This window comes from Tiliqua scincoides, chromosome 8, assembly GCF_035046505.1.
Source record: "Tiliqua scincoides isolate rTilSci1 chromosome 8, rTilSci1.hap2, whole genome shotgun sequence".
Taxonomy (NCBI): Eukaryota; Metazoa; Chordata; class Lepidosauria; order Squamata; family Scincidae; genus Tiliqua; species Tiliqua scincoides.
The window spans coordinates 39,944,787-40,005,720 of record NC_089828.1 but is presented as its reverse complement, the minus strand read 5'-3'; the positions used below and the strand labels follow the sequence as shown (position 1 = coordinate 40,005,720).

At 45.0% G+C, this 60,934-nt stretch overlaps 3 protein-coding genes across 6 annotated transcripts; all 3 read left to right on the top strand.

Annotated features, from left to right (window-relative positions):
• The first annotated feature begins 9,343 nt into the window (after positions 1 to 9,343).
• LRG1 (leucine rich alpha-2-glycoprotein 1) lies at positions 9,344 to 10,408 on the top strand. Its single transcript, XM_066636415.1, has one exon. The coding sequence runs from the start codon at positions 9,344 to 9,346 to the stop codon at positions 10,406 to 10,408; it is 1,065 nt and encodes a 354-aa protein (XP_066492512.1).
• Positions 10,409 to 18,144: 7,736 nt separating this feature from the next.
• LOC136658449 (perilipin-3-like) lies at positions 18,145 to 39,580 on the top strand. Of its 4 annotated transcripts, none has more exons than XM_066635041.1 (8): positions 18,145 to 18,204; positions 25,323 to 25,393; positions 28,388 to 28,583; positions 29,156 to 29,238; positions 30,676 to 30,961; positions 32,590 to 32,789; positions 36,507 to 36,638; positions 36,958 to 38,359. In XM_066635041.1, the coding sequence occupies exons 2-8, from the start codon at positions 25,331 to 25,333 to the stop codon at positions 37,393 to 37,395; spliced, it is 1,398 nt and encodes a 465-aa protein (XP_066491138.1). In that variant the 5' UTR covers positions 18,145 to 18,204; positions 25,323 to 25,330; the 3' UTR covers positions 37,396 to 38,359. The 4 variants fall into 4 exon arrangements, with proteins under 4 accessions (XP_066491138.1, XP_066491139.1, XP_066491136.1 ...); XM_066635042.1 differs by lacking the exons at positions 18,145 to 18,204; positions 36,958 to 38,359 and adding exons at positions 23,750 to 23,892; positions 38,923 to 39,580; XM_066635039.1 differs by lacking the exon at positions 18,145 to 18,204 and adding an exon at positions 23,750 to 23,892.
• Positions 39,581 to 43,820: 4,240 nt separating this feature from the next.
• LOC136658999 (perilipin-3-like) lies at positions 43,821 to 56,877 on the top strand. The gene is made up of 8 exons (XM_066635998.1): positions 43,821 to 43,969; positions 47,650 to 47,723; positions 50,463 to 50,658; positions 51,377 to 51,459; positions 52,012 to 52,276; positions 53,857 to 54,056; positions 55,332 to 55,460; positions 55,715 to 56,877. The coding sequence occupies exons 2-8, from the start codon at positions 47,667 to 47,669 to the stop codon at positions 56,060 to 56,062; spliced, it is 1,278 nt and encodes a 425-aa protein (XP_066492095.1). The 5' UTR covers positions 43,821 to 43,969; positions 47,650 to 47,666; the 3' UTR covers positions 56,063 to 56,877.
• The last annotated feature ends 4,057 nt before the right edge of the window (positions 56,878 to 60,934 follow it).

Genomic DNA, 60,934 nt, shown 5'->3' with positions numbered 1-60,934 from the left:
TGCAGGTAGTGGGGCATGTTGGCAGAGGAGCATCAGGAGTGGAAGGAATGGATCCAGTAGCAGCAACTTGTGCCCAGATCTTATCTGCAAACCCCCTTCCCAGAACAACCCCTGGCTCTCCTTGAACTTACGCCAACAAAATGGCTGGCATAGGTCTGAGCAGACCCATAAGCAATCAGGCAACCTAAAAGGGGTAAGTACCTCCTGGAAGCTGTCCAGGTCCCCCTCCCATAGCATGCAATGCACCCTCCACTGGCGCAGCTCCATTCTATAGCATGGCAGGGGATATGACAGGGACATAAGTTCTTTTCAACTGAACGTTTGCAAACATGCTTAGGATCACACTGCATGCAAGGTTAAAAAAAACACTGCATGAAGTTGAGTAGGCTTAAAAACAAAAACATAACTTCTTCACACTCCATTAAATCGGAGTTCAATCGAAAAATATTTTATTTCTTCACTCAGCCATTTACTGTGAGCCTGCAGGTGGGTCAATCGCCCACACCAGAAAAACAAACAGGCTTGGGGTGGGAGAAGACAATTGCACCAGCCAGATTCTGCTTAGCGGCTACTAGCAGCCATCCCTGCACCAGAGAAAAGAGGGGGATATGAGTTCAAATTTCAGTTTGAGTTCTAGAGAAAAAATAAACACAGAAGCAGTGCTTGATTTCTAAAAGGGATCGTTCCAGGGCTCTCCGGAGGTGAAGCATGAAATATTTGGATTGAACGTTGAACATTTAAACTCTGGATCATCTGGATCCAGAGTGTGAAGAAGTTAAACTTTCAAAACTGTTCAGAAACTTTAAAACAGTTTAGATCTTCTGCATGCAGAATAATATAATAATATTAATAATTATTTTATTAATAATATTAATAATTATTATAATTAATAATAATAAAACTCTTTTGCTTGTTTAGAGCTGGCCTACCCATGAGGCCAACTGAGGTGGTTGCCTCAGGCTGCAGATTGCTGAAGGCCCCCACCATCTACTCACTCATTTTTACTCTTCTTCCTTCTCCTCTCACTCCCTGGATTGAAAAAGGTTAATAAAGGTGGAAGATGAAGGTGGAAGATGAAGAGGAAGTGTGGAGGTGAGGAGGTCTAGAGCAACACCCATTTCTACTTCCATACCATCCCCTTCTTCTTCCAACCCAGGGAGTGGCAGGAGCAGAGGCTGGCACATCACCAAATTAAGGGGGGCAGGTTTTGACCTGCCACCTCAGTCACCAGGCAGTCTTGGGCCTGCTCTGGTGGTGTTACTCTAGAAAATAACTTTAGTTTAAAAAAAAACATTTATTTTTAAACAGTTTATTTTTTCATTTTCAAAGACGTTTAAAAACAAGTTTCAACTGCATTAAAAAAAACCAGAAAAATAGAACATTGATCATATAATTGAAAGCCAAAAACCTGGTGATTGAACCACTTCTTTGGAACTTACCACTTTTTATGTTTAGGGGTTTGGTTCCAGTACAAGACTATTTACAAGACTTACAGTACAGTACAGTACAGTACAGTACAGTACAGTACAGTACAGACTTAGCCCATTCTCAGGGCTAAGCCAGGTAAATCACATAGGTTTCTGGGACTGAGCCCCCACTCAGATAAAACCCTAAAAGGGGGAAAGAAAATATCAATACTGTACAACAGTGGTTATCAAACTGTGGGTCGGGACCCACTAGGTGGGTCATCAGCCAATTTCAAGTGGGTCCCCATCATTTCAATATTTTATTTTTAATTTATTAGACTTGATGCTACCATGGCATGTGACTGCATTTGGGGAAATGTTACAGACCTGTGCTTCGAATAGGCTACTCTGTATATGCTTTTAACAATGACAGTAAATGGAACTTACTCCTGGACAAGTGTGGGTAGGATTGCAGCCTAGGATTGTTAAAATTTCCCTGCTTGATTCTGGTCCTGACAGACCAGACAGACTTCTGGTCCTGACAGACCTGACAAACTTCTGGTCCTGACATCACTTCCGGTGGGTCCTGACAGATTCTCATTCTAAAAAGTGTGTCCTGGTGCTAAAAGTGTGAGAACCACTACTGTACAGTATTTCGATGCTGTGTGCATTTAAGACAATGACAAGAAGGCCACCTAGCGGCCATGGGTGGATATAGGTCAGACCTGCAGAAGTGAAATCCTTCCAAATGAAGTTCTGTACTGTATTTGGAAATGGCAAGGCCAAAAGTGTAAGCAGCTGAAGAAACAGCTATAGCCCCCCCCCACACACACACACACACTTCTACCCCAATTGGTATCTTTGAAATCTTTGGCTAGCTAGGAGCTTCGGGCACTCAACATGACTATGGTTTTGGGAGCACTTTCCCTAGGCTATGAGGAAAGACAAAAATGATCAGGCATTTTAACTTGGGAGAACAAAAGATTTAGGCAAAATGTGAAGAAAGAGAAATATCTCCCCCCCCCCCAAACTCTTGGGAAGATTGGCAGTAAATTCAAGAAACACCAAAGGAAATACTTGGTCACACAATGCAGAATTAATTTGTGAAACTGGCTGCCACAAGATCAGTGGTGTCACTACGATTTGCATCACCAGCAGTAGGAGGCCAGCGTGTTACCCCCATGATAGACCTCCTCCCATATAGTGGGCATGGCAATGCCCCAGGCGGTGGGTGTGGTGATGTGCCACTGCCCAACCCCAAGAAGCAAATACTGTATTGATGACATACTATAGCTTTTATCTGCCGTTTGAGGGCTTCTTGGTTGCCAACAGTTGGAATTAGTTATAATTCCACAAAACCAAGCTTTGGCTTAATTCAGCAGGGCTCATCTTATGTTCTTTTGCCAGTAAGAAAGGTGATCAGACACAGAAGAGAGATGCTCTCGACGAGAATGGAGGGGATGACTGGAACATTTATAATGCAATTTAAATGGCAAATACCAATTTCAATTTATCACAAACACTCTGGGATGTAGCCAAGAGCTTATAGCTGGGATCTCATATCTATGTGGACACCATGTAAATGGTCAGTGCTGGTTGGAAGGGGAGCAGCACAGAGTGCATGTTCATAGGGCAGCACAAGGCAGCCCAACAAATGCCTCCCTTCTTGCCTGGCAGTGGACAAAGGAAGAGGGGAACAGAGCAGGAAAGGAAGTGTGGAGGAGAAGGGACTGGTGGGTCAGAGAAACTTTAGCCAAGTAGTCTTCCATAGGTGGATCAGAACACAGAATTTGGTTGAGACCCAGCCTCAGGAGGACCATAGAGGGGCTGCCATCACCATTTTGTTTTAATGCTCACATCTGCACGGTTTGAACTGTAGCTAATAGCCCAATCCTATCCTCTCCCCCCAGTGGTGCAGCCATGCCAAAAACAGGTGCACTGTATCATGTGGGGGGGGGCAGATTGGGAGGCTTTCGCTGGGAAGGAGATTTAAGTCCTCTTACTCCAGTGTAAGCCTCCCAGTTCACAATGGGTCTCCTCGAACCTGTGCTAGCAATATCACTAGAGCAAATCCAAGGAGATAACGGAAGGAGGCTGCTGCTAGAGGGGATAGGATCCGGCACACACCATTGCTGCCAGATCAACCCTCTTTTGCAGCTTTCCCACACCCCACTTAACCTCCCTCCCCACCCAGTTTCTCTCCCACCCCATTCTGCTCTCCTCCTGGCTTACCTGCTCTGGAGGGCAGTGGGAGAGCCAACAACATGTGCAGGAAAGCTCTGGACCTTTTTAGCAGCACATTACTTAGCACATTGCCAGAAAGTACTTTTTGACACTTTTGCAGCAGTCACCACCAGCTGAAAACATGTTCTGCTGGCAGCAAAGCCCAATAGGTCTGAGCCATGAGGGATGCAGATGAGGTCACAGCTAGGGATGGCCCAGCCAAGAGGCCAAATGAAGCGGTTGCCTCAGGCAGCAAATGGGGGGGCACCTTTCCACCTACCTTCCTCCGTTGCTTCTCCTCTTTCCATTCCCTGGATTGGAACAGAAGAGGAAACATGGAAAGGAGGATTGTACTGAACTATAACATTGGAGCATGGAAGGAGCAGAGGCTGGCACAACATCGGGTAAGGGGGTAGCATCTGGCATGTTGGCTCAAGCATCAGGAGCTCTTGGGCTGGCCTTGGTCAATTCCACCTGATCTTTGATTTTGGCATAGTTATTTAGCCAAACCCCACTCTTTAAGGACCCCCTTCAATCTCCCAGGTCCCTGCCTGCTATCCCCTCCCATGACATTCTCTCCACTTTCTGCTTTATCTCACCTCACCACACTTTCTTTTTTTTAACATTCTTTGTCTCTCCTTCAGCCACTCAGAACTGCATGCAAGCCACTGTCAGGCCACTTTCCATCCTAATTAGCCTGGGAGGAAAGAAGGGACAGAATAGCACAGAGCAGCACACACTGCTTGGTTGCCACTGGGCAGGAAGGGGAACTGGGGCCATTGCCTCACCCACCCACCCCTCCTGCCCATTGCTCTTAAATGTGGGTCCCCTGCTGCAGGAGGAGTTTGAAGAGGGTTGAAGACCACTGCATAGCCTCCCTCCACTCTCTTCTCATGCAGACAGGACTTCCTCTTTGGCTCAATTTCGCTCTTCATTGTTCAAATCCTGGTAGCATTTGGCAGAAGAGGCAGATGGGACAGAGGCAGCAAATGGAGGCAGGGCCACACCAATCTGCCCCTGAGGTGACAATCAGCCTCGCAGACAAGCCAGCCTGGCCGTACAGAGACCTTCCTTCTATCAGCCTGGGCCGAAGCTTTGGAGGCTTCAGCTTAGAACTCCTGCAAGACCAGCCACAGCCAGATCGAGGAGAGGCAGCTGTCAAACACACTGGCCCTAAAATAGCTCTGTACTGGGGCAAATGGAAGAAACAGACCCTGGCTGGAGCCGAGCTGGTTAATAACCGGCCTGGAAAGAGAATACAAAAGGATCCATTCACTCTGCACAGCTGCCTGCCTTGGCTCAGCAACTGCATCAATCAGAGACAAACATATTCCAATTCCGCTAGAATAAACACAGCAGAGGAAGACTCCCAAGGGGCAAGCAGGGTGAGGGGGGGGGGAGAGAGAAGGGCTGTGTGGATTTGACTTGTCCAGCTAGGCAGTCTGAAATTTAGGTTCGGGTTGTAAGAGAAGATGGAGGGCCAAATGGGCACAGTACATAAGAGTCCCTGTTCCCTGTTCCCACTGCACCCTTTTCACTGGGTAAACTGGAATCAAAGAGGAGATGCATTAGCCCGAAGAAGGGTTGTTTTTGCTGCACAACCCAAAGTTAGAGAGCCCCGATCAAAAAAGGCCACTGTGGGGAAACCTTCCCCTTGTTTCTGGCAGTGTTCGTGCTAATAACACTCCATGCAGTGTTCCCACCGCTGCGTGGAACCCATGGCTGCATGGTGACACAGGAGCATCTCCAGATGCTCAGTGACGATGTCATGCATCATGGCTGACTTCCAGCCAAGCCCTGAGCTGTGCGCAGCTTCGGGGCAATGCTGGTTAGCAGGTGTGCTTTTAAGACACATGTAATATGTGCACATGGGAGAAATATGTTATGCATGTAGGGATTGAGTGCAGTGGCCAAAGGCGCAACTCAGCAGAATGGCATACAAGAAGAGGGAGAAACGGTTAAAGGTTCTCTAGAAATGGAAACTTTTTTTGTGGTGATAAAAGTACAATAACAGGGAGGGGGGATCAAAAACAGAATGTAATACAATATTTTCAATGGCTCCAACAACAAGATCTTAAACGTAAGCAGTTTCTAGGTAGAACCAAGAAGGAAGAGGAAAACCTTATAAGAAAAGGGGATGGTGCAAGTCAGGAAGGGAAACAGGAGGAGGAGCAGGATAGGATGACGGGAGGTGAGGAGCATTAGCCAGGGGGAAGGTGGGCTGAAAAACCAGGGGGTTATCAGGAGGGAAGGGGGCAAAGACTCACTGAGGAGAAGGATCAGGGGAAAGAACAGAAAGAAGCAGGACAATATCCAGGTTTCCACCAGAGCCACAGACCATGGCAGAGTTGCTGGTCTCTAGAGCCTGACCTAGGCTACAGGCAAGGAGGGGCCCCTCAGTGGGTCATGGAATCACTTCCCCTACCCTGGTGGGAAGATTAGCTCCTCGCTCACAATGAGTCCTCCTAAGCATCACTGCAGGTTCTCAAAGGGAGCCCATTCTGGAGTGACAGTCAGGGAAGTCCATCTGAGTGCCTCCCCACATCTGTTAAAAAATAGATCAAGAATCCTAGACTCACAAACACACTACATACAAAGGATGAAAAAATAGAGGCAGTAAGCTGGCCATCAGTTTCACCGCACATAAAACACAGAAGGCCTTGGGGGGGATTATGGGTCAGAACTGCCAGAGACCAAGATTATCTATCTGTGTCTGCTCAGGCTGGCTGAGGCATTGCAGAGATTGTGGGGCTTTGCTTCTCCCTCTCTCACCCACACTATCCCTATACACACATGCATGCACTCAAGGCTTCTCTGGGTAGCATACAAGACAGAGTCAGGCATCAGAGATCGGAGGATGGTTGCTTTGTGGTTTAAAGCACTAGGCAAGTTGGTTTTATTCAAATCAAACGTAAGGATTTATTGGAGATTAAAATGGAATAAGGAAAAAACAATCAAATTCTGTACTCAAGATTAAGAGGCAAAGTTCCAAATAAAGTAAACACAGGGACTAATAGAGGCTTCTAAGACCACTCACAATTCAGCATTTTTCTGGCATTGGAAGGGAAAGCTTCCTAGGAGTTAACTCTTTCCTGGCTTGACAGCACCGTGGCATGACATGGCTGGCACCCCACCAAGTCCATCTTGCATCTTCCACACATCCTGCTCTGACTTTGGGCAGTTCTCTTTTATCTCATTTTAGGGAGCTCTGGTAGGCAGATTTCATTTAACTAATGTTCCAAACTCCTTTTGCTGAGTCAGTTGAGTGAACTGCACCAATGAGGATTGGTCAAGGCTGCTGTTCTCTAATGATACCAGGCAATCAGGGTACTCTACATTTGAAAGAGGATGAAGGTATGTGACTTAGACTCTGTTCAGAATGGAGAATGTCACAAGCTGATTCCTAGGCCAGTCTCATGTCCACAAGATGGGGGGGGGAAAGGGAGGAGTTATCTCAGGACAGTAATGCTTGTGACAGCTTCTGACACTGGAGCCTAGAAAATGCATGGGCAGGGAATCCTGTTTTTTATCATCTTTGGATGTTCTCTGCTTTACCTGTGGGATTGCCTACTGGGTAGTCACCTGAGCCATTTGAATGTCTGCTCCTGGAAATCAGGAGGACATACTGGTTCAGTGAACCAGCTGGAAACCAGGCCCTGTATTTACCATTCAGGTAGGGTAGAAGATACTCAGACAACAACACAACGGGACAAACACAGGTACCGTCTTTGAATGACAGTAGCCTCTTCAAGCTTCAATAACCTCCAAGGTACTAGAAACATCCTAAACAGGTGAAAAAATTGGCAAAAAAGAGGAAAATCCAGGGTTTTCATCACAGGTGTAGTTCTTTAAACAACACACAACTAACCTTTGGGCTTGACTACCACAGGATGGAGTGGTAGCCACTAGCTGCCACTGTTTAGACAAATTCCTGGAACCTAGGCCAATGGAGCCTCCATGTAGAGAAGTAGAATATCTCTGAGCAGCAGATGTTGGGGGTGAATAAACAAGGAAGGGCCAGCAGGGAAGAGACCTGAGCTTCCCAGAAGCATCCAGGTGACCACTGTTGAAAACAGATGGCTGGGTCAGATACAGCTTGGGACTTATCTCGAAGAGGTTCAGAGGCCAACCTGCCAGAAAAAAACACATTCCAATCTGGCTACTTTCATTGCCCAGGCCCACAGGCAGCTCCTTGGACCCCAGACCCATGGCAGGGTCCACTGCACTGATGCCTGCCCTTGGGTCCCCTCCCAAGAGAATTGGGCTGTATTTTTCAGGTACTTCATTGTTAGTGGCCAACTTCTTTTAGTGAAACATTTTAGGCTGGAATTCAAAGTCAATAGAATGAGCAAGACCCATGTGGTCTGCAGATAACAATGTGGCTCTTTGAGCATTTCCCAACAGTGTGGTGCAACCAGGAAGTCACAACCATTACATGGCATTTCTGAGAAAGACGGGTTTGAACGACCAGTGCCTTCCCCTTGGCTGGAGTTGCCTACTACAAGGAAGGCATCAAAGAGCTGCTTACAGCATTTGAGAGGGAAAGCACCGAAGGAGACTGGTGGAGATCAGGTTTGGAGAGACCCACGCAGACCAGGTATGTTGCCACTTACACCTGTCTGTTTTCCTGGCCTACAGCAGTTTCACTGATTTCAGCTTTGGGGAGTTGGAAAGATGAGAAGAGCTGGTTCACTGTTAAAACATACAGGAGCAGTGGTGAAAGGACAAGAACAGAGTCAAGAGAATTCTGCCAGTCCACAAGTGAAGGGGAGCAGCTAGCTGCAAAAAAAAAAAATTCCATTTTTCACATTTCTAGCCCTTTATGGGCTAGGGGCACCAACTGTAGGGACCCATGGCACTTCACAAGGGCCTGCACCGGACCAATTTAGAATGAATAGGAGCTGTATGTCCTTCCCCCCTCCTTTTTACCCCCCCCCCCCCGCAGTAAATTCCTGGAAGCAGCTTTCTAAATGAGATGATCCAAATGACTGTCAATATTTATGTATCAATCCTGGCCATTTGCTTCCAAAGATATTTCACAAATCTTTGTTTGTGCATGTTTTCTGGACATAATGCGACTCAGGCCTACAATGAGTCTCCAACCTGGTCTCTATCAGAGCTATGTCCATGAGGTGATTCCAGGTGTTCAGAAGCAGGGGACAGACTATGGGATCAGGCCCAGAATTCAGCGTCCTGGAACCTCCTCTTTCACATTCCTAGCCTTTACAGTTTCAAAGGCATGCTTGACAGCCTGTTTGCAAATTGTCTTCTGGATGGTCTGGAGTCAGAAGTGTTGCCAGCAGGTCCCAAAATATGTGTGATTCCTGCCCTCCCATGCCATGCCCACCTCTCAGGTGCTAGAAATGTGCAAAACTAGTGAAAAACAGGTATAAAATAGGGATTTTCACTATACATCTCAAGCTGCTTTTCTACCTTCCAGTGAAAAGGTCCCCAGAAGCCTGGGGAGGGCTATTTTGAGCAGACAAACAGCAAATAGGAAGAGAAAGGTTAAGTAACCCTTTCCTTCCCCCTCCATCACTTCCCTTTCCATGCAGTTCTATGCATGTCTACCCAGCAGACATTTAGTTCAATGGGGCTTACTCCCAGGTAAGTATCATTTGACTAGCCTCCAAGGCAGAGTGAGGGCGTGTTCCTTTGAAACTGTAATGCAAGGTGTCTTTGTCTCTTTCTCTCTGCTCATACAGCACCTTGCAATGGATCGCTTAGTCCTGACCATCTTTCACACTTGCCTTGTGATGGTCCTTCACTGCTGCTGCCTCCAAGCTTCCCCGTGCCCTCCTGTGCCCACTCCAAACAACATCACAGAGTTCTCCTGCTCATCCCTGTCCCTTAGTGATTTTCCAAGTGGCTTCCCCAAAGAGACCCGGATCATCTCTGTGGAGTTCACAAACATCTCCAGCATTGATGTGGATGCACTTCAGGGTCTTCCCAATCTCCAGGAACTTCACTTGTCCAACAACAAATTGAGAACCCTTCCCAGTGGTCTCTTCCGGAGCCTCCCAGAGTTGCATACCTTGGACCTCACTGGCAATTTCCTAGAAGACCTGCCTGTGGAGATATTTGAAAAGGCCACAGGCTTGAGGCAACTGGCTCTCACTGGAAACCGATTGAGCACCTTGCGTCCATCGTGGTTCCAGCCCCTGAGACATCTGGAGTTCCTAGACCTGTCCAACAACCAACTGGAGGATGTGCCCCAGTCTTGCTTCAACAAGCTTGAGAATTTGACATCTCTGCAACTATCGCAGAACTCTCTCCGCACACTTTCTCCACAGATGCTAGATGGAATACTCCACCTGGAGAAATTAGACCTAGAAGGTAACCAGCTCCAGTCTATTGAGAATAACACCTTCCAAGCAGTCCCACATGTGAAATTCATCTTCCTTCAAAACAATAGTTTGACTAACATACCAGCAGGGCTCTTCAAGCCTTTGGACCACTTGGAACTGTTGGATGTGTCCTCCAATCAGCTCACCACATGGGACCCTCAGTTCTCCACCAAAGTCACAACATTGAGTCTTGATCTGTCAAGAAATCCTTGGGCATGTGACTGCCACATTCTCTCTCTGCTGAATGAGCTGAAGCACCCTTCCATCAGCCTGTATTCCAAGCAAGAAACACTCTGTGCCACCCCCAAGAGCTTTCAAGGCCAGCTGCTAACATCTGTGGACGTCACCAAATTCAGCTCCTGCTCAATCCTCAAGCTACTCCCTCAGTCTGAGAAAGGATCTCACCCTCCAGTCCCTGGAGGGCCAAATTAAATCATTGCAGAGGCTCAATCTCTGAAATGTATGAGTGTCTTGATGATTGATTTTGAGATGGAGAGACCAGAATGGATGTTCATTCATTTTTGAGATCATCGTCTTCCGTATTACTTTCCCAAGTTGAGAATTTAAGGCCCAAATCCTAACCAACTTTCCAGCACTGACATAGATGTGCCAATGGGGCATTTGCTGCATCCTGCAATTGGATGGCACTCATGGAGGTCTCCTCAAGGTAAGGGAATGTTTTTTCCCTTACCTTGGTGCTGCATTGCCCTTACCTCGGTGCTGGAAAGTTGGTTAGGATTGTGCCCTAACTTTGCTTTTCCTTCAAACTTCTCTAATTGTTACTTGGTTAATGTTATTGAGATCAAACAGTTTAAGTGTTACTTGTGAATTAGTGTTCTGAGCAGAGATTCTTAAGGCACAGGCACATTTCAGTGTTTACCAAAATAGTCACTCAGGATTAAGGATGTGCAGGACAAAACATTGTGTTGTCCCTTGGTTCATATTTGAAGCCAAAAACCTTGATTATGCTGGTATTCGTTTATGACATGGTATGTTTGGCTCCCCTCCTTCTGTTTCCCCTATTAAAGTTATATAAACTCACCTTATATGAGGCTGATGGGCATTTTTTTAAAAAATCTCTTTTTAAAAGGACCACTGGAGCGCCTGCCCAGCAGCTTCTTCCTGATAGTAGTCAGGATTTTCCCTGCAATGCCTGCTTGGGTGCAGTCCTAACCCCTTATGTCAGTGCTTTCCAGCCAATGGGACACGTGCTGCATCCTGCAGTTGGGTGTCACTCATGGAGGCCTCCTCAAAGTAAGGGAAAGTTTGTTCCCTTACCTCAGACCTGCATTGCCCTTAGGTCAGTGCTGGAAAGCACTGACAGAAGGGGTTAGAATTGCGCCCTTTGTTGTGTTGGTCTGTGTTGGGAAGGGGTGGGAAACAGGGCCACTTCCAGTGATGCATGCCCTGCTTTTGTGGCAGTAGGCTCTGGAAGATGTTCCGACACTTCCTGTGGACTTTAAAAAGAGTTTAAAAATAAGGGCTCAAGCCCACCACTTTTTCCATTTGCCACAAAACACAAGCACACCCCTTCTCAGGGCCAAACAAACGTGATAAAAGAAATGAATGTGATAAAAGAGATTAAAATATGCAAAACTGCCACCATATCAAAGGAAAGGAGCTGAGGGGGGGCTGATTTCAGGAAAAAACTAAGTGTGTGGGTAAAAAGAGCAGAATCCTTCCACCTCCCCTTAGCTTACTTCTCCACCCTCTCCCCAAAACACTTTTCTCCCATTTGCAATCACTTCTGATGTCGGACCCTGGGAGAGACAAGCTCTGCATTCCTCACCAATGATGTGCCAGCCTCTGCTCATCCCTCTCGCCAGTGCTCCAGCTCTGCCTTCTCCTCCCCTCCACAGTTCCTCTTCCTCTCTGTCCCCTCTTCTTTTCCCAGTCCAGGGAGTGGGAGGAGGCAAGTAGGCAGACAGAAATGGGCACCCTCACCAAGCTACAACCTGAGGCGGCTGTGTCAGTTGGCCTCCTAGAGGGGCTGGCCCCAGGCAGGCTGGTTCCACACTTGTGTCTCCCTTGAAAGTATACCCTTATTACGACTGGGTCTCTTTGTGGGGACTGCTCAGACTCAAGCTGGATCAGTCCCTGTATTGGTGTTGAAGCATCTATGCTTCTATGTTATATATTAAAGATATATTAATGATATATTAATTTTCTTCCACAATTGGTGTGAGTTGTGGGGGAAGGGAATCCATTTCTTTTTCTTTCCTTTTTTCCCTTCATTTTTAATTGGGAACAAAATGCACAGTGTTATCGGCGGATGTCTCTCGCCTATAAATTTATGGCAAAGCTGAGCTCCTGTGGAAGTTTTAAATTAAGCCCAATTGTTTAACGCTGCTGAGCAATTTGCAGTGATTTAACAAAGCAATAAAATTGAAACGCAGGCTCATATTTGCAGACCCAACGTGGCTGACTACTTTGTCCTGTATGTGATTTTTTGTCCTTCCTTTAAATAATAATAAGAGGAGCAGTTGATGTAAACAGAAAAGAATAACATGGAGAATTGGGCAGCCCAGGGGAGGAAAGGGGGTGATGGGAGGGAAAGTAAACAGTGAATTTTCTTTCTGGAAATCTGTTCTTTTGAAAATCCTGGATTGGGCCATTGGCAGTGTCTGGTGTCTGGTGTCAGATACTGGAATTGTTGCCTGCTTGCTGGGACCCAAGCAGTGGCATAGCTACGGGAGGGGTGGCACAGTAAGTACTTCAGGCACCACAATGTGCCTTGCAAGCGGCCCCTCCCACTTGCAGTCAGAGCCATTCTGAGCAGCGATGACAATGCAGTTACCATTCTGCTGGCAGGGGCCAACCGGATCAAGCAGGCCCATAGCCAGAAATATTGAGTAAGAGAACTTAAAGAATGGCAAAATGATAGCAGAACAACCAGGAGATTAATCAGAGTAGCCCAATATGTTTGAAGTGCTTTTACTGTATTACTTCGTTGTGGGCAGAATCCGGCCTGCAAGCTTTTCCTTGCATTTCCACAAGAAAAGGATGCCAATCTGAAGCCATTTTCACTCTTAAAAGCAAGTGTCTGCCTCCTGCCCATGAGGCTATCTAGGATCCACCATAAGGAGTCTTCCACCTCCTCACAAGAGTGGGCACTGCTTGCCTTTGACTTCATGCATCAGACAGCTGCATAAACATAGGTATGTTGTCCGCCTCTGCAACCCTGCCTTGCAGCCACCAAGTGTCCACACCAGGCGCCGCTGCAACCTGGTGTGCAGCAAACAGAACTTGACATGGCCCCGCTAGCAGGCCAAATACCCCGCCAATCACAGTAAGAATCATCCGCTCCATCTGCACCCTGTCCCTTACAGGGCAGAGTTGCAAAGTGAGTCATTTGGAGGGGAAGAGAGATTTCATCTTCTGATTTAAGAAAATCCTCTGGATGGTAGAAAAGCTCACTCAAATAAGGCCAGCAGCAGGTTGCTAGAGGCTCTGGGGCACTGGATACCCCCAAGCTCATTCACAGTGGGCAATTCCTCCTCCTCATTGATGAATGCAGGGGGGAGGGGGGCAACAACAGTGGTTGACCTGTATTGAGGACTCCAGAGGGACAAGCCAGCTGGGTGGGCCTTGATCAGAGTTAGTGGCGTCACTAGGGTTCGTGTCACCCAGCGCGGGATGCCAGCGCATCACCCCCCATGCAGTGGGCGGGGCAATACCCCAGGTGGTGGGCGTGGTGATGTACTATCGCTCCGCCCCCACTGGTTTTTTGGCTGTGCCTTTTGATAGGACAAAAATAGAACACATTCTGCATGAAATTACACATTGACAGATATATAACATGATGATATTATTCTTCAAAATTATGATGTTAGTGATTTTGGTCACTAGTGGTGTCACACACACACACACCCCAAGGGTGTCAACTTACTAACACCTTATTGCAGCAGTTCTCAAACTTATAGCACTGGGACCCACTTTTTAGAATGACAATCTGTCCAAGTCCCACCAGAAGTGATGTCATGGTGGAAGTAGCATCATCAGGCAAATTAAAATAAATAAGTATAAATAATTACAAGTAAAACAAACAATTAAATAAGCAGAAGCCAGCCCTGTTCCACCAAGTGAATTTCCTCTGTAGCCTGCCTGCAATAACACCCTCCCTTACAAAACCAGTAAGCTTTTCAGCCCTACCCAGTGCCCAGTTCAATGTAAGAACTTCTGTTTAAACCAGATCACTGTCAGGATCCACCTGGCTTTGCAAGTCTCAAAAATGTTCACCTTATCAGCTGCAGCCTCTGTTTTGATCCTTTTTAGTGGGGGGGGGGGAGGCTACCTTCTGGAGCACTTGTTTAGCTGCAGGTGCATAGGATCAGGACCATTCTGGTAGCCTTGCATTCTCCTTCACCTGATCTTCCACACCAGCCAAGGCACATTTGCTTACTTGACCGTGAGTCGACTAAACTTGACCGTGAGGCTTAGTTTCGCTTTCCATAGGGCTCAATACATTCATCTACTTGGAAGAAGGGACTTCCTTCTCAGGTGTTTTTTGGGGCTGCATTCATTGGATCAGGACCATTCTGGTGTTGTTGGATTCCTCTCAGCCTGCCCTTTCCAATGGTCTAAGACAAGTTCGCCTACTCATGAGTAAACGCACAATACGGCTCACTTTCACTTTCCATAGGGATCCATGCATTTTTGTTCTCCAGTTTTTTGGCCATAACTTGTGATAGAAAGGAGATATTTCGCTGTGGTTTATTGCATTGCATTCCTCTCGAAATTCCACATCCAACGGTATATAACATGATGGTATTACCCCTAACCACCAAGATTTTAGTATTTCACCCCCCCCAGTGTGTGTCACCCCTCCGTGCGCATCATCCAGTGTGGTCCGCACCCCCCTAGCAATGCCACTAACCAGAGTCCAGCCTGGTCAAACTGTGATGGCACCATGCTACACAGTATCAGGTCCTCAGCCCAACTTCCCTTTACTGGTAGCAGCAATCCAAGACTTCAGACAGGTTTTTCCCAACCTCTCGGAGCTGTCAGGGATGGAACCTAGGACCTCCTACCTGCAAAGCAGACACTCCCCCACTCAGCTTCAAGCCTCTGTCCCTTCCCCCTGCTGTGAAGTGGGGCCATCCACGGGCCAGTCATCTGCCTCAGTTCTACCCATTTCCAGCAGATCACCAAGCACTTGAGGAAATGGGTTTCGCAGAGCACAAAGCACTAGCTGGGCCTTGACCTGATCCAGAAAGGCACTTCTGATGTTCACAACAAAGAAGGCAGCGGTTTGGGAACAGTTAGCACAGGTTAGCTAAAGAGACCTGGAGTCTGCACTCTTGCTTTGTCAAACTGCAGTGGACCATTGAGATTCTAACTAGAAAAGGAAAACAAGGGCAATGCAGATCTCTGCCTTAGAACACATCCGCTGCCAGGAAAGATCAGCTAGCAGTATGAACAGTGAGTAGTCCTGGGTTCAAATCTCATGTCAGCCATAGATTAATGAGGTAACTGCAAGCAAGTTTCTGTCATGCCCTTGTTATCTATAACAAGTTGTAGCTTCTAAAAGCAGTTGCTTTTAGACTAGGAGTGGGTTCAAATCTCCCTCCAACTATGATGCTTGCCGGGTGACCCTGAGGCCAGTCCACATCTCTCATTCACACTACCTCAGGAGGGGAGGGTAAGGATCTTGTATTCTACCCTGAGCTCGCTGGGGAAAGGGCAGGGAGGGCAGGGTGTAACTAATAATTTTTATTTCACATTTTTATACTGCCCTTCCTCCAGGGCTGCTCCCCTCCTTTTGTCCTCACAACAACCCTGTGAGGTAGGTGAGGCTGAGAGAAAGTGTCTGGCCCTAGGTCACCCTGGAAGCCTGGTGGCTGAGGAGGGATTTGGACTTGGATCTTCCAGGTCTAAGTCCACCTCCCAAACCACTACAACACCCTAGCTCTACCTTGCTGGTCTACCTTGCAAGACTGTTTGTAAAGATTACAGGTTCAACCTTTTTATACAACAATTTTTTATCCATAGATTAGACCTGGGGTGCCCAAACTCTGGCCCTGGGGCCACTTGCAGCCCTTGAGGTCTGTCAATGGAGCCCCCAGTCTCCAATGAGCCTCTGGCCCTCTGGAGATTTGTTGGAGCCCGCACTGGCCTGATGCAACTGCTCTCTGAGTGAGGGCGACTGTTTAACCTTTCACAGCTCTTGCATTAGCTGTGGGATGAGAGCTCCCTCCACTGCACATCTGTGATGGAAAGGCCAGCCTTGCTTTGTGCAAGGCTTTGAGCTACTGCAAGACCTTCATTCATTCATATAAGATCATCTTTAATATATTCATTTATGTAAAATTATTCAAATTTTAAATGTAAATTAATTCTTCCCCCCCGCCCCCGCTCCCAACACAGTGACAGAGAGATGATGTGGCCCTCATGCCAAAAACTTTGGACACCCCTGGATTAGATTCAACACTGATGGCCACTGCAAATAAGGACTCTGTGGATCCCTGGAGAAGGGGAAAAATTGTCCCTTTACAATCCCTGTTCTAAAAAATGCTTTTCTAAGGACTCAAGACTATTAGAACTGCTATTTTGCTGCTTGCTCCCAAAAAAGTGACAATGGAATGCAGAAGTGATTAATCACCAGCCTGGAGCCAGTCTTGGAGTAAGCTGCAAAATAGTAGTTCTAATTGACTGTGACTGACTTGTGTTTTGTTTTAACTATTTTTATTTAACATATTTTTCGGTATCTGTGGGGAGTCCCAGTACCAAACCCCTGCAGATCCCAAGGTCCCACCTGAGAAAACATGCTCAAGTTATTTCAAACCCTTCAAAAATGCAGTACATACACTCACTGTTATTTACAGTGTTATAATAGACTCACTCTGTTTGATTTTACTGTGAGGGTTTCTTTTTAAAACTGGAAGCTGTTTGCAGGATTCCAGTAAACAAACATGCATGTGTGAATTGTTAGGACTAGCTTCATTTTCTCCAGTCCACCAGCATCCCAAAAGTGGGGCTCAGCACTTGGCAGAATCTGGCCCTCCTTTTTGAGCAAAACATATCCTGGTGGTTGCTATGGTAACTCCAGCCTGCATAGCAAATGGAAACAAAGGTTCAAACATTAAGGCTCTGGCAGTTGCCATAGCCACTGCACCAGCCTCCATTTGGAGTGCAAGAGCAGAAAATTCCTGATTGCAACTTTTAAGCTGCTAGAGAAGGCCCGCTAGCAAAGAGGAAGAATATCAAAGCCCTCCAAGGACGCATCTTGCTGGAACTGCATCTGCAGGCACCAAGGTCCATCTAGTCAAGTATCCAAGTTTCCACAATGGTCAGTTAAGATACTTCCAGAAAGCAGGCCAGGAGGGGGAGGCCCTTCCCTGCTGTTTGTCTCCAGCAGGAACTGGTATTCAGAGGTGGACTGCCTCTGAACGTGGGAGGTTTCATTCAATTAACATGGCTTGCAGCTGCTGGTGCTCTGCTCCGTAAGTTCCACACAGTATCTGTGTTACATACTTTCTTTCTTTATCCTGAATCTCCTACTCGTCAGTTTCATTTGGTGGTGTTGCCTTCTAGTATTTTGGGAGAAGAGAAAGTTCTCTCTAACTGTGTTCTGATAAGCCATGAATAATTTGATAAATCCCTTATATGACCATCACAACCCCGCCTAGTCTTTGAAGTGTGAACATTAGGCGAACTATATAAAAGTACAAACAAAGGCTGGCAGTTCGTTTGGAAAGCGCACGGAAGGTCAGGAAGCTCTCAGCCCAATCCTACCCACACTTTCCTGGGAGTAAGCCCGATTGACTCTAATGGGACTTAGTTCTGAGCAGACCTGCATAATAGGACTGGGCTGTCTGCCTACTAAACCTCTGCACCTACTCTGAGATACGTGACCTCATTCCATCGCTGGGCTCTGCTGATCAGAAGCAGAACACGTTTCCGCTGCATCAGATTCAACCCAGAAAATGACTGCACGAAGGCAAGATGAAGATCCTGCGTCCTCTACACGCACACTCCCAGCCCACGTGCGTCAAGCCTTTCTTTCTTTGGGAACAGGTTCGCAGAGCAAAGGTTCCCCGCCGCGTTCCGTCACTCCCCATTGGCTGCGACGAAGGCCCCCCTTGTTTCATTGGCTCTGACTCGCAGCCATGTAGCAAACTACCCAACGTTCTGACCGCGCCCACTTTTGTGTGTTTTATTAGTAGCGCTGGAGCAACTGCTGGAGGAACGTTGTATCGGAAGTATAGCTGATATTGCTATAGTTCAAGGTATGGATGTACGGGTATTTCGGTTGGTGTGTGAAGTGATCATATGTAGCAGTTTCAGGAATGGAAAGTAACTTCTCCTCGGTTACTGTGGCACTGCAATTAAGGCAGAGCGAGGAGGAATGTTTTCAAAGTGGAGTGGCTGATATTGGCTTCCTTAAGTGGAGGGTTTGGGGGACTTTTGTGCCTGGAGCTCCATTGTGTTTTGTGTGAAATACGCACAAGTTCCTATGCTCAGAAGCTTCCTTTCTCTTCTCCCCTCACCCCACTTCCCTTATGCAAGCAAAAATACAGGAGCTTGGAATCTTAAGCATCTTGATCAACTAATAGGAGAATGCATCTTCTTTTAAATACAGACTGGGTTCAGAATGTGCCACTTTAAACCAGGCTGGATATTTCTAGAAGGCCTCTGTTCCTAAAAGGGGAGTGGGCTTTCTTTGTGCTTAAGATTTTGCTCACAGGTCTAATAAAAATACACACTTTTTAGCATGACTTTTTCTGCACTGAATTTTTCCTGTATAGTGTTCTTAGATTGTTGTTTTTAAAGCAGGTTTAGACTGAATTAGTTTACTCTGAAGCATGCCAGAACTATTGTGGGGGGGGGGGGGCAGCATGAGTGGCATTGGTTATTTTGTTTTTCTTTTTAAAGAAAAAATTGGTTATTGGTAGAACTTAACTTGCTGTAAAATGGAGCTAATAGAGTAGAGTTAAATCTGGGCATGATCAAGCAGTATGAACTCTAGTACCCCATCCCTTTGGTATCTGCAAGACACATCAGTAAGTGTTAACTTTCTTTTGTTGAAATCAAAGTGTATAACTCTCTGGGAAGTATCTGTCTTGCAACCTTCTCTCCCCCTATTTAAACTGGATCCAGTATAGACTTGAAGTGTTGATGCTATTTAAATATTCTAACTTAAAAGTACAGTTATGTTCCACTAGTATCTTTGTATTTTTAGGTGATTGTCACAAAAAATCTGAGTTGGACTTGAGTGGTTGAGAGGGGAAGAAGTGATTGGTAGTTAACACTATTGGGGCTGTCCATAACAGGCCTTCTGAAGCTTTTGACTCTGTGAATGTTAGTTTACTGAGCCTACACCTAAGTAGGTATGAGTGTGCCTAGATTGGGTGTACATTTCATCAAAGTCTCATAGGTTAGACAGTCAGTGTCTAAAAACTATAAGCTGAGGCAGCGTTTAGTCACCTGGGGTCAAGGAACTGTCCAAGACCCTGTGCCCATCAGAGGGCCTATGTGGCTGGGCCAACCTCTGAGCTCTTGGTGCTGGTGGCAGTTGTGGCACCCAAGCTGGAACAATGGAGGCCACAATACTGAGTCTTGCCTCAGGCTTCCAGCAACTTAAAGCAAACACTAGAATTGTATTCCCTCAGAGGATGTTGCCTGTTGCATCACTGGATGAGTCACTGCTCTGGATGTGCAAAGTTGCAGGACAACAGCTTGCACAGAAATACAAGGGTGGATCCTTATTAAAAGTTACTTACTGTCATCAGGCCTGGAAGGACATGGGACAAGCTTAATCCTTGGCATCTCTGATCTAACAGGACCAGGAAAGATGAGAAACAATGGAGAGGCGCCATCTGCTGGAGCAAACAGTACTGGGCTAGGGAGAGCGTTTCTTATGTTCATAAGTAATCTTCTCTCCCCCCTCCCCCAATTAAATTGGCTTCATATGTTCTGGCTGCTCCTGTAAAGGAAGCTTTAAGTTAAACTCTGTGTTGTCTGCACTGGCCCTGTCTCCTCCTCTGTGATTTTACCCATCCCAATCTGGGGCCTTCAGCATACCAAGCAGGTGCTCTACCTTGGACTTCCATTCTGTTTGCTGTTGAGCTATTAAGTGCCTACACTTTACAGAACAAATGTGGATAAGAGACTAGTATTTTGAGAGAGAAAATGTAGGATTTCCTGCTCAACCACTTGCAGTCCAAAAGGATAAGATGTGTAAGGAGACAATGAATACCTGAGCACAGTTAAACCTGATCAGAGGGAATTGAATGTGATTTGTGAAATTGCCGTTGGCTTAGTGCGAGCAAAGAAATTCTCAGTCATCCAGGCAGGAGAGCTTTTTAAAAATTGGGGGGAAGGGTTCTTGTGGACTAGCACCTCTGTATACTGAGTTTCAAAGCTGTGATAAAAATAATGGACCTGCTTCCCCAGATGTGGATTGAAGAGAGTGCCTAAAGAAGTCAGAGTTTTGTTTTTCAGAGCCAGTTTATCAATCCAAGACAAGATTTGGCATGAGTGGGAGTCCGGGAGTCCCAGCCAATGGGCTCGCTACTAGTCCTTTCAGACTTCTCTTTTATTGTATCCATAAAATGTAAATTAGGTCCCAATACTATCCAGTTTTCCAGTGCCAGTGCTGATGTGCCAATGGGGCAAGCGCTGCATCCTGTGGTGGGGAGGCAGTCACAGCGGCCTCCTCAAGGTATGGGAACATTTTTTCCCTTACCATGTGGCTGCATTGTGACTGCCCTGGTGCTGGAAAGTTGGATAGGATTGGGCCCTTAGTGACTTACATTCATCTGTACAGTTAATGAAACAGAGAGCAGGTGTCAATGGGCAATTTTCACAATGGAGAGAGGTGAAAAGCGGTGTGCCCCAAGGATCTGCTCTGGGACCGGTGCTTTTCAACCTCTTCATAAATGACCTGGAGACAGGGTTGAGCAGTGAGGTTGCAAAATTTGCGGACGACACCAAACTTTTCTGAGTGTTGAAGACCAGAAGCGATTGTGAGGAGCTCCAGAAGAATCTCTCCAGACTGGCAGAATGGGCAGCAAAATGGCAGATGCGCTTCAATGTCAGTAAGTGTAAAGTCATGCACATTGGGGCAAAAAATCAAAACTTTACATATAGGCTGATGGGTTCTGAGCTGTCTGTGACAGATCAGGAGAGAGATCTTGGGGTGGTGGTGGACAGGTCGATGAAAGTGTCGACCCAGTGTGCAGCGACACTGAAGAAGGCCAATTCTATGCTTGGGATCATTAGGAAGGGTATTGAGAACAAAACGGCTAATATTATAATGCCGTTGTACAAATCTATGGTAAGGTCACACCTGGAGTATTGTGTCCAGTTCTGGTCGCCGCATCTCAAAAAGGACATAGTGGAAATGGAAAAGGTGCAAAAGAGAGCGACTAAGATGAGGAAAGGCTACGGCGTTTGGGCCTCTTCAGCCTAGAAAAGAGATGCCTGAGGGGGGACATGATTGAAACATACAAAATTATGCAGGGGATGGACAGAGTGGATAGGGAGATGCTCTTTACACTCACATAACACCAGAACCAGGGGACATCCACTAAAACTGAGTGTTAGGAGAGTTAGAACAGACAAAAGAAAATATTTCTTTACTCAGCATGTGGTCGGTCTGTGGAACTCCTTGCCACAAGATGTGGTGATGGCGTCTAGCCTGGACGCCTTTAAAAGGGGATTGGACAAGTTTCTGGAGGAAAAATCCATTATGGGGTACAAGCCATGATGTGTATGCGCAACCTCCTGATTTTAGAAATGGGTTATGTCAGAATGCCAGATGCAAGGGAGGGCACCAGGATGAGGTCTCTTGTTATCTGGTGTGCTCCCTGGGACATTTGGTGGGCCACTGTGAGATACAGGAAGCTGGACTAGATGGGCCTATGGCCTGATCCAGTGGGGCTGTTCTTATGTTCTTAATGTAGGCCTATTTTTGCACTGAGAACAGTCATCACAAAGCACTTCCCAAGACTATGTTTTAAAACCTTGGCTCTCACACATTTTGCACCAGGACCCACATTTTAGAATGAGAATCTGTTGGGATCCACTAGAAGCGATGTCATGACCAGAAGTGACATCATCAAACAGGGAAATTTTTAACAATCCTAGGCTGCAATCCTACCTACACTTAGTCAGGAGTAAGTCCCATTTACTTTCATTGTTAAAAAGAATATACATAGTAAGTTGTTAAAAGTACAGGTCTGTAACATTTTCCAAATGCAGTTACATGCCATGGTAGCATCAAGTCTATTAAAAATAAAATATTGAAATGAATGGGAACCCACCTGAAATTGGTTCATGACCCACCTAGTGGGTCCCGACCCATGGTTTGAGAAACACTGTTTTAAAAAATGAGTAGTGCCAAACCTTTCAAGTTTATCAATGAGAGCTAGAAACATGATCTTGGCTTTTAAAATGACATGCTAATACACTTGTACATGGCTTTGAGTGCATGCAAGCTAGCTCACTGGAGCAGATTCAGTCAGTCTTTTTAAGAAGCATACTAGGTTTGCCCCGGTGTGTTTCTTATGAGGTGCTCTGTATAGAATCAGGTCAAATCCAACTTGAAACTCTGGTGTGGATTAGAGCGACTAAATATTGGCTTAAAATTCTCTACAACACTGATTCCAACACTCTTCTATTCCATCTTCTTGATGACCCTTACTTTACAGATAAATTTTGGAGTACAAAAATAAAACAACTGGGAGTCGAGCCTGATTTACTTGGCCAGTTGTCACAAGACGAGGCATTTAGGCTCATCAAAGAGACTCCTGGATATTCATACTTCCAATATTTTATCTGCTGCCAACAAAGTCTGCTCACCATTACACTTTCATTTACTGGTCAGAGTAGGGGAAATTCCCAACTATTTATACACTTTGGAATGTCCAAAAACTAGAAGGGCCTTTTCTATGGCCCGTAGTAATTCCATTCCATCTGCTGTCCTTTGGGGCAGATTCAATGGTACTCCTCCACATGAGAGAATTTGTCCATGTTCTCAGCGTGCTGTAGAAACTTTAGTCCATCTTCTTTTCCATTGTCCGCTTCATTATGAGGCCAGGAGGAAATGTCCAGCTCTCCAACCCTATCTCAATTTTTTCTTGGAGGATTCTACTATACTGCAAGCCTTATTAGCTTCCACTGACTCTAACACCATTTCCCACATTTATCTCGCAAATTGTGGTGTCTAATCTGAAGCGTGCCCCCATTTCTTTGAAGTCTCTGAATTTCGGGAGTTAATTGCAAGTTGGTGTGTTATGTTATAAGCAAACATTTTTTTTTTATTAGCTGTATGAAAGTGTTTAATGATCTTTTAACTGTATGCCAATAAAGGTACTGAAACTGAGTGGATGCAAGCTTAGATGGTGCTACCTAGTGGGCAAAGACTTTGGCACCCACTGAAAATAAGCCAGAGTTCTGATTTACTGGCATTTGGCCTGTTGGTTGTAGAAGTCACTCACGGTGGCGGGAACTGGGTTTTCCTGTATACATGAAACCTGGAGAGTTTTTTTCTCTTCTCCAGAGGACACAGTTGTCATGCAGCATGTCAACAATGACTAACTCTTGCACTGCTGTTTGTATTGAATCTGCAAATGTTAACCTTCCTTGCATGGGTGTTGAAAAGGCCCCACGATGTCCTAAATGAGTCAGGCCCTTCTCTGCCAATGGCAGCTGGCCCACTAGGTCAGAGTTGACACCAAGTGAACTTGAGCACAGAGGGGAATTCAGGTGTTTTGCAATGGCTTATTTCCTGCTCCAGTGTCCTTCTGTCTCTTTCCTGCCAGTCTGTCCTTTCCTACCTATGATACACAACTTTTCTTGGCCCCACTTTTTGTGCTCTACTGAGTGCAAGACTTTACTTCAAGCCTCTTTTCCTGACCTTCAGCAGTACCCTGGACTGCTGGCTCTACAAATAAACAGAACATTTCAGCCTGGTATGTAACATTAACTTAAAAATGATACAAAAGTGTTCTTAGTTTTAGCCATTTAGCGATGTGCCATTTTCCATGCCTTCCCCAAAGCTGGACTTCTGCCCCCTAGCAGTGCCCTTACAAATTGCTTAGAAGCTGCTGCCCTGGACCCTGTGGTATTGGTATTGGTATTGGTAGTGACCAGTGTCTAGGTTTTTCTATAGTCTTTTGTGTATAGCAAACCAGACTATAGCATTAAGCCTCTAACTGGCCAGAATGGACCTAGATTTCAGAATTCATTGTTTCCTCAAATAACAGAGGAAACCTGAATTACTAGTCTGATGCAGATGGTATGGATTAAGGTGATTGAGGAGTGGCTTTCTATTGCAAATGGCAGTCTTTTGAAGGATGGGTCAAGCCTGGTGCATGAACCCTGTTGTGACTCGGCAGCTATCTTCTCATCTGCTTCACAAGGTTGAAATGAACAGATCATGAGTGTGTCTTCTACATCACATATGTCAAGGCAGATCCCTGTCTTGAGTTGCTTGCCCTTAGGAGGGTCTGCCTAGCTCTGATAGATAGCATTATGCAAGAAGGCAGATAATAGTGAAATATATAAAAAATGGTAGAGGGGGAGAATATGGCATCCCCCTCCTCATACAATAAAACGCTTCTTGCCAGCTGCTTTTCTTTCCAACTGTTGGACTTGATCTTCATCAGAAGTAAGTTCCACTGTCGGGAAGCAGTGGGGAAGCAAAGGTGGCAGAAATGTGTGTATACTGCATGCGTTGTACACGTATTGTAACTTGTGTTTCAAAACACAGGTCTGCCTTCATTCAACACCTTGCTGAATTTCAAAGTAAGGAGAATTGGGAAAAGAGTAGAAGATCAAGAACTGGGGCTCTATTCTAAGCAGAGTGAAGGGAGGAGGCCAGCTTAATTGATTTTGGTGTGTTCCCAAAACTGTAGTTAGGTTGTGCTGCCTTCATTCACTCACAGTGGATACACCATGCCCAGGTACGGGGGACTTGGAGCATGCTGGCTGGCCATGCACCCCAACACTAGTGCTCTCCCTGTGCTCAGTGCTTGTCTGTAGGGACCCTGGGAAGAGTTTCTGCCTATGACTTGAATGTTGGCTGCCCATAGATTGTGCCGGGCTGGATCAGGCTGAGGGCCTGTCTAGTCCAACATGCTGTTGCAGATATTTGGATGCCTCCGTGCCGGCTTATAAGTACCCAGAGGTGTCTGTCTTCTTTTGTTCCCCAGCATCTGGTATTAGACTCAGTAGGTTCCAGCTGAAGGAGTGTTACAAAAATCATGGAAGATAGAAGTCATGGGAAATTCATTGACTGGCCCTTGCTGCATCTTGTATTGGCATGCCATAAACTTAACTATGCATTGTAGGTAGTAGTTCTTTCTCCTGTGTGTCCTGACACTTGCTATCTTCCTTTTAGTTAACACGATGTCAGCAGAAGAAAGCACTGTGAGTCCCACTTCTCCTGAGGATAAAGAAGCCGATCAACTGGTATGTTGCTGGGAATGGAGCAGGGGTTAGCAGCTAGTAGTCACTGGACTGAAACTCTTTCCTTTCCCCTTTGGTTATCAAATACATCCATCCCTCTATTTCAGGTGACTGGGGGAAATGTATAGCGAATGGAGATATATTCATTTTACAAGCGAGAAGGGGGGGAAAAGCTCTGTAATTCTCTTGTAGTTGCTAATCCTCCTAAATGCATTCTTGCATAATGAAATAAGCATATGTCTATGAGATGTTTCTTCTATGTCAGTTGTCATACTACTGTATGCAATTACAAGAAACGTTATTTTTAACAAGGGGAAATGTTGCCAAGTGGCAAGAGAAATTGGGTTTAATTTCAAGAGCATACTATTGCCACTATATAAATGGGGGCTCCTAATTATATTCTCTCATAAAAAGTGTGTTGAGGCTTTTCTCACTGAACCTTAAAATCTCTGGTTGTCTTGTGCCAAAGTGGTAACCTATTCAAAAGTGGTTTGGTAATCTGGCCTGTGGCTTGCAATGGTGTGAAGCATGAATCTTGTTTGGGGTGAAGGGAACCCTGCTTTAAAATCTACTCAATTTTAGATGGATCATTTCTATTTTATAGTTGCATTGCAAGCAAGAGATGTTGGTGACCTGCATGAAATGTATTCAAATACAGCAAAACCTTGATTTATTGGACTAATGGAGGGAAGGGCTGCGCATTAATGTGAAGTCGGTCAAATCCAAATTGAGTTGGTAGAGGTACACATGTGCAGAAAGTACAGTTGCCCCTTAGACGCAGTTGACTTTCGCAAATTCAACTATATGTGTTTAGCAAACCAATAAAATCACAGACAGAGAAAACACAGTGAAGGCAATTTCACTTTCTAATAAAAACCCAAGAGTGAGCCTGAATTTGGGGAATGAAGCTACTGTTCTTTGGCTGGTCTAGGTTTCTGCATCTGACTTCTAAAGAGACACTATCTTGAAAATCCCTTGTGTAGGGAAAATGGGAAACTTTGAGTACAGGTGGCCCCCTATCTATGGGGAATACGTTCCAGGGTAAACCCCCCCCCCCCGCACAGACACAGAAACCACAACCTGCCTGCCCCACACCCATTAACATAGTTTTGAGCTTCATAAGCATTTGAGCTTATAGTGATGCAGAGGCAGGCTGCTGGCAGCCTGAATGATTGAAAAGACCCTATCAATGTTAGAAGTTAATTTCCTGCTAACCCCTTAGTCTTCAAGCTTGAATGCTTGTAGCGACCTGTAAAAGAAAACATTTTTGCCTTGGGAAGGCTCTAAACTATGTTAATGGGTGCACGGAGGGGGGGTGGAGACACGGATAATTGAATTGGTGGATATGGCACCCGCCTGTATGTGCTATCTTAGCTTTTCGCACTGACCCTAGAACCTAACATTTGTATAAGATAAGAGGCAATTGTACACAACTCAATATTAATAGAGCAGATAATGGTTTCTGAAGTACCTGCCTATAAGTCGATCTCACAGATAAGTCGAGGGCAGGTTTTGAACCAACAATCATGGAATTTTCTATGACCTTCAGATAAGTTGGGGGTTAAACTTAGGGGGGTGTCTGACTATAGTTTTGTCTGATTTTACTTGAGGCCAGATCCTGAAAAATAACCCACCACTAATTGTTACCTAAGAACTGTAGTCTCTAACTTATTAAAAACATAGTAAAAGATCATAAGATACATTTTTATTCTTTTTAAATTCTGGTCTTCATCACCTTTTTGTAAGCACTATCAGAGTAAGTATAAACAACATACCAGTAAAACAGTGGTTCCCAACCTGGTATTCATGTACTCCCAGGAACACTCAACAGGACCTTTAGGGGTACTTGAAAAAGAATGGAATAATGGTAGAAAAAGGCAGGTCATGCTCCAGAATGCCTTGCAAAACAGGAATGCCTTGCAAGGACCAGCAAGGCAGGAAGGGAGATAGCTAGTTGGCTGTGAAAGCCCCACCAATAGCTAGTTTTTGGTCATCAATTCATGTATGAACCAGTGATTGAAAACCAGCACAGTAAAAAAGCTGAAACATAATATGGAAAGTGATCAATCACCCAAAATTTCTCAGCACACTTCTGGTGCAAAACAGTGCAAAGGCAGAGTCTTCTGTTCTTCAAACAGATAAAAAGAGAAAACACTGTGATAAATACATGAAGTCTGGGTTTTCATAGAGAGGAGATGAGGGCTTGTATTATTAATTACAAACATTTTGCTAATATGAAGGGTACAATTTATGGAAATGTGCCGCCAAGGGATATGCAAGTGAAAAAGTTTGGGAACCACTGCAGGAGAACCATGAATCAAATCCACCTTTAAGGTGTCTGGTGTGTTAAGCCAGAAGCTCTACGTACAACATACAACCCATAACACATAACTGGGAGTGTGCAATTCAATTCACAGTAGAGAGATGCAGCTGCACATATTTGCAACCCTTTTTACTCAGAAGTAGACCCACTGCTTTCCATGGGTGTTATTCTTAAGTAAGGGTGCATTGAATTGTAGCCTGCTTCAGATGGAAAGGAGGATTCCCATTCTGGTGTTTCAAAAAACAGACCTGCTTTGCAAGCATTTGCAAAGCAGAACCAGGCTGCAGCAGAAGGAAGGAGAATAAAAGATTAACAAATTGTTTCTAAGGAGCTGTGCCTGCCTGCTGCTTGAGAAAGGAAACTTTTCAGAGTTGAAAGGCTTTGCCCTTTGATTGACACGGAGATAAGTCGAAGTGATGATTTGAGCTCGATTACTTGGCAAAAATTTCATGTAGGGTTTAAATCAAGGGTTCACTGGTTAAATCAAGGGTTAAATCAATTTAAATCAAGGGTTCACTGTAAGTTCAAAGCCTGTTAACTGTGCACCATGTCTGAAAGTTTCAAGAATTGAGCTGGGCACTTAAATACTGATGAACTAGAATGAAACTGCTGGTTTTGTTTTCTTACACTGTTCCACCCCATTTTCTCTTCCCCTTCACCTCTCCCCTCTGCAGAATGTTGTCAGTCGGTTAGCCAGTTTGCCTTTGGTTAGTTCCACCTACGATATGGTCTCCTCTGCTTACGCCTCTACGAAAGAGACCCATCCCTACCTCAAGTCTGTCTGTGACGTGGCAGAGAAAGGTGTAAAGACCATCACTGCAGCAGCTGTTGGTGGAGCCCAGCCCCTCCTGACCAAGCTGGAGCCTCAGAGTAGGTGACGCTGTGCCAGCTTCTCTATGTGCATATGCTTGGGGGGGGGGGTGGATAATAATGCATTTTCTTGTCTTTAGGGTTGTGGATACAGAGTTCTGATTTTATCATCTTACAGCAGTAACCCAAATTCTGCCGCAGTGGGAATCTGAGTTCTGCAATCTGAGTGAAATTGAAGCAACCTGGCACAACTATCACATGTTCACCATAAAATCTGCACACTTTTTATTTTACAAAATGTAGTCTTATTTTATGATCATGGGGAGGAGCAAGGGTTTGTGGAATGAATTTACTTGCCATCTTTCTGGCCAAAATTTGAGAATCTTTCTAGCTTCCACACTACATGTGTGCAAAGCTGTCTAGAAGCTTAATAAAGCATATATTTTCATCTGTATTGGCTGGAAAGATGATGAAAGAAATCTTGGCTCCTACAGAGGCCCCTATCGTGGAAAAGAAACTCTTGTTCAAATCTGCATGTCTTCCTGTGTTTGGGTGCTACTGAATTGTTCTCTCATCTCGGATAACTTTCCAAATGTTACATTGCAAATAATGTAATCTGTGTCTGTCTCTAGTTGCAACAGCCAATGAATATGCATGCAAGGGATTGGATAAACTAGAGGAAAAACTGCCCATTTTGCAGCAGCCATCTGAGAAGGTTAGTGCATCTTCCCTTGCTCCATACACACTTACCAGAATATGTTGAGGGGCCACTCCAACATACTTGATGTTGGTCTCCCTCCATCAACTGAACTGGGGAAATCTGCTTAGTACCCTTAGTTGAACCAAGAACCTGCAACAAACCTCTGATATCAATACTGAGGTGCTGCACAAGAATCTTCAAGAGACTTACCTGAGTTATTGCAGGGATTGCTGGTGGGGGCTTGTGTGATGGACTGTTGCTCCTTTAAACAAAAATCTCTCCATGTGGAAAATGGGTATGTTGGGGAGAAGATTCTCAAACTCCTTGAGAGTTTGAGAACTGAGGTAAGTTGTTGTGGGGGAGGGGGGAAAGGCAGCAACGCAATCCCCAGGATTGTGCTGCTGCAAGAAACAAGGGGTTGCACTTACCTGCAACCACCTCCTGGAGATCCAGGGAGCCTGGGGATCTCTCTGCAGGGCTCCCCAAGCCTCCAAACTTCTTGAAGTTTTTTTTTAAAAAAGCCAATTTCTTGTTTTTATCATGAAACAGAAAGTGGCTTTTTTACTTTTTGAGGACATTTGGAAGTTTGGAGAGTCCTGCAGCCTCCCTGGATCCCCCAGGAAGGGGCTGCTGGCTGTAGGTAAGTGGGAACCCCCCCCTCCCCGGCTCTGGTAGCAGCGCAATCCTGGGGATTGTGTTGCTGCCTTCCCTGCCCCTTAAGGGGCCAGATACTGGGCTTCTCTGGATGTTGGATCATGACCCACCAATTTGAGAATCCCTGGGCTAGGTTGTAACCCTGAGGTGCTAGTTTTCAATATGCAGGGATTTTGTCAGTGAGTTGCACTCTGTTGTATAACCTGCACTAAAGTGGCCCAACTTAGACACAGATTTGCCACTGCTGTGAGGAGTAAGCCACATCTAAGGTTCACAGTCTGTAGATGAATACAGGTGACTGTTGCCAAGAAGTAATTTGCCAATGGTTGTGTCTAACATCCTGTCATGTGTGATGCCTTTACAGCTACTCCTCCTTGCCAAGACTTTGCTTGAAGGATTAATAATGCTGTCTAAGCCAATTGGCTAGTGTCTTGCCAATTGGCTAGAAACTTGAAGAAAAGTGATTGGGGCAGTGCAGGTGAAAATCTCCAGCTAGCCATGAAGCTCAGTTTGGGACAATCACTGTCTTAGCTTTATGTTCCTCAAAGGGTACTTGTGAGGATAAATTGGCAGGGAGGAATAAAAATGCACTGCTACTAACTGGGATGTTCCTGAATCTGCATGACAGACTTGTGTTTAAACAGCATGGCTTTCTGCAAGGCCCAAGAAAATGGCATCTTGGAGCTCTGAAACTGTCCATTAGCCTCTTGGGGTTATAATCTATTTTTGGGAGGGATACCATTGTAGATCATACAATATTTTAACTTTTAAATCTTACTTATTCTCCCAAATGTTCAGGTGGTGGCTGATACCAAGGAGCTTGTATCCACCAAAGTGAATGGAGCCAGGAATGTCGTCTCCAGCACTGTCAACGGAGCGAAGGATGTTGTGAGCAAGGTGGTGGATCTGGGCAAAGGGGCAGTGCATGGCAGCATGGAGATGACCAAATCAGTGGTGGCTGGTGGCATGAACACTGTCATTGGATCCAGAGTGGGCCAGATGGTGGCTACTGGTGTGGACACTGTGCTTGGGAAGTCGGAAGAGCTGGTGGATCACTACCTCCCTATGACTGACAGAGAGCTTGGTTGGTAAAATCTTCCTATACAGATTCCCTTAAAAGTGTGCTGGCAATCCTCCAACATCTCCTTGCTAAGGGCTAGAAACTTGAAAGCCTTTTATGCCTGCTCTCAGCATCTGGTTTTCAGGGCTTTATTACTTTTGAAACTGGGGCTTCGATTTAGCCATTATGACTCAATGGCCTGTGAAAGATGTCATCCTCATCAATTTTTTCAATTCCCTTTAGGGAATAGCCATTTAGGGGCCTGATCCAAACGGCCCCAGTGCTGGCGTGCAGTGTCACAAATGCGCCATAAGGCACACCTGTGACACTTACCATTGGGCTGTCATGGCAGAGAAGGAAGTTGGGGTGGGAGGAAGGCATAGTGGGGGAAGGGGGGAGATGGAGGCAGACCCTGCTACCATATCTCACCCTCCCTCTCATTCTGGGAGACCCATCACAGCCACCTGGGGATTACACGGGGTAAAGGAATATAAGCTCCCTTACCCTGCATAGACCCCGTGCTGCTCCCCAGCCCCATAGGATGCTCATCTGCTGTATCTTGTGGCAGCAAGTTCCATGTGTTAATTTATGCTGTAAGAAGTACATCTTCTTGAATCCTCAGTATTGGCTTGGAAGGAAGATCATCTTTAGCAGTTGTCTGACTGCATCTGTTATTTCTTTAAAACCATGTTTGTTCCTCTTCATAGTAATCAAGTGCTATGCCTGCTCTTTCTGAGCCAAGAAGTCCCCAGTTTGACCTTGGGGAGCCTTAAACCATTTTTACCCAATGTTCCATGTGTGCAACAGGGATCAAATGTGTATACCTGTGGGCTGGGCAGAAAATAGGTTAAGACTTTAGGAGGGGGTCCCAAACTAGGGTGTTTCAATGCCCCAGCTAGGGAACCCCTAAGGAGCAAGTGAGGACACTCTGCTGTGCAAAAAGGGATTTTTAGTTAGTTACAGGGATCTCTATGGCCCTCTGGAGGGTGCAGGGAGACATGGCTCCCTCTGCAAACCTCCCCATGCCTCAGAAATGCTCCGAAATGCATTTGTAACCCACTTCTGGTTTAAAGTCATTTAAAAATAAAAAGCACTAAACAGACAAACCAAGCACCATCCCTAGTTAAAACCCAGAATTTTAGGAAGGTATACAGTGTATCTGTATTTTTTAAGCTGCTAAAAGTCAAAAGATGCAGGTAATGTCTGGGAGGGTGCTCACTATGGAAGTGACCTCAATAGCCACCTACCTAGCTCCCTAAGATGGGCATACCTGGAGCAGGAGCACTACAGAATCTCTATTAAAGGGAAGGCTCCTTCAGGAACAGGTGGGGCTTGATGGCCTGGGTGAAAATGTGCAGAGGTTTTTGAATCTTGCAGGGTTGGAGCACTGATCCAGTAACTTGGCACTTGTGTCTGATATTGACTCACCAGGGTTTTGAGAAAGGCCTTCCCCAGCCCAGTTGGAGATGTTCTAGCCGTACCAGGATTGGGCCTGGCACCTTCTGCCTGCAAAGTACAGGTTCTACCCCTGAGGAATATTTCCATTTCTACCCCACAAAAGTTGGTGGGGAAAAAGGAGGGCTATTCCCATTTGCGCTCCCTTTGATAAGACCTTAAACTCTTTTCTTCTTTCTCCCCCCCCCCCCCGACAGCTGAACTAGCAGCCTCTGCAGAGGGCTTTGAGATAGCGACTGTAGAGCAGCAGAAAGAACAGAAAAGCTACTTTGTGCGTCTGGGGTCCCTCACGTCCAAGCTCCGCCACCGAGCCTACCAGCACTCTGTTGACAAGCTGAAGATTGCTAAGCAGAGCACGCAGGATGCCCTTGCTCAGCTCCAACGAACCATTGAGCTGGTAAGAGTGTCCTGGCGGACTACAGTTGAACCATGTTCCTTAACCAGGGCTGCTAGGACTCTACTGTAGCTAAAAATGGCTGACTACCCACTTTTTCTCTTCTCCCACCCTCTGCCTTTTTAAAAGGCAATTAGCCAGGAGCAGGGAGGCAGCAGTGCATGACCACCAGAGGTGCTGCTCTAGACCCTGGGTGTCGACGGGTCCAATTCATGGGCTGAACCTGCTGCCAGATTACCTTGGAATCGAGAAAGGTGGTATAGAAATACGTTGGGTTTTTTAAAGGGAAATGGGCACAGTAAGCAGAGGGAACAAGGTTCAAGACCTATTAGTAGACAGGAACATTAACCTATTACTGCCTGGCCCACATTTGATTCCTGTTGCATATATGCAATGTTGGGCATAAATTGCTTAAGTAGAACCCAGAGCAGCAATTCTCAATGTTTTCTCATGGCACACAGACCTCTATGGTCTTCTCACGTGACATCACTTTCAGCTTTCAAGGAATTTTTCTGAGTTCTGTGGCTCTGTTTTTAGGGCAACTATCTGTAGTAGTGAATCATCTGTCCCTCTTCCTCCACCGATGGACGAAGAGAGACCGATGATTGTTAATACAAACAGTTACCCTAGAAACAACTGCAAAACCTGGAAGAATTTTTCATTGATTTTTTTTTTAAAGAACTGTTCTCCCATGTCACGCCTGTGGACCTCTTGCAACACATCAGTGTACCATAGCACACTGATTGAAAATCTCTGGCCTAGAGGCTGAAAGTGTAGAGTTGGGGCAAGAGAGGATCAACAAGAAAGAGAACTTCAAGAAGGAAGGGGAAGTGAGCAAAGTCACAATTCTTGAATTCTGCCTCTTAGATTGAGTAAACTCTAGTGCAGGGGTGCTCACACTTTTTTGGCTCAAGAGCTACTTTGAAACCCAGCAAGGCCCGGAGATCTACCAGAGTTTTTTTACAATGTTCGCACCATCATAACATATAACATTTATGTGTACAATGTATGTTGGTGTACCTTGAGCCCCACTGAGTATAACAGGACTTACTCCTGAGTAGACATGCCTAGGATTAGGCTGTGAGGCTGCAATCCTAGCCACACTTACCTGGGAGTAAGCCCCATTGAGTACAATGGGGCTTACTCCCAGCGTTTCCTCCCAGAGGCACCTGAAGGGGGGGGGTTCGGCACTCCGCGATCTACTCATTTTGCTTCGCGATCTACTGGTAGATCGCGATCCACCTATTGAGCACCCCTGCTCTAGTGAGTTCACTCTAGTTTCAGTTTTGTTTTTTTTACTTCCTGTACAAGAAAGAAGTGCTGCTCAACATTGGTCTGTGAACCGGTTGTGATTGGCAACCCATTGGCTGCTGGTCCTCACCTGGGCCTGCCTTTGTAGCGTTTCTGCCTTCTGGCTTCATAGAGTTTCCCAAAGCTGGCTGCACCATTTGGGTACACACTAAGTCTTACAAGAGGCTCTGAGAAGTTGGACAACAGAAGAAGGAAAGACTAGATAAGCCGATTGGGCTGTTTAGGGCAGGGAGAATTGCTGGTCCGCAAGAGTGGATCCTTTGGGAAGCACTGCACTAAAGGTTATGCACTGTGAATAATGTAGCCTCTGTCCAAAAGAGAAGATTATTTTGACAGCTGCTTCTGATGTGGGCCAGAAGGGTTTCAGATTTCTGTTTGAAAAGGTGACTTTGGCAAAGTCTCTTGCTCTTCCCCATGTGGCAGGCAAGCTTATGTGCTGGAGGACACATGGAAGTACTCTGGGGATGATTAATGGCTTCATTCATAATTGAGCAGTACAATAGAATGTCAAGGGTAACAATGGACTCAACTACTGAAGATGAAATTAAGTTGATGTAGCAAAGCATTACTGGATACTTGATAGGAAGCAATGTGAAGAAAACTAGGTCAGGTATATTGACACATCAAAAGAAATTCTACAAAATCTTAATATCTGGTACCTTGCCCCCTGTAAAGATTAAGAATTTGAAATCCCTTGTTGCTGATGCTTGTTGGTGTGCCTCACTCCTTGAAAAGGACAGGCATCTAGCAGGATACCTGTGCTTCACTACAGTATTTAACTACTGTAGTAAATCCATTTTGGCTCAGACTTTCCTTTTGATTGCAATGAACAATTGAAATTTAACACAACTACCCCATGTCAGGCAACACCCTGTAAGCATTGAAAGTCATGGTTCCATTGAATTTTTTGTCTTTGTATTTTTGAATTGGCATTGTGCTATAATAGCATTGTGCCCATGCTTCACAAAAGTAAAGGAAAACAAATTAAGAAAAAGTGTATGTAGTTGAATAAAGTGAAGCATGTTGATGCAGAAAATTGATGAAGTTAAATTTGCAATATAACATTTGATGAAGAAATAAAGTGAAGATTATAGTGAAAAAATTGCAAAAAAAATACCTATGACCTTTAGTATTCTCATCAAGTATCTTTTGTAGATTTGGTGATTCTTGCCTCGGGTGCTAGGATCACCAAGCTGCTGGGTGAGTTCACTCTGGAGCAAGCCACATTGAACGGCCCATGTAAACCACCATAAATAAAGGGTCCGGACATATGAGCAAGGTACTCAGTGGAGCTGGTGTAGTTGGAGAACTCCTCCAGTTGTCCACCACATGCCTCACAATATGCTCACACATCTCACTACCCATTAGCTGAGTGTCATACATCAGAGGAGAGAGACCAGAACAGGCAGGCTCCATCTCATGTGATGGAGACAACAGTGTGAGGCATCATCTCCCCATCAACATTTAAGCACTCAATTGCCATACTGACTTAAATTGAGGGACCCTCAGCTGATATTTACAGCAACTACAGCCAAGAGAAAATGCCTCCTCTGAGGGAAGCTAGACTGTGCCACACAATCCTTGAGCCAGGTGCACCTCCCTAACTCTCACTGGAACACGGGGATAAGCAGAACAAGGGTTGGTGATAACACGAGTTCTCAGAAGAAAGACTTGTCAAAATCTTGGAATAGCAGAACTTCACATTGAGCCAGAAATATACTTCATTTTTCTGTTTCAGAGTAAATGCTAAAATGATTGCTATTTCACTGTTACAACCCCTTGCCATACAGACTTTAAAAAAAGTGTTAAAAGGGCTGACCTGGCCTCAGTTGCCATGTAGGCCACAGTCCTCTCTCAGGGAATAGCACAAGGGAAAAAGCCAGTCAGGCCTAAGTACTAGGAAGCGTTCTATAATTCACATCCAAATTTAGATTCACCCCTTAAAGGATAGATTAGGGTTGGGGTTAACCATTTGTATGGGTCTTTATGTCACGGTAGAAATGTACTCCCTGAATTTCGTGTTTCTAGATCCAGGGGCTTGGGCTGGGCATTGATGAGTCAGTCAGGAATTGTAACTAGTTTCTGACTGGAACATTACAAAGAGATCCCACTTCTTTTACAAAAACTTTGAATTTGGCATGGATCTGGAATTCCCAGGTGTCATCCCTCCTCTCTCCAAGCACTAACGAGATCATTTAGACCTGGTTCACTTCTGCCAGGTGGTTGCATCAGGTACCCTCAGACTAAATCCTGGGACCCAGAAACAGATATTGGCCAAAATGTAATGTTGAATGTGGTGGTCTTGGATTTTTTTAGACTTGGTCTGATATTTTGGTTCTGTGTCAAATGGATATAATTAACTGGAATAGTACTTTAAAAAAAAATCTGGTGCCCTTGTCTACCTGCCAGATTGAACATGTCAAACAGGATGTTGACCAGAAGCTTCAGGGAGGCCAAGACAAGCTGTACCAGATGTGCCTGGAGTGGAGCAGGAACCAAACAGGATGTGATGAGCAATCAAACTCATCGGCCCAACCAGAGGTAGCTTGTTTCTCTTTAGGGAGAGCAGCCCCTTCTTGGCAGCCAACGTGCCCGTTCCATTAACCTGGGGGTGGTTTGCTAGTAGCTGAGCTTCCAGCATGGAAGTGGATTCCTTGGCTCACCTTCCTATTTTTCTGAAGTTTCAGTGTCTGATGGTAGAAATACCTTAAAATAGTTGCAGTCTAGGAGACTAGCTTTAGTGTGCTTAAAGCACTATGGTTCTGAGATGGAGCCAGAGTCCATATGCATCTCTGTGTTGCAGACTGGATAAAGGTAAACCAAACCAAATGAACAAAACATCTTCCATTTTACCTTGCAGGTTGAGTCGCGGACTCTAGTCATGTTCCGGGGCCTCACCCACCAGCTGCAGCTCTCTTGCCAGACCCTTATGTCCAGTGTCCATGGCCTTCCTGCCAGCATCCAGGATAAAGTCCAGCAGGTCCGCCACACAGTGGAGGATCTCCACTTATCCTTTTCAGCTGCCCATTCCTTCCAAGATGTGTCAACCACCATCTTAGCCCAGAGTCAGGAGAAGGTTGCTAAGGCCCGAGAGTCTATGGATGAGATGTTGGACTATGTGGTCCAGAATGTCCCCCTTCCATGGCTTGTGGGGCCTTTTGCCCCAAACTTAGTGGAGCTTCCAGAAGTGCCATGTGCTGATGGTGAAAATGCAGGTGGCCTCCAGGCCCAGGAAGAACCCAATAAAAAGCCTGATAGCCCAAAGCAAGAATCCTCTGATACAAAGCAAGATCTTTAGAGAAAACGTGCTCTACAGTTTACAGTAAATGGCTTCAGAAGTGTGTGGGGTTTGGCAAAGCCCATTGGGAATTGCAGACCTACAAAGAGGCTAAAGCTCTTGAATTCCTGGTGCCTTGCAAAACCAGAATTCCTAGAGGGCTCCATATGAACACTGATTTGTTTTGGCTGTATCTCTGATGTTTAGATGTGCCTTAAAAATTGCTGTGTGCATGAATTAGAGACTGGCTTGTGTGTCTGGAGGAATGCAGTGGTTAAGTGGCATTGCCTTTAGGCTAATGAGAGAGTTCCACAAATCTCTCTGTGCCAGCAACTTTCTTGCTGAATCATTTGGAAATTTTTAAAATTGAGTAAATGTCTTCTACACAAATTCTTCTGAAGCCATTCTTTTGCACAATAATGCAGCTTTTTGACAATCTAGAAAGATAACATTTAATCTCCCCACCATTTAAGGGCATTTAAAGTACCCCAAAATAGGTCATACTTGATAGTTAGAGGAGGGGGTCTTTTGTCGCTACTGTACTAAACTAGGAGTTTCCTCTGAATGGGGGGGGGGGGAGGAAAAGGATCTCTAATTTGGCCAGAAGTGACTCTATAGTTCTGTTAGCTACATGTAACTTTCCCTATTTTCTAGGCATTAAAGGAGAAGTAGGAAATGCTGGTGCCTTTTGTGTTAGAATTCTTCATCTGTTGCTCATCCTGACAAATTTGCAATTTTCTTTCTTCCTCCCCCTTTTTCAAGTTGGGGCTGCCCACTTTTGGCAGTCATGCTCACTAATCAATAAGATTACATAATTGCCATAAGAAAGGACTTGACTAGGTTTTGGGCTGCTTCCAACATTGTTCTTGTTCAGGATTTGATTGTGTGGATTATTTTGTAACTGGAATTGATGTTGGGGTGAACAAAGAGCTCTTGCAACCTGTCTTCAAAGTGCTACTTATGTTTGTAACTTTTTGTAGACCGACCAGTGTTTTTTTTTCAAAATAAATGTTTGATCTGCATTTACAGCACACACTTAGCTTTACAATTCTGTGTTATTAGCTAATAATTGACTTAATCCAACCAATATAGTGGGCTCTTTGCTTTGAAACAGTGGTTTCCAAAGCCCTCCAAGGGGTTAGTTTTTTATGCAATTGCTTTTCTCCTTGGGCTTAGTTATGGACACACATTTAATCTCATGAGCCCCACTTACAATCTGAAGGCATACAGCCCAGCTGCAGATACTGAAACAGCAGTGAAGACAGAAGAAAAAAAGTCTTTTCAGTGCTCCAAAAGCTCTATTTTCAGTCCCTAAATCAAAACAGATGAATGTTCAGCATAGCTCTAATTACGCTCAGGACAGGAGAGCTTTTGACATGTCATAGCTAGAAGCCAGTTCTGCTTTAACTAGCTGTTACCTGTTACTATAGTTGAAGTGTAAAACAATCCAACTGCCCTTGACTATCCTATTAAGAGTCTATTAAGTCAGACTTCACTGGTGCCTAATAATAAATAAACTTTATTTTTATCCCACCCTTCTCCCCAAAGGGACCCAGGGCGGCTACAAGAAAGCAACAACAACATCAGGAAAATATTCTTAGGGAATGCCAAGAGCTGGAAGTCACCTGAAAAGCTATCACTTCTGGCTTCTGTCTGAAGCACACACAGCCCCAAAAAGAACTACAGTTACAGTTCCTTCCTTGCTACAAGAACATAAGAACAGTCCCACTGGATCAGGCCATAGGCCCATATAGTCCAGCTTCCTATATCTCACAGCGGCCCACCAAATGCCCCAGGGAGCACACCAGATAACAAGAGACCTGCATCATGGTACCCTCCCTTGCATCTGGCATTCTGATGTAGCCCATTCCTAAAATCAGGAGGTTGCACATACACATCATGGCTTGTAACCTGTAATGGATTTTTCCTCCAGAAATTTGTCCAATCCCCTTTTAATGCCATCACTGCATCCTGTGGCATTGAGTTATTTCCTTTTGTCTGTCCTAACTCTTGCAACACTCAATTTTGGTGGATGGTGTTATGTGAGAGGGAAAAGAGCATCTCACTATCCACTCTATCCTTCCCATGCATAATTTTGTATGTCTCAGTCATATCCCCTCTCAAGTGCCTCTTTTCTAGGCTGAAGAGGCCCAGACACCGTAGCCTTCCTCATAAGGAAGGTGCCCTGGCCCAGTAATCATCTTAGGGCCCAATCCTATCCAATTTTCCAGTACTGGTGCTGCTATGCCAATGGGCTATGCACTGCTTCCTGTGTTGGGGGGGGTAGTCATAGAGGCCTCCTCAAGGTACGGGAGCATTTGTTCCCTTACTTCGCGGCTGCATTGCAACTACACTGGTGCTGGAAAGTTGGATAGGATTGGGCCCTTAGTCGCTCTCTTTTGCACCTTTTCCATTTCCACTATGTCCTTTTTGAGATGTGGTGACCAGAACTGGATGCAATACTCCAGGTGTGGCCTTACCATCAATTGTACAATGGCATTATAATGTTAGCTGTTTTGTTTTCAATACCTTTTCTAATGATCCCAAGTATAGAATTGGCCTTCTTCACTACTGCTGCACATTGGGTCGACACTTTCAACCAGCTGTCCACCACCACCTCCTGCTCAAATGTGCTATAGTACATTTAGTGCTATAGCTATAGAGTGCTATAGTGCTAAGGCCAGTGGATCTTAAACCCCTATCTCTGAAAAAAGGCAGCTGCACACTCTTGTCTTTGAGGTCTTGCTCTTGCCCAAAACAACATGAGATGGTAGGCTCCTGGGGTGACAGGGAGGGCGGTACCATTTCACAAAGTGTGCAGAACATACCATTTTTGCATGTTCCAGTGTGACAGAAATTCCCAAAATAAAAACAATTGCGTATCAAAGAGAAAGTTTTGAGCCTTTGTTTTTGAACATACAGGGAATTCTTATTTCCCTGTGGGGAACTGTTCAAAAATGTGGTTCCCCCTTTTGCACTGCTACAGTCTTTCCCACATAATTCTGTGGATATCCAGCCTTAATTCTCATTCTTTCCAAGTTTGTCTTTTGAAAGCATGGGCTGCATCAATGGGCTTTACAGGGAGAGAGAGGTGAGAATTTCAAGATATACAATGGTAAATTTCTACCCAATTTAGGGCCCAATCCTATCCAACTTTCAAATGCCGGTGCAGTTGAAATGCAGCCTTGAAGAAAGGGAACAAATGTTCCCTAACTTGGAGGAGACCTCCATAATCCCCCCCCCCCAAGATGCAGCACATGCCCCATTGTCACAGCTGCACCAGCACTGGAAAATTGGATAGTATTTGGTCCTTAAACTGCAAGCTTCCTGAGGTTAGGTTTTGTCCCATTTACTTTTGTTTATGTGCATTGAACTGCTGTGTGGAATTTAAGTAGTTAAAACTACAGTTGCTTTAGGGACTGTACTATCAAGTAGCAAGTACCAGTACCAGTAGCAAGTACCAGGACAGATTCTGAGAAAGCAGGGTATTACTTTCTTTGACTCTCAGCTGAACTGTGGACCAAGACTGTGTGGAGCTGAACTTTACCCTGATATTTAACTGACTCATCATCACATCTGTATGCTGATTCACATAAGTTACTCAAGATCTCCTAATCCACTCACCCATGCCCTATTTACGTAATTCCGGTCACTGTCTGCTTGTTCATTCAGATAGATGGCTAGGAATATTGGGATTGGTTCAGATGATACTTTATTGCCCAGTCCTTCTGGCCTCTCCCGCTATCATCTGCAGGGCTTTTCATATAATTGCATGATGAAGTCATGACCAAGCTGGCCCACTTTGGGGTTGTATGGTAAGGAAGACAGCCTTGACCAATGTTCCCTCTACATTGTGCAGTTGCACACCTCCCAGTTGAGCTCTGCATGGTGCAGAGCTTGGCAACCTAGAAGTTCAGCAACAACATGATGAGGTTGTTGCTGAACCTCCAGAGGCAGTGTCGCGATTTGTTGCAATGCTATGTGGTTGTCAATGGGGCCCACCCACAAGTTCAGACCCCTTAGAAGGGATGCTGGTCAAGTCCCATGGAAATGAATTGAATGGAGTAGCCCTATTTTGCCTCAGCACCCAGAGGAACAGCTGTGCCAAAATGGCCACTGCTCTATCCAATGGCACCACGGCAGCTGCTGGAGACTCCTCAGGAAGGGTAATGGTGCTGGGGCCTCAATGGGTCTCCTCAAAGCTGCACCCATGATTGAGCAGGCACAGAACCAAGGAAGCCCATGTAGGGCTTCCTGGCCAGGGAGGCCGGAAAGCCTATGCTTTCCTATGATTTGACAGCAGTGTCTGCCACCATCTCCGCCACCATCTCCAGTGTCTGCCACCATCTCCAGGGCCCGATCCTCCCCTCCCTCCACCCATTTCTGCCCCCCACCTCCCCCCTGCACCAAAAACCTCACCACCTACCAGTAGAGATACTTAACCCCAGCTGCTCCAACACTGGGTGCTGAGGCCCAGCGCCAATGGGCAATTCCTCAGCACCAGCGGTACACGTGTATCGCTGGCAGGAAAGAGCTTTATGGCACTTTCATCATAACCAGCAATAGTGGTACATGTGTATCACCAGCACTGGCCACCATAGGATTGGGCCCTATGTTAGTAACTTATATTATGGGAGAAGGTCCTACTGAAGTCAATGGGACGTAGGAGACATGGTTAGGATCAGCTGTCAGTGACTTTAGTAATCTTTGAGGATGCCCTGTTGAAGGCCTATACACAATGAAAAATACTGTAATAAAAAATAAATGCTGTGCACTATTTTTTTTCTAGAATCCAAGAGAGATGTTCACTAAGCTACAGTACATCAGGACAGTGTTATGCTATGTATTTGTTCCTTTTTTGCTGTGGTTTTCAAATAAATAAATAAATGGTAAAATTAAATTGCAGGTGGTTGTGTTGGCTAATTAGAAAAATGCTATGGTAGTTCTGGATTTGCTTTTTGCTCCTTACAGCTCTCCACAGCCTTGAGCTAAGAATTGCTGCACAGAAAACAGGGAAAGACAAAGGGAATTGCAGTCAAACAGCCTGAAGGTCACTTGAGAGTTTACTAACAGACAGACACGGAGATGCCAACAGCTGCCAGTGGAATTGGTGGCCTGACTTACAGGCTAGGGTATTGTACCTTGCCTCTGGTTGGCAGCTTTGGGCACCCACAGCATCATGACCAACCTCTCTGGTGCTATTTCATGCACCAAAAGCATGCACCACCATGCTTGACACACAGACAGTTCTTTTACAAAACTGGACTTTGGGTCTCTGTGAAAGACCAAAGGCTGGTGTGGCCAAGTGGTGAAGGGACCAGCATTTAAATAGAGCTTTGGAGAGTTCAGTGCACATGCCTGCCCCATTTTTCCCTCCCTTCAAATCACTCCTCAAAGCCCACCTTTTTCTCAGAGCCTTTGGCAGATTCCCTTTGGAGCCTCCTTCCCAGCTGTAGCCAAGCCTCACGTTCGTGACATGGCATTCCTTCTATCCTCCCACCACAGGTTATAGCACACACCCCATTTGACACTACTACACCAGAGCTGGAAAGTTGAATAGGATTTGGTCCTGGGTTACCAGTGTGCCATGCATGGTGAGAGTGCTGTATAAATTATCTCAGTTATTCCAGATAGTATGAATAACCCCATACCAGAGATAGGGAAGACTGAGGCTGCAGTCCTATACACATATTTCTCGGAGTAAGCCCCACTGAATACAGTGTGACTTCTGTTCTGAGTAGACATGCATAGGATTGTGCTATGAGACTGGCTTCCCTAAGGACACAAATGAGTACAAGATTTCTTGCTGTTCAGAACCAGTGTTCGAGGACTGCACTTGGCCTGGGGAAATCTTGTCCACATCCCAGTCGGGCTTGCCACTTTTGTTCACCTACCAAGCAGAGATGGTCTGAAGCCTCTCCTTTGAGTTTTACTTGCTGACTACACCAAGCTTCAGCACCCTATTGTAGGAAGGCAACATTCTTATTTCAAATCCAAATTCTCTCCAGATTAGCTCTGGGAGGCGTTGGGAGGAAGGCCCTGGCCATGCAGTGACCTGCCACCTTCAACACAGGCTACAATCCTAGCCACACTTTCCTGGGAGTAAGCCCCATTGACTATGAAGGGACTTACACCTGAGTAGACCTGCCTAAGACTGGCCTCACAGGCAGCATAGAGAAGGCCAACCGGGGCACCTTTCCTCTTGCAGATCCTGCCAGGGGAATCTCTTTCTTTCTGCTTGCGGGAGGACAAGCTGCAGCCCGCAGACCCCGAGGGCACCGGGAGACAAAGACTCCTTGCTTGCTCGCGTCCAAGCTCCAGCCTCCTCCACTTTCACTCTCTCTCGGGGTTCCTTCCCAAGGGCGGGGTCTGGCCCATTTCAGGAACTAACTAAAAATCACATGATCCTTTTTTTCTCGCTTACAAACTTTTCACCTCCCCCTCCCCAATTCCTGACCACACCCACATTCCGGAGTTCACATGATGCCTCTGGTTTGATTGCACCCGTCCGGAAGGGGAGTCACTCCGGAGTATATAAGGGCTCGATTCGGGTGTAAGAGTACCATTGTTGGGGCTGCGTAGCTGATCCAAACGGGTGAGTGAGTAGGGAGCAGAGTTTGGCTTTAGGGAGAGTATCACTAATGTAGTGTTTCTCTAACTGTGGGTTGGGACCCCCTGGGTGGGTCCCCATTCATTTCAATATTTTATTTTTATTGTGTTGAACTTGACTTTATTGTGTTGGGGTGTGACTGCATTGCTGTACTTTTAACAGGCTACTATGTATATTCTTTTAACAATGATAGTCTGTGGGACTTATTCCTGTGTAAGTGTGGGTAGGATTGTAGCTGAGGATTGTTAAAAACGTTGCTACTTGATGATGTCACTCCTAGTCATGATATCACTTCTGATGCTTCCTAACAGAAACTCATTCTAAAAAGTGGGTCCCAGTGTTAAATGTGAGAGCCACTGTACTACTTCCAATTTGTACTACAACCATTGCCTTACTTCCAATTTGACTCTGTGGAGTTGTAGCTGCTGTGGGTCAGAAGGGGGGATGCTATGATGAGAGGACTTTACTTAATCCTGTGTTACTTAGGGGCTGATTAAGAGTTCTCATTTTGAAAGAGTCAGCCCCTGAATGCTAGAGGCAGGCATGCAGCTGGGGGGGGGGGGTGGCCCTGGCCTGGCCTGGCTTGGCTTGGCCTGGCTAACTTGCTAGAAATGGGTTATTGGACTGCACTCTAGTTAGTCCCACTGTACTCAGTGGGCTTGTGAGTAATGGTGTACCTAGAGTTGTGGGAGTGATCCTTTTGAGTCCTAGTGAGATTACTGAAGCTTCATGTGCTGGGGAGTATGCTGAAGATCATAGCCTGGGCTGCAGTCCTGGGCATTTGTTGGAGTGTAACTGTAAGCCTGTTGAATTTACTCTAAAACTTCACTGACCACAACGCATACAGCACTGGGTTGTGTCTGGTGTCTCTGTCTGTCTCTCTGCCCCCTGTTATAATGGAGAGAGACTTCTGTCTACTCTAGCCAAGCGTGATCTTACAAGCCACCATCACATCTTCTCCCATTGGGCTATTCTCATTCTTCTAAATGAGAAGGTTTCAGTAGGTGCTTCTAGTCTCCCCTCTTGGGGAAGGTGCTGCAACTCCCTGACTGTGTTCTTTCACCTCCATGGTATCCTCATTGAGATGGAAATGGCTGCAGCTGGACATGATCTTCTAACTGAGGCTGTTGTAGGCTTAGTCCTGGTACTGACTGTTTTGTATTCAGCAGCTGGATACTGTTCATGATTAAACATAAAACTGCTTGTACCTTGGGTGTTAATTGGGGAGTAAGATTCCAGGGACTTCATTGCTTTGGAGTTCTGTGCTAAGAGTCTGTTGTCTAGTGGGCTGTGGATAGAAGGGAGGCTCTATCTCCTGAGTCAGACCTCTGGTTTATCTACCTTAGTATTGCACTAATGGGCAGCAGCACTCCAGGTTGTTTTTTTTTGGGGGGGGGGGAACCTTTTGTATCTGGTGATGCCAGGGTATGACTCCAGGACTGCCTGTGTGTAAAACATGTGCCTTACCAGTGAACCCTCTTGCTAACTGGGCAATGAGGCATCTGGAGTCCTTTTGTATTTGGCAGGAGGCAAGCAGTGGTCTCTCTTCACCCTAGCATAGCATCTTTTCCAATGCCTCTTGCTGGTGGAATGTGAGCCCTCTGGGGACAGTGAACCATTTACAGTGGGCCTTGTTATCTGTGGAGGATCTATTTCAGGACCCATGTGGATACTGAATTCTATGGATTATGTGTGATTCCATGCAGCACCACAATTTCTTACCTGGGAGTCACACAATGGCCTACTGGCATCCTTGGAAGCCTCCCAGATGCAACTGGAAGGTACTTATGGGTTGTGCCAGTGAACCAAGAAGTTATTTCCAGTCATGTGCAGGAGGTCCTCTAAGGCCCTGCAGGTGTGGGCTCATAGATATTCAAATCCACAGTTGCAGAGCCTAAGCCCTAAGGATAAGATGGGCTCACAGTATTGACTTTCTGTGTAAACTGCTTTGTGAACTACTTTGTTGACAAGCAGCATATATTCTTAATAGTGGCGGTCCCCTGCTTATAGCTAAATATTGCTCAAGAAAGCTCTCTGGTGTACCTTGTCTTGCTTTCCATGCTGCTATGTTCTGAGGCCCTGACTCGAGTGATGCCATAAAGACCTTGTCCTGCTGAAAACTGGAAAGTAAACGCTTTGCTCTCCACATCAGTGGCTCTAGTTATCTTGAATAGCTGTGACAGTTCCTTTCCCCCCTCTTGCATGGAATGGAGTAAAAGGCATAAGGCTTTCCTGAAGGAGATGATGCAACAGCCATACTGGGTTAATATGGGGGGGAGCGAGCTGTTGACACATCCCTACTGCCTCATTGTGAAACCTTTCTGGTCAAAGTAGCAATCCCCTTCCCTGGAGAGGTTGAAAGGCTGGTTGGCTGCAGCACTGTGCAGGGCTTGTCTTGGCCCTCTTGAAATGAGGGTCTGGCCAAATTTGACCAGAAGTTAGCTGGCAGGGTGTGGCAAGAATTCCCAGTTTCCATTGCATTTGATGGCGGGGAGGGGGGCAGGAGAGTGATGGTTTCTTGCTTGACATTGATGCACTATGGAAACTAGAACAGAGTCTATATGCAAGTCTGGAGAATGCAGCTATCTGGCACTACTTGCACTGGGCATATCTATGTGACTAGAACCAGGTTATCCTTGGAACAGTCACATACATTCAAACAGTGGGAATCTGCCTGGCCTCCAAGATTAGTTGTAGAGGCTCTAGTCTGCTGTGAACTAACTTCTCTGGTAGCGGTCAGAGGCAAGGACTCCTTGGTGGTTTTGCCATACTGTGGACTTTCCTTAATTAAACAAGGAGATAAAGCTTTTGATGTTATTCAAACATGGTTACAACTTGCTTGCACTTGCTGTGCATTTTAAACTGTCTCACTGACTACTTAACCCATTTTTGTTTGATCCACAGGTATAACATTTGGTCCCTTTTGTGTTTATGTGACATTGAGCAGAAATGGCTGAAGCAGTTTTGGTTTTCATTTAAGACTAGTTTAAATGTAGAAAATTCACTGGATCTTTGTTGCACTACTTGGAGCTGCCCTGGCTTCTTTATCCTTCCTCTGCCATGTGGGGGAATTATACCTGTTGAGAATTCTATGCTAGATTCTTAGTCCACTATTCTCCTTGAACCTATCTACAAGGCAGACAAATTATCTCCTATGCTGCAGAGTTTCTCATGCCTACATTTGTTTGTATTCATGTACACTTGATGCAGTTTACCTGTAAAGGGGTCTGTGCATGCACCTTGAGTTCCTTTGACTTCTAGTTTACCCTTTGTGCAGGAACAATGCGAAGCTGCTCCATGTTAAAAAACAAAAACAAAACTGTATGTATCAAATTCCCCACCCCCTGCCAGGTTAGCAACTAGGAATTCTTGAGTCAAACTTGCTCCCCCTGAGATGTGGGCCCTGGGGCAAAAGGGGTGTGCCAGCTCTTGCATCACAGTTAGCACTTGTCTGCTTGTAGGAAGGTCCCTCTACCATGATTCTGTTTCTAAATCAGCTTTTCAAGAATTCACACTGCTGGCAAAGGCTGTGCCTTCTAGATCACATGGGGGTCTTTATCACCTGAGTTCTGACCTCTGATCCAGAATTTCTATATAGCCTTGGAGTTTACTCCAAGCTAATCTCGATAATGATTTAGTGACTTTCTAACTTTGTTTCTTCTCAGTTGCACCTGAGTTGATCATGGCTTCCATAGATAATGCTGCTGCCCCTCCTGCAGTAGAGGAACAAGATCAAAAAGTAAGTATTGTATGTTTACATGTGCTTAAAATCTTCCTCTTCCCTTGCCGCACTCTTGAAGGCAAAAGCTCTCTACAGAGAGAAAATCAAATAAATCCAATTAAATGTGGACTTGTAAGGAAACTGTAGCTCAGTGGTAGGGCAAAGGCTTTTAATGGAGAAGGTCTTGGCTTCTGTTCTGTCATAATTACCACCCAAAAAGTCCTGAAGTAGCAACTTAGAAAATCTGTACTTATGATCTTAGAGCTGCTGCTAGGCAGCTGGGATGACTATGCTGGGCTTGGAGTATCAGTGGCTGGAAGGCAGATCAATGCCTGGTACCTGCAGCTAAAAGGAGCATTGGATATGGGGTGTGAAGGGGAACCTGAAGACCCACTGCCAGTCTGTTGGTTTTATTGGGCTTGGCAGATCAAAGGACTGGCTCTCTTCATGCAATCAAGACTTGGCCATATGCTGATTATGCTTTAAAGAGGCCTATAGAGTAGCAGGTGTGTGTGAAACTGGTAAAATATCATGTAGGTTGATTCTTGTGCTGCTTTACCCTCAATAAGGGGTTCAGAAGACTGGGGGGAGGCGGAACTTGAGGAAAGAAGTGTCTGTCTCATCAGCCAAGACCCAAGTGGGTTGAATGCTGCCCCTCCTTTTCCTTTGACTTTCGTGGGTGAACTTATTGTCCAGTTACTGCAGTGTAAACTGAGGAAGGGTGAATGCATGAAGCTGCCTCTTGCAGAATCTGAGCCATCTAGCCTGATATCTACAGGGCAAGTGTGACCCTCAATTGCTTAACAAAGTTTTTAACTTGCCATGGTTGGCCTTTTATTAATTGCTTTTCTTGGCCTCTGTGTTTGAAGTATGCACAATATTACTTTTGACCTGGACTCCATGCAGCTTTACCAGCTACTACTATTCCCTCATCTAGTTTCATAAGTTGATATGCACTAGCAGCACATAGGAAATGATCTTTCTGCAAGTCAGACCATTAGCATTGAGTTAAAAATGAACTTGCTATGTTGAGTGGCAGGATTTTGGTGGTAGGGAGTCTTTTTTAGCTCTACTTTGTGGCCCTGCCTTTCACATGAGCTCATTCTAAGCTCTAGTTCTTCCCCTCATTATTCCGGTTTTGGGCTCATGCTGTGCAGAAGGAGGGAAGCTGCTATCTTGTGTTTTGTGCACTTTAGTGATGGGTGGGGGCAGAGTCTAGTAGAATGACAAGAGATTCTACAACCATGGGGTCTGCCAATCCATCACTGGTCTGCACTATCTAGCTTTAGCTCATGTCTTTCCTGGCATTTCTTGGAGGTATGAGGGGTTGACCCTGGGATGTTCTGTGTATAAAAACAGGTGCTCTGGAGGCCTGATGGTCAAAGGCTCAGAAAGTGCTTGTACTTCCAGGGTCTTCTGTGAGTGGCTCTAGGGAGTGGGTGCTCTTTACATACCAGTATAGAACTATTCCAGTCTGCAGATTCTTGGAAGATGTTAATGTGGCCTCTTGCATGAAAAGACTTTCTTTATCTATGGCAGAATCCCATGACCTCTGGGACAGATGCCTGGCTTGAAGGGGAGGGCAAAAACTGAGTTTAGAAGGCCGGCCATAGTGCAGAATGTTCCCAAGAGACTGGGCTAGGAGCAGCCTATTGAACTAAGTAAAGCCTTTTGCTATTTGGAATGTGGGGCAGGGAGAAATTAAGTAATGAGATTTGGGTTTCACAATGTGCACCACTAGGTTAAGTGTGATATGCCTGCATTTGTGCATATCTACTTGTAAAAAGTCCAGCAGAGTACAGGGGTGCATCTAGGGCATGCCCAAAGTGTGCAAGATAAAGCTTCAGCTTTATGGTGTGGGTCTTGATCTGGATAGGGGGTTGTCAAGGAACCCTATGCCCATCCCCTTGATATGATGCTGGAAGAAACATATTCTGCCTAACAAAATATTAGCTCTTAGAAGCACTCACTGCAGTCTTGTCAAATGTGCCAGTTTATTTAAAATGGACTTCTGCAACAACCCAACAGAACCAATGGCACACAGCACTGATTGACTTGCCCCTGGATCATCATGAAATGCTTCTCTTCTACTCCTGAAATGGCTTTTACTACATTTTTAAAAACTCTTTGCTCTTCTTGAACAAGGGTTCAAGTGTACATGTAATAAATGGCCTTTGGGGATGGTATTTCAGGGGTGATAATGAGCTTCCCCTCATTATCCATTAAGCTGGGTGTAACTTGCCTCTTCCTGTGTCGCTTAGATTGTGGACTTTTTAGGAACTCTTATTCCATTCTTTGTATGCTGTTCTGAGAGCTTCCTTTTAAAAGGGGTACATAAATTGGCAGCACATCTGAAGCACGGCATGGGGCTAGACAAATACTAGAACTGCTGATATGTACCACTGTTTATAGTGCAAAGGCAGAAGAGAATCCTCGGAGCAGGAGCTGGTATGGATGTTGGGAGGGGGTCCCTTGACTTTTTTACTAACTGGAGCATCAGCTTAATCCACCTTGCAAGGTTGAAGATAAAATGAGGAAGCACCCTTATATGTGCCTACATGTTGACTTTTCAGAACACCCTCCACTCCATTGTGTAGCTATTTATGAAGATTCCTTTGAATTGCATGGAAAAGGCTGCATTCTAAAACTACATGTCTGAACAATCAACCTCAGGACTCCTCCTGTGAATTTTAACTTAACTGAATCTACCTGTGACTAATCACCACTTTTTCAAATTTCTCATCTTCCCCCAATCAGAATGTAGCTGGAATGGTGGCCAGCCTGCCTCTTGTCAGCTCTGCCTATGACATGGTCTCCGCTGCTTACACCTCCACTAAAGAGAGCCACCCATATGTGAAGTCTGTCTGTGATGTGGCTGAGAAAGGTGTGAAAACAATCACTTCTGCTGCTGTCAGTGGGGCTCAACCCATTCTGAACAAACTAGAGCCACAAAGTGAGTGACCTGTGCATGGGTGGAAGACTAGAGATGATAGATGGGGGTGTGTCTGCCTTCACAGCTTGAAAGGTGGGATAGGAGATTCTTAAAATGTCATTGAAAGGGGGAAGGAAAGTGCTTCCAGGAGAGTCATCTAGCATTTTGCATGAAGGGCACTGGTTATAATGGATTGTCAAAAGAACATAAGAATGCTGCTGAAACAGGCCAAAGGCCCATCAAGTACGGCTTCCTCAATAGCCCATCAGATGCTTATGGGAATACATGAGATCTGTATCTTGTTGCTATTTTCTTGCATCTGGCATTCAGAGATCAGCTGTTTCTTAAATCCAGAAGTTGCATACAGGCTTGTGACCTGTGATTGGTCTCTTTATCCATAAATCTGTCCAATCCCCTTTTACAGGCATCTAGGCCACAGTACCATCCCAACATCCTGTGGCAAGGAGTTCCACAGACCATCTGCTGGATAAAAAATGTTTCCTCCCATCCCAACCCCCAGTCAATTTTAGTGTATTTTGTCTGCAACTTAGAGAAACATCTGTAACACTAAACTAGAAGGTTCCAATGTTACCTACTTCTATTAAAATCCTATTTTGTAGTGCTGAATAAATGTGAAGTTTGATTGGTGTTGCTCTATATTTGGAATCACCTGTGATTGGTCTGGCACTTCTTTAATAAACTAAAATTTCAGCCTTTTAACAACTTGTCTGCCCCACAGTTTCAGCAGCAAATGAATATGCATGCAAGGGACTAGAAAAACTGGAGCTGAAGATGCCAATTCTTCAGCAGCCAACTGATAAGGTAGTGTGTGTTGCTTCGTGGCATTATTCTCCTGGCTACAAGTAAGTTTCTTATTACTATCTGAGCCTAAGATCTCTTCTAAGAGTTCCTACTCTGACAGGCAGTAGATCACCCTGATGAGATGGACTTCCTGCTCTGACCTGAGAAGCAGCTTTGTATTAAGTAGACCTTCATACCAACTTGATTTTAGCATTAAAAGAACTCTGTTGCAGAGCTGCTGACTTGGGTTGGGAGCTTAAATGCAGTATTGGTGCCCTTTCTAACTGACCCTCCATTTTTGGACTGAGTTTTCAAAATAGGTGTGTTTTTCCACTGTAATTGTCATTCTGAGCCCGGCAGAGGCTGTGGCTGGACATATATGGCCTCTGCCAGGCTCAGAAGACCTTCCTTAGGGGAGCAGAGCTCTAGAGGGGGTGTGTGTGGTGGGGGGTCGCAGGGGCCATGGATCCAGTTGGCAGGTAAATGAAAGTGCATTTGCAGACATGGGAGCCCCTGTACCTTTAAACATTCCTTTCCTGGGTTTTGAAAAACCAACCTATGCTTTCATTTTAGGTCATCTCAGGAGCTAAAGATGCCATCAGCGGAACTGTCACTGGGGCTAAGGATATGGTCACCAGCACAGTGACTGGAATGATTGACAAGACTATGGAAGCAGTCCATGGGGGTGTAGAGATGACCAGATCAGCGGTTGCCAGTGGTGTGAACACAGTGATGGGGTCCTCTGTGGGCCAGATGGTGGCAAGCAGCATGGATGCTATGCTAGGGAAGTCTGAGCAGCTGGTTGACCACTATCTTCCAATGACGGATGAAGAACTAGGTGAGATGATGGAACTTGTATCCGTAGTAAGAGGTGGACCTGTTGTGTTGCACTGGGCTGTGAAAGGTCAGGGTGAATTATCAATATTTGGAGGTCATGGCTAATGCACATGTTGAGCACTTGAAAAGAAACAATCACCTGAGCTTGTCTGTCTTGCAGCAGCCCTGCAGAGTAGAGCAACCTGGAGGAAAGGTTGCAGCTGAAGGTTAGAGCAGCTTCGTTGTAGGTAGGAAGTCCCAGATAGGAAAGCCTGAGACCCTGGAGAGCTGCTGCAAGTTGGTGTAGACAATAGTGGGCTAGACAGACCAATAGGCTGACTTGGTAGAAAGTGGTGTCGTATCCTACAATCTTTAGGAACCTGCTGTGAAGATGGAATGAGCCAAAGCGGGGAGATAAGAATAAGAGTTCAGAAGTGAGATAAAAGGAGTTGACTGACTAGGTTGAAAGCCAAACCAAGTAAAAGTACTGGTAGGTCTTGGTCTGCCTTCTAAGGATTTGTATTTAGAAGATTACCCTGGGCATGGGATTTGCAAGAATGCAGCTCCAGGAAGTCCTCCAAGGTGGAAATGATGGAGACTGCCCTGGGTATGAAGCAGGCATTGAAAATTTGATATGTGCAGTTAATGGAAATGTCTTGGGTCTTCTCTGCTATGGAATAATTAACCAAGATCAAATGTCCCTAGTTTACCTGGGGAGGGTGGCAGGAGTGACTTCACACCTGCTTGATACTGACCCTTTGCCTTCTGCATAATGACAGTGTACTTGGCTGTTTTGATCTGTATTCTGCTATTTGCTATTGTGTGTTTAAAATTGGAAATTCTTCTAAAGGGAAATGAGCAAAACAGCAGTATTTCACAATAGATCCTTACAGGCCATCTCAGGCATCAGTTTTGTTGCTTAAATATTCAATGGTGCCAATAAAACCAGCATAAATGCTGTCTAGGGCCCCCTTACAAAATTGATTACTGCTGGCTGTAGTAGCCCTATTGGATAGAATGAGGAAAAAGATGCCTGCTCACACAAGAAGGCTGCCCTTGACCTCTTGCCCCTTCCCCAAGCAAGGCAGTGCAAGTTAGGATTGTACTGGAACAGGTAGGCCTGCACTGTATTCAGCGCAAGTTTTGGGCTGTCTGAGGCAAGGGGAAACATTTCCCCTTATCCCAGGAAGAACCACAACAGCCCCAGTGGGGCTACTTGGACCTGCACCGCACAAATCAAGCAGCCCAGGAACGGGACTAGGATCTGGCATAAGTGCTGGATCCTAGCCCCGCTCCCTGCCCACCCTAGGAATGCCTGCCACCCACCCTCCCCTGCCCTGAAACGCTTCCTGCCTGTCTCCTGCCTCCACTCCACCCCTGCAGACCCTTGCACCAGCTGAGCTTGGCCAACACAAATTTGCCCATTTCCAGGGTCTGTGTTAAGCACAAGGAGGCCAGATGTGCATCTGGCCTATCTCTCCAAAGAGTGGAGGGAAAGTGCTGTATGGCACTTTTGCAACACTCTTTGGCTCTGGTGCAAAGGACTTGCGCCAGCCAAAAGGGTGCTTTGGATTGTGCCTTCAATCTCTGGCTTTATCCTAGCAAAACTGGCCACTTCAATGGAGGGCTTTGAGATGGCCACTGTGGAGCAGCAGAAAGAACAGCAAAGTTACTTTGTACGCCTGGGGTCCCTCTCATCCAAGCTCCGCCACCGAGCCTACCAGCACTCCGTGGACAAGCTGAAGACTGCTAAGCAGGGAACCCAAGATGCCCTTGCCCAGCTCCACCAAACCATTGAACTGGTAAGCAAGCAGTTTGGACTCTGAACCTTCTCCCTCTGCCCTCCCAATAGTTCAAGTCTGGATCTCCTACAGCCTTGGTTAGAAAAGACCTTGTGCTATGGTGTGAATGGCTATGGTGTGAAAGTACAAACAATAAAGCATTTGAACAAGCTTTGTAGGAGTTCAGCAGTTTTGCTGACCTAGAACTCTTTGGGGGAAGAGAGTAAGAGTTTGAGCAACTCTCTTATTCAACTGTAGGGTTATAATGGGTAAACAAAGGCTTTTGAATTATGGCATGGATAGACTTTGAATGTGCAGCCTGAAACTTGAATGTGACCAGCTGGAGGCAGGTGCAAACTGTAATTGGCTTCTGCAACTGATATGCTTAGACCTGCAGATCAAAGTATAGATAGACAAATCTAAACCTAGCTGGCAGAGTGACACAAAATGACCAAAGGCAGCCAATTAAATCTATTTTATAGGGGAAAAGTGGTTGGCCCAAGGTCAGCCATAGTAAAATTTGTCTTGCCATTCTTAAAACTGGAAGGTGGGAACCTTTGCAGATCTACATTCTGCCCAACTCTTGTCCAAAAATAGAATAAACTTTGGAATCTTGATATTCCTTGTAACCAGAGAAGCCACTGAATGGTAGAAATGAGCTGAAAAAGAAGCTTGAAACGGGAGTTGAAAGGTTTAAGTGTGGATGGGGAAATGAGACAAAATGAGAACTTGCAAGAGCTACCCATAACCTGGCTTGCTGCTCTTGGACATTCTGGCTGATAAAGAACATGTCAGCCACTTAATTCCATTTGTCCTTGAAGTTGTATGGCTGTCTATCTTGTCTATATGTAAAGTACTATGTATCTAGACAGTGCTACACTAAAGCAACTGGTGTTCTAGTAGATGCACTTATTTCTAATCTTACAGCTTGGCATGGCTTCTCTTCTCCCTATTCCCCACTGGGTCCTCTAGAGAAGACCGTGACAAGTTGTTGCTCATTCAGTGAGCTTTGTGACTGAGGGTGAATTTGAACCCAGATCTAAGTGAGCCTGCACTCTTCAATAGCAGGAGAGTTGTACAGCAGATAGTGAAGTCCTTCACAAGTGGCATACCTGTAGCTCTTCAAAGCAATAGTTCAGGCACTGAATTGGCTAATAAGTGGACTGTACTTATCTTTAAAAGATATCTAAGACTATAAGCTTGGACTGGCAAGTTGTCTCCTCTGCTCACAAGTGAAGTGCCTCATGGGGACAAAGCACCTTGCAGTTACTGAAGGGTCTCTTTGCCTTCTTGCAGATCGAGCATGTAAAGCAAGGGGTTGACCAGAAAATCCAGAGTGGGCAGGAGAAGCTGCACCAGATGTGGTTGCAATGGAGTCAGCAGCAGTCCCCAGCAACCAGTCAGACAGATGTTCCTTCAACTGAGGTAAGTCACTTTCTAGAGAAATCTCTTGAGTTGCGATTGATACTAGAAGGCCATATTGTTCCATCTTGGTCAATGTAAGCAATACACAGTAATGGCAGTTCTCCACAGCTGGAGTGAGGTGTCTCCCAGAAAGGTCTGGAGATGCCAGCAATTGAATCTGGGGCCTTCTGCATACAAAGCATAGGCTTGTCCACAACATCCCCCCCTCAAGGTACCCAGCTTCACAGTTGTAATACTGTCCTATCCTCTTGCAGCAAATTGAATCTCAAGCTTTGGAGGTATCCCGTAGCCTGGCCCAGCAACTGCAGTCTGCCACCACAGCTCTAGTCTCGAATCTCCAAGGCCTTCCTGCTGGCATCCAGGAGAAAGTGGGTCTTGTCCGTCAGAATGTTGAGGAGCTCCGGACTGCTTTCATGTCTGCCAGGTCCTTCCAGGACTTATCAAGTTCCATCTTGGCCCAGAGCCGGGAAAAAGTAACCAGGGCCCGGGAGCTGACAGATGAGTTGGTGGACCATGTGGTCCAGAATAACCCAGTCTCTTGGCTAGTGGGACCCTTTACACCATCTGGCAAGCCAGAGGTAGAAGAAATTGAGATGAAGTAGAGCTAGTGTGTAGCTTTGTGGGTGGGGATCTAGGGTATGGGCTCCAAGAGTAAGCATGTGTCTTCCAGGGCTGTTTGTATGTTGAGTGAAAGGCTGGGTTTTGACTGCAAAATAAGGCAAATGTACCCCTCCATGTTTCAGATTGTAAATTGAAAAGACTCGGAGGGTCCTAGAATGCAAAGCTAAGTTTGCTTTAGCCTTTCCTACTTATGACTTAATTGGAAACAAGTTTTGCCTCCCCTCCTGGTGGTACTTTTCAACTAATAAAGAATGTGCTACTCTTCTTGTTTGGGCCCTGTTAATCCAGCTTCAAAGTAGTCTGTCTTACTAGCTATGTCTAAAGTGGAGCAGGCAACCAATTTAACTTGAGTTGGTGGTCATTTTGAAATGCCTTGAGGAAAGATGGTTCCATAAGGGCTTTATAAGGAGAGAACATTAATCAGAACATAGTGATTTGCATGCTAGCTAAAATCATGCCTCCATGACATGGAATACAGGGAATCATGTATAGAAACATGGTTGTATCTGTTTCCCACTCAAATAAATGGTGGTGGAATAACTACAAGGAAATGTCACCATGTTCTGTAGAGAACTTGGCTGAGCAAGTGAACTAGTCAAACTGTACATATGTGCCCGCAAATACTTCCAGGTCTGAATTTTATTATTTGGGGGTGGGGGGGAAGAGATCTGACTTCAGTAACTTCCTCTTCCAGCTTGGTTTGGTGGTCCTACAATGTATGACATGATCTCTCTGACTTGTCCAATATTGTTGTATGTACTCTACCTTAATAAAGATATTTCTTGCATCAAACAAAGGCCTCCTGTCTTGGTAAGCAGAAATTTGGCAGGAAAAACAGTAGGGTTGCCTGAGGTGAAGATATCTGTGCATTACTTTCAGCATTTCTCTAATGGGGAGAAGTAGCTCCTTCTAATAGAAGGAGCAGTGTGCTGTTAGTCAAGAGGTATTAATTGAATGGGGGTTGTTGGGGAGGTGGGTGGTAAAAGTTTGATGGCTCATCAAGAGGACAATGACTGAAAGTGGCAACTTGCATCCTGCAGTAGCAGTCAGAAGATTGGGTTGAAGCAAGTGTGTTAATAGTTTTATTTTAAAAGATAAAAAACAGACATGAACAAACTCTAACCCCTTTCCAAGCACTGACATAAGGACATTGCAGCTCCAAGTGAAGGGAGCAAACATTCCCTTACTTTGAGGAGGCCTCCATGAGTGCCACCCAACTGGAGGATGCACCACATGACCCATTGGCATAGCTATGCCAGTGCTGGAAAGTAGGCTAGGATTTGGGCCTCAGTAAGTTAGAAATACAAAACAAATAAAGGAAAATGAAAATTAAACAGATATTGAAGTTGTGTGGCAGGTGCAGATTTCTCAATCTACATTTTTCTACAAAATCATAAAGTGTTGGGAGCCTGCACTGGCCTGACGAAACCGCTCTCAGCATGTGGGCAACTGTGTGACCTCTCAAATGAGCTGTGGAATGAGGGCTCCCTCCACTGATTCGTGTCTGTGATGCAATAGCAGCAGCAAAGGCCAGTCTTGCTTTGTGCAAGGCCTTTTATAGACCTTGAGCTACTACAAGACCTTCATTCATATAAGTTCATCTCCAACATATTCATTAATGTGAATTTATTCAAATTTGAAATGTAAATTATTTTCTTCCCCGGCCACCGACAGTGTCAGAGATGATGTGGATCTCCTGCCAAAAACTTTGCACACCCCATGTCTACTCAAATCCATAGTTCATTTGACCCATTTCCCCCTTCATGCACAGGAAGTCATAAATGGTTTCTAATTGTCTCCAAGTTTTTACTGACTTGTCTTTAAGAAGGGTTGTAAGTTTGTCCATTTCTGCAAGGTCCAACATCTTTAACCACCATTCTTCCACTGAAGGCATTCTTGTAGCAGTTGTCATATATAAAAACATGATTTCAAAGTTTTTCTGAATTGAACCAAACAATATTCTCAACAAAAAAAAGCTTCTGGTTTCATTTGTAAATATACCAAAAGCAAAAAAGTATTGTACTTGATACACTAGCAAATGCAATTGATACTTTAGGTACAAGTCCACCACATATGATAAAATGTTCCTCCTTGTCTTTTACACCTCCAACATCTGTTGGGTACATTTTTGCTAATTTAACTGGTGTCAAATTTTATTTTATTAAAATAATAATAATAAAATATATTATTATTATTATTTTATTATTTTTATTTTATTTTATTTTTAAATTGTTATTAACCACTTTTCAACTAAAAGTTCACAAAGTGGTTAACAGAGAAAAATCAAATAACTAAATGGCTCCCTGTCCCACAAGGGCTCACAAACTAAAAAGATGCAAATGAATACCAGCAGACAGCCACTAGAACAGACACTGCTGGGATGAGGAGGGCCAGTTACTCTCTCCCTGCTAAAAAAAAAGAGGAGCTTTTTTTGAAAGCTTGAAAAAGTGCCACTTGAAAAAGTGCCTCTTACCCAATCAGCAGGGGTTATATACCATCTATACATTTTGTTAAAGGTCTCTTAAGATTTACATTTAATGTAAATCTTAATCTTTTGGTCCACAAGCTCTCCCATGGATATCTCATGGTCAACATTTCTTGCCCATTGTATCATAAACTCCTTAACCTGTTCCTCTTATGTCATATTTTAACAATAACTTATTCATTTTGGTAATGGCCTGTTCTTCTAAACATAGTTGCTTCTTCAATAGACATGCAATCCACAAAACCATACACTTTCTTTTCTTTTTTTAATTTATTTATTACAGATACAGGAAAGGAAATAGGTTTAACTTTGGGTGGGTTGTTGTTGGCATCCTTCAGTCTTGGGAGACTATGGTGTGACGCTCTGAATGGTGGTTCTGGAACAGAGTGTCTTCTCCAGTGCATGAAGCCTGGGTAAAGAAGGCATGGAGGATAGGCTGTTACCCATGCAGCAAATCCCTCCTCTCCACGTCGCTGAAATGGTCCAATGGAAAGGCAGAGGCCAATACGGTTGGTTCCAGCGGCGTTGCAGGAGTTGCCAGAACGTGACTGTGTTCAGCCATGAACTGCCTCAAGGACTCTGGCTCCGGATTTTGCCTCGAGGTTGACTCCTGAAGCCTTTTCCATAACTGGATGTAGCCACAAGGCAGTGGAGGTTTGGGATCAGAGTTTTCCTTCTCTCAGATGAGCTGCCTTCCCAGGCTGATGAGTCCCATCTACCCGGTGGCTGTTTAGTCGCCTCTTACGACAAGTACAGCCAAACTGAGGGCCTATTCTTATCCCCAGCCCCCAGGGAAACAACACATTTGGGTGGGTACAACACAGGTTACACATAAGGTTTGGCCCTCAATTCCAACATACATCATTTAATTAACAAAAAGCACAATAATTGTTAATACAAAGGCTATCATATTTATCAATATAAAACTGGGACTGGGAATTATAAGATGAATTATATTATCAAGCAGCAGCTTTAAATTGGATAAAAGATTGGGGACTTATATTAAACTTAAATTTTAACATTAGAGGCACATGATTTACAAATAGGCTGGCATGCGTTTTTGTTTTATGATAAAGTTAAACAGCATGGATATTTTAAACACATTTTAAGAAGATCTTTAATTTGGATACGGGATCAGATAAAATATAAGATACGCATATTCTAAATTACCTAGATGGATAAAACCGCTTGAAATAGCAACCAACCCGAATTGGATTTAAAAAGATCAAAATAAGTCATATAGCGAGTTGCTGATTAATAAAGTAGAGATCCTAACTAAGTATGAGTTAGAAGAAAAAGGAATAAAGCTTGACTGGTGGAATGAAATGCAAATAAGAACAAGACTACGAGAAGTTCAAAAAAAAAGGTCTATATGAAGAAGATATAAGTTTTGATAAAATATTTTTGATGAGGGGAAGTATATAAGAAAAATGTATAGTTTTCTCTTGGAGATAATGGAAGACGAGATAGTTAAAGATGCAATGGTGTGTTGGGCAAAAAACTTTGGATATATCGATGGAGGAATGGAATCAGATTTGGAATACAAATATTAAGAACTAATATTTTTAAAGAGAATTTATATAAATTGTTTTATAGATGGTATTTAACGCCAGAGAAATTAGCAAAAATGTACTGTGGATTATCAAATAAGTGTTGGAAATGTAATGAGGTAGAAGGAAATTTTTATCATATGTGGTGGACATGTGAAAAAGCAAAGAAATATTGGAAAATGATACATAGTGTTGCAAGAGATATTGCATTGTGTATTACCATTCAAACCAGAAATATTCCTCCTAAATGTGACATCAGAAATTAAAGACCAATCTAAGAAACCCCTTATTGTAAATATTGTTACGGCGGCAAGAATATTGTTTGCGCAAAAATGGAAATCTATAGATGTGCCAAATTTTCTATTAAAGAAAATTTAATAGACAAAATCTATGAAGTAGCAGAAATGGAAGTCCTAACAAAGAATGAAAGAGAGATTTAGATAGAGTAAGAAAATATTGGAAGTTTTTTTACGATTGGGTAGACAAATTTAGTTAGACAAGGTTGAGTGTTTCGTAAAGTCAAAACCATACATTTTCTTACCCATTTTGAATCTCTCCAAGTTGGAGCAGGTGTGTTCTTGTGAAAGAGGTTTAGAGTCAGACTTTCATAGCAGTTTGCAAATGGCTTACAAACCCAGTCTAAAACGGGTTGGCACTAGTTTGCTAGGAGCCCTAGCACAAAGTTCTGCACTGGTGCACTGTCTTCTCCTCCTCCTTTCCCAGCTGCAGTAGGTGACTGCAAGTGGTGTCGTTATGGGGGGTGCAGACTGCACTGGGTGATGCTCACAGTGGGATAACGCCACTAATGACCAATCACT

What these genes read in the sequence shown, in the direction of transcription:
- LRG1 (XM_066636415.1), top strand. Translation starts at nt 9,344, where the DNA reads ATGGATCGCTTAGTCCTGACCATCTTTCACACTTGCCTTGTGATGGTC.
- LOC136658449 (XM_066635039.1), top strand. Translation starts at nt 23,760, where the DNA reads ATGATACACAACTTTTCTTGGCCCCACTTTTTGTGCTCTACTGAGTGC. An exon ending in GACCAAGCTGGAGCCTCAGA is followed by an intron (nt 28,584 to 29,155) that starts GTAGGTGACGCT and finishes GTCTGTCTCTAG; the next exon opens with TTGCAACAGCCAATGAATAT. An exon ending in TCCAACGAACCATTGAGCTG is followed by an intron (nt 32,790 to 36,506) that starts GTAAGAGTGTCC and finishes TCTACCTGCCAG; the next exon opens with ATTGAACATGTCAAACAGGA.
- LOC136658999 (XM_066635998.1), top strand. Translation starts at nt 47,667, where the DNA reads ATGGCTTCCATAGATAATGCTGCTGCCCCTCCTGCAGTAGAGGAACAA. An exon ending in TAGAGGAACAAGATCAAAAA is followed by an intron (nt 47,724 to 50,462) that starts GTAAGTATTGTA and finishes TCCCCCAATCAG; the next exon opens with AATGTAGCTGGAATGGTGGC. An exon ending in CAGATGTTCCTTCAACTGAG is followed by an intron (nt 55,461 to 55,714) that starts GTAAGTCACTTT and finishes ATCCTCTTGCAG; the next exon opens with CAAATTGAATCTCAAGCTTT.